Source organism: Argentina anserina, chromosome 2 (genome assembly GCF_933775445.1).
Source record: "Argentina anserina chromosome 2, drPotAnse1.1, whole genome shotgun sequence".
In the NCBI taxonomy this organism is placed as follows: Eukaryota; Viridiplantae; Streptophyta; class Magnoliopsida; order Rosales; family Rosaceae; genus Argentina; species Argentina anserina.
Genome location: NC_065873.1, coordinates 11487362 through 11559450, shown reverse-complemented (window position 1 = coordinate 11559450; position 72089 = coordinate 11487362). Strand labels below are relative to the sequence as shown.

The 72089-nt window shown below is 36.8% G+C and overlaps 4 protein-coding genes and 2 pseudogenes across 5 annotated transcripts; 4 read left to right on the top strand and 2 right to left on the bottom strand.

Moving 5' to 3' along the window:
- The first annotated feature begins 1691 nt into the window (after window positions 1-1691).
- LOC126785067 (benzyl alcohol O-benzoyltransferase) lies at window positions 1692-5445 on the top strand. Its single transcript, XM_050510655.1, has 2 exons — window positions 1692-2187; window positions 4237-5445. Exons 1-2 carry the CDS (start codon window positions 1741-1743, stop codon window positions 5179-5181), a joined length of 1392 nt encoding a protein of 463 aa, XP_050366612.1. The 5' UTR covers window positions 1692-1740; the 3' UTR covers window positions 5182-5445.
- Window positions 5446-7062: 1617 nt separating this feature from the next.
- Window positions 7063-13429, bottom strand: LOC126785057 (somatic embryogenesis receptor kinase 1). Its single transcript, XM_050510637.1, has 11 exons — window positions 13134-13429; window positions 12379-12511; window positions 12186-12257; window positions 10956-11099; window positions 10273-10344; window positions 10098-10169; window positions 9899-10011; window positions 9358-9489; window positions 8934-9275; window positions 8325-8719; window positions 7063-7646 (listed from the first exon to the last, which is right to left on the bottom strand). Exons 1-11 carry the CDS (start codon window positions 13228-13230, stop codon window positions 7332-7334), a joined length of 1887 nt encoding a protein of 628 aa, XP_050366594.1. The 5' UTR covers window positions 13231-13429; the 3' UTR covers window positions 7063-7331.
- A 20915-nt stretch (window positions 13430-34344) lies between these two features.
- On the bottom strand, window positions 34345-39316 carry LOC126785063 (uncharacterized). Its single transcript, XM_050510649.1, is given in 6 exon segments — window positions 34345-35662; window positions 35755-35895; window positions 36001-36172; window positions 38488-38591; window positions 38691-38823; window positions 39091-39316. Coding segments are annotated over 6 exon segments (1581 nt in total). The 5' UTR covers window positions 39141-39316; the 3' UTR covers window positions 34345-34681.
- Window positions 39317-41745: 2429 nt separating this feature from the next.
- On the top strand, window positions 41746-47403 carry LOC126785068 (uncharacterized; annotated as a pseudogene).
- A 1815-nt stretch (window positions 47404-49218) lies between these two features.
- Window positions 49219-50021, top strand: LOC126785071 (protein EPIDERMAL PATTERNING FACTOR 2). Of its 2 annotated transcripts, none has more exons than XM_050510659.1 (3): window positions 49219-49410; window positions 49515-49573; window positions 49717-50021. In XM_050510659.1, exons 1-3 carry the CDS (start codon window positions 49305-49307, stop codon window positions 49933-49935), a joined length of 384 nt encoding a protein of 127 aa, XP_050366616.1. In that variant the 5' UTR covers window positions 49219-49304; the 3' UTR covers window positions 49936-50021. The 2 variants fall into 2 exon arrangements, with proteins under 2 accessions (XP_050366616.1, XP_050366615.1); XM_050510658.1 differs by having other exon boundaries at window positions 49512-49573.
- A 1049-nt stretch (window positions 50022-51070) lies between these two features.
- On the top strand, window positions 51071-55109 carry LOC126783945 (disease resistance protein RPV1-like; annotated as a pseudogene).
- Window positions 55110-72089: the final 16980 nt, after the last annotated feature.

Below are 72089 nucleotides of genomic sequence, written 5' to 3'. Positions count from 1 at the left end.
AAAATCTAGCTTCCACAATTTCTGTCTTGGACCTCAACAGGTAGTCGATCTTTTGTTTTCCCAGCTTATTTGATGTTTTCTCTTTATGTTGTATTTCCCCAGTTTTTCTTATTGTTTGCTCACAAGGTTGCCGTTTGGCTTTCATGAAATGTTTTTTTTTAGAGGAGATGAAACGTTCTTTCAGACTAAGAAAATTGGTCTCCCGACAAATGTGAGAGAAACAAATAGTATTAGAAGAAAATAAGATCTAATGATGATAATATCTTGAATGTAAACTTAACAGTACGCCAAGGCACAGAATAGTGACAACTAGTAGTGATTGATATGTTCATTTTGAGGGAGCTATTCGGGGCACTAAGGTGTTGTAGCACCATCCATGTGCTGCTCACGTGCACCGTCAGTTTAAACCCTAAACTTAACGGACTTGTGATCTACCCTTCGCATCAGATCTAAGTCAAGACCCAATCTTGAATCTTTGATTTTGAATTCAACTAAACCAGCAGCAAAACCGTTCCATCCATTCACCCAAAGGTATAATTATCAGCTTCAATGCCTAGTTGCCCTTTCAAGAGTAACCCAGATTCCATGTATGGCATAAGTCCATAACAATCAACCTCATCTGCATAAATCAAACTGTAATGGCCACCACCCTCAACCGCCAATCTCTTGGGAAGAAAAGAAAACCAGTTGGTGGTCATGGCCATGATGGCCTCGCTATTCAAAGGTCACAAGATCAGAAGCCACGACCTTCGTGATGTCGGCACCGGCCACCGGGCAACAAAGAAGATGAAGAATACCTTGTCCTCGATCTGCAAAACCTCTTTTCTATTCTCCAATTCAATTTTCTCATAAAAGCTTAAAATGAACTCATCGAATTGGGTTTTTTTTTACCTTATTTGACTTAGTCCTCTATTGTGTGGTGTGAACTGCAGAGACCTCCAAAACATGATCCTAGAAACCCAAAACAATAACGAAAGGAGAAAAAGCGATTATATGGACTCCATTACCAGAACACCTGATGAATAATCAACCTTGTTTTCTAATTTCTACTATGGTGACAAAGGTTTTTTTTTTGTTTGATTTCATTGTAATAGAGTTAGTCGGTCCAGTTGCACTATGGTGTCTGGAATAGCGTCATTTTTATTAGAATTTGAGAATTGTCGTCTCCAATATGTAAATCACAAATGCACTTAGGCACATCCTTCCATGTCCATCGCTGGTCGAGTTACACCAAACTTGTTCGAAGTTAAAACTTAAAACACTATATATAGTAAGTTAGTAACCAATAACAACAGTTTGACCTGTCATCTGGCCCATGCCTCACTGCCCAGGTCCCATGATGAAGTAGTCAATCGAGAAGTACAGCTCTATCAAAAATATTAAGCATCGATCGGCATCACCATGCAGATTTTTACAATATTTTAGCCTATATAATTAAGTTACTTGGTCGCATTGTTCAACGAAGGCCTCCTTATGACTGATTCCCTTCAACAAGTCATAACAATCAAACCCAACAACCCACCCACGTGCCTCAGGAGAAATTGAACATGACAATGCAAGACGACGAACAAAATTAGAAGAGGAAATAAAAGCCAAGTCCATCCATTCTCTTCCCTGGCTGATTATAAATAATGGTTTCCCAAAGCTGCTACAACACCAAGTACACTAATGATATTTGCCAAAAGGTGACTGTTTGTGGGAGCAAGGATATCTAGCTAGCTAATAACAGAAAGAGAGAATATGGCATCCCCTCCTCCCTCCTTAGTGTTCAGAGTGCAAAGACAACAGCCGGAGCTGGTTTCACCGGCAAAGCCTACACCGCGGGAGCTCAAACATCTTTCTGATATCGATGACCAAGAAAGTCTTCGGTTTCAGATTCCTGTCATACAATTCTACCGATATGATCCCTCTATGAAAGGAAGGGACTGCGTGAAAGTGATCCGAGAGGCGATATCACAAACACTAGTGTTTTACTACCCTTTTGCCGGAAGGCTTCGAGAGGGGCCCAACCGGAAACTTATGGTGGACTGTACCGGTGAGGGTATTGTCTTCATTGAGGCCGATGCCGATGTTACGCTCCGCCAGTTTGGTGATGCTCTTCAACCTCCCTTCCCTTGCTTGGAGGAACTTCTCTATAATGTTCCTGGATCTGATGGGGTTCTTAATTCCCCACTGTTGCTGATTCAGGTAAGCCCTTAACCAGCGTCATACTCGTACTGAAACTATTTACGTAAGGGGGCAATTCATTTTACACCCAATTTGAATAAGAGATTTTTCGATTAAATCCATTATTTTTTCCATTTCAATTTACACCCAAAAGTTTATCATAAGTGATTAATGTTAAAACTAATATTTTAAAAAGCAAAGACGTATCTTAAGGCGTTTTTTTGAGATCCTTGAGTCTTAGAACTTGAGACGCATGAGACGTAAGCTTTATATTATAAAAACATTAGTAGTTAAATGTATAAATATATAATTATACACATACAAAAAAACAAATATACATAAGAACTTATCAATTTATTGCATTTAGATATAATGAAATTCATAATTCAAACGTTTTAGATAGTTTTCATCAAATTAAACACATTATATAAATAAATATAAAAAGATACTTAAAAATATTATTTTCTAAGGCGTAGTAAAATGTGTAAAATGCGTAACAAACATAACATAAGGCGTAAAAGGCGAGACTCGGTATCCAGACCGAAAAACAGAGGCGTTATGTAAGTAGCTTTAAGCTTTTTAAGCCTCAGACGAGCCTTGAGCCGAGTTTTTTAAAACATTGATTAAAACATATATTCTCTCAAATTATAAAAATTGTCACTCAAGTCAAATTTGTAACCTACCTAATTTTACTAATAATTAACTTAAACTATTCCATAATCTAAGTTTATTACATTAATATTTATTTTACTAACAAATTTGTAATTTGTAGCTTTAATGTAATGATTAATTGTGCTAAAATCATGTAATCTAAATTTAAAAACCAAAGTTAAATGATATGTTTCTTTTAAGCATTTTTTTTATGTTTAAAATATTTCTATCATATAGGTATATTATTTAATTAAACTTACTATATAGATATATTACTTAAACCTACTATATATAAGTAAGTTATTTAATTCTGCCATATATGTATATTATTTAATTAAATCTACTATATAGGTAAGTTATTTAATTATGTCATATATGTATATTATTTAATTAGTCATACTATATAGGTAAGTTATTTTTGAAAATAAGTTGTTTAGACTTTGTTTATGAAGTTGGTCATCCATGTAAGTATGTTATATTTTACTATATTATATAGGTAAGTTATCTATTCAAAAAGTAACTCTAACCCTTTGGTTTTTCTCAATATCTTATCAAAATGTAAATAAGTTTAGATACCTCACATAGTTGTGTGATTCATTAGTAAATTATACTAGAGATTTTTTTAAAAGATGGCAATATATACATAAATATTAGATAAAGTAATCTAATAACAAGATATGTACTTTATGATAAGAAACACAAAATGTAAACACTTTTTTACGAATCCATGACCTGTCTTGTATTATTTAAAACTTTTCCTCAAATCTTCAAATATTACTCAATCGGATAAATGACGGAAAGTACCATATACATAGTCATCCTCATTATTTCTTCAAAACGTATCTCTCCGCCTTCATATCAAATCTCTTAATATTGGAAGGAATATACCTACTAAATAGATTAAGAACTACAAAATTTTCTTACAAATGAAATAGTGTAATGAGTATATATATACGCTCTCAAGCCACCAAATTATGATAAATTAATGAATGAAATTGATTGAAATAGAATTATTAAGATTGAAGTTTAGTTAAAAATTTCAGATTCAAATCAAAAGAAGCTAAAAAATGCTAAAGGGTAAATTAAACTTGGTAAAAATATTAATTACAAACATACATGTTATATGGAATGTTTAAAATATGAATTAGGTGTAAATTAAATGTGTGAGTTTATCTTAAAATGGGTCTCCTACTTTGAAGGTTTCTCTAATTATCTCTTTACTTACTTAATTCACCTAATACTATTTTAATTACTCCATGTTTAATTCAAGGTCACCAATTCTAAGTATGAGACGTTAACAATGTATCATGCTTCACAGGCAATTAATTTACTTCTAATTTTCTGGTTTTGAACACATGCAGTTAAGTTTCAAGTATGTTGTTCTGCTAAACTCACATTGTTATTCAACTTAATTGCCAGGTGACTCGCCTCAAGTGCGGTGGCTTTATCTTTGGCCTGCGTGTTAACCACACCATGAGCGACGCAGCCGGGCTTGTGCAATTCATGACTGCCGTGGGAGAGGTAGCGCGTGGCATGCGTGCCCCTTCCATCCTACCAGTGTGGGCAAGGGAGGCATTCAAAGCCCGTAATCCACCACGAGTGACATGCACCCATCACGAGTATGATGATGTGCCGCATGGCTCTCTTATCCCATTCCCACCCGATGACATGGCTCATCGTTCGTTTTTCTTCAGACCAACCGAGATATCCGCCATTCGTAGATTCCTCCCCGCCCACCTCCGCAAGTGCTCTACATTTGAGATCCTCACGGCTACGCTCTGGCGGTGCCGTACTATAGCCCTGCAGCCAAAAGACCCGGAACAGGAGGTCCGTGTGCTCTGTATTGTAAATGCACGTTCCAAAATAGTAAACCCTCCATTACCAACTGGTTTTTACGGCAATGCTTTTGCATTTCCTGTGGCACTCACAACAGCTGCCAAGCTTTGCCAGAATCCGCTTGAATATGCACTAGATTTGGTCAAGTCAGCCAAGGCCGACGTCACCGAAGAGTACATGCGCTCAATGGCAGATCTCATGGTCATCAGAGGCCGACCACACTTCACTGCGTTTGGTACATACCTTGTGTCAGATGTGACCCGTGCTGGGTTCGGAGATGTAGACTTTGGCTGGGGCAAGGCAGCTTATGGCGGTCCGGCCAACGCTGCGGTTGGACCCATACCTGGGGTGGCCAGCTTTTACATTCCCGGAAGGGACTGTAACGGTGATGACGGTATTGTGGTGCCGGTTTCTTTACCAGCTCCGGCAATGGAGAGGTTTGTGAAAGAAATTGATGGTATGCTGAAAGCAAATGCGATTGACCTGCCTGCCAAGACTTCCACTACTTTCATAAAATGTGCTTTGTGATGGTCTTCATTTTGGTTTTCGTTTTGGAAAACATGTTTTGCTTAGTGATATGAAAGTTAAAAAATAATCTTGTGCTTTGTTTGTGTGCACAGATTTGGCAATAAGCCAAAACGATTACTCTATTCGTAATACTAGTGGAAGGCTGTTGTGAGTTGTGACATTTTAATATTTTGTATTGGAGCTCATTTTTGGTAGTATATATGTTCCACTGATAAATCCAATGGATCAATCTTTATGCACAGTTTTAAACTTATTGGGATCTGAGATGAGTAGCAATGTCATATATTTATTTTAATTTATTAATTTATCTTCAAGTTTATAAATTACATCAACATGATGCAAAGTTGCATGAAAGATGGCACCCTATATCATTGCGTCTTCTTACGGCCTTGACGCCAAATGGTGCTACAATTTTCAGGAGTTAGTACCCTGTCAACCACGCCTTTACACAACATTCTTGGAGATGTCGGCCATAATTGATTTCGTGGTAATCCCTGCACCAAGGACAGCTGCGCCAATACAAGACCAACTAAAAGAGAACTCATCCAATGACTTAGGACTGGCATTTTTGAACCAAAAAAATACCAAGCTGAAGCTGAAAAACACCCAGCCGACAAAAAACTCAAACTAGTTTGGTTAAATTTTTGGTATTGGGAATGACCAAACTAACGAGAAACAACTCAATAGTTGTAATTTAATACATGAAGTTTAAAATTTTTATATATAAATAGTAAGCATTTGATATTTTATTTCTTATAGCGTTTTATGTTTTTCATAACATAAAAAGGCATGGGACTAGTTCCAAAATAATGATTTTTTCTCCGAACCAAAATTGGAATCGAAAAAGCAAAAATAGTCTAGATTTAGCACCATTTGCTTCGGAACCGGAACCACAAATATTGATACGGTTTCCGATTTTTACAGTTCTAAAAGTTCACTGTAATATACATTTACCTCTAGGCCTTAAACAATAACTATATAAAATACCAATTTAAAATGCAAATATATAACTTCAACAACCTCTCTAATACAATTACCCAATGATCAACAATTAACATACTCAATTAATTACTTATAAAAGAATTGAGAGAGAGAGAGAGATAATGCAAACCAAAGACAATTTGGATTTTAGAGTGTAACAGAATAATAGAGGAAATGAGACAAAGAATCAGATGAAGTGATGGCGTAAGGCAAAAATAATAGGGTGTTTTTTAGTTTATATAGTGATTAGTAAGAGTCTAAGAAGTAAAGAAAAGATAGTAATGAGGGAATTAAAATAAAAAAATTTATTTTAAGGGTTTTTCTTATATAGTTGTGAATACTTAGTTTTAACTGTTCCAAAATCATTTTCAAAAGTAAAAACCGGAGTCGAATCGAGTCGGTTTTATTTCAGTGCGGTTTCTCTACAGTTAGTAATTTATTTATTTTAATTGAATTGAACATACCATTTCAGTGCGGCTCCGACGGTTCTAAACGATTATCGGGTCTAAAGTCCCGGACCTAGTACACATGAGTCATGTTCAAATGTGGCAAACTCCACTCCAATGAGGGCTTGGGGTTTATGCAAGGTTCTAAAAAACGCTAGGCGTTAATCGGGCGGACAGCTAAAAACCAGCGCCCAGAGGATTAATCGGGAATTAATCGGCCCAAAATTGAAGCGGCCAAAAATCTCCGGGCGCCTAGGCACCGCCTAAGCGGTCCTAGACGGGGATTTTTAGAACATTGGGTTTATGTCTTTATGAAAAACTTTTATGTTTATTTTGCGCGAAGTTATTTAATTTGGTGACGTTTAATTTGGAAATTGAGTTTTGTTTCCTTTATGAATTACATAATAATCTTTTTAGAAGTTAATTTGGACTACTTACATAATAATCTCCATGAGACATGAATGTTCAATCACTTGCATAAATATGCACAGGAACAAAAGATTATACTGCCCCAGCTTCTCAAGTATTAAAACGTAGCGTCAAACTGCGGCAGTACAAGTTACAACTTAGTAAAGCAACTCATATGCACAAGTATAATGAATTAATGCAGAAGTGGACTTAGAAGATACATTAACAGGATGACCGGTATCATTTTTCAAAAACAAAATTACAGTCGAAAAAATTGTAACGGAAATACTCGTTTCCACTTCTGCCATGCCAGGGTCACCTTGGACCGGATAATTCAACCGCATGCAAATTTTCTGTTGAGTCAACAATCCAATCGGAATTCGGATGAGGAGCTAATTCCACTTCCTGGCGGAGTACTTCAACCTTTTGCCACTCATCCCATCTTTCTGCCAAGCCATCGCCTTCAAGCATTCTCACCACTTCTGACATCTTTGGCCTTTCCATTGGAGAGCCTTGCGTGCAAAGCAGTGCAACTTGAATAAGTTGCTCTACTTCAGCATCTACATAATTTCTCTGGAGATCAGGATCAACAAGCATTTCTAGCTTTTTCTCTTTCAGCAGTCCTTTTACCTGAAAAGTGAGTGAGCTGTATCAGAAATTGAAGAACATCATACTTCAGTGTTATAAAGATCAGGCAAACAAACTTTGGACAACAGATTATTGATCACTATTCCCTTAATATATCAGAGGAATGAGCACTAACATTCATGACCAGTTAATGAGAAAACAACTTATTTCAAAGTAACACGCATATAAAAGCTTATTACAAGATAGTTCTTGATTTCAAAGTCCAACTAGAAACTTGCTAGCAATGAAAAACATTGTAACCTTCCAGCAGTTTTTCTTGAACTTTTGAACTGTTAGATAAATGCAACTCAAACAGCATAGTAACACTTGTCATATCAACAGGTACCAGAAAGTTGTCCATACAGTACAGCACATCCATAGTGCAAAATTAGTAGTATATGAAAAACACAAATCAATATCTATCCCTACCCAGTTTTAAGTGCAAGTACAAATTTTCAACATAAATGTAAGCAGGCAAACAGAAGAGATGTAAGATTTGGGTGGGGTTCAGAAAATTTCACCACAGTGCCTAGAAGTTTATGCCTATAAATCTACATCATTGATATTCGTTGTAAGGTTGAACAGCAGGAAAAAGCTATGTCAAAATAAAATTTATTTGATGGTATATAACCCTAAATTGCCACCTTGACGAACATTGGCAACAATAGAATAAATACTTACCCAATCAAGTAACATGACATCATCATCATTTGCAAGCCGAGCAAGATCAAAAGCTCTCTGACCAGTGATAAGCTCCAAAAGCATGATACCATAACCAAACACATCAGTTTTCTCAGAAGATTTCCCAGTCGAGAGGTACTCAGGAGCTATATGTCCAATTGTTCCACGTACTGCAGTAGTTACATGGGTATCTTTATAGTCCATAAGTTTAGCTAACCCAAAGTCTCCAACAACAGCCTCAAATTCCTCATCCAGTAAAATGTTTGCAGCTTTCACATCACGGTGAATAATCTTTGGGTCACAGTGGTCATGCAAATAAGAAAGGCCCCTCGCAGATCCCAATGCAATTCGCTTTCGCGTTGGCCAGTCAAGAGGTGGCTGGGATGGTGGGCGTTCTAAAAGAAAGCATTAACAGGTGTAAATAATTGTCCAAACCCTGAAAAGCAAAAGCTTCGGAAATTTGCACAGATGGGATAATTTCATTGTGGAAAACAATTTAGGCATAGAAAGTTGTTAAAAAAAGCAGGAAACCAATGCGATGAAGAAAAACTGCCCTCACAGCAGAAGTTTTATATGAGTAAAGTGTGACTTAATGAAATGAAGTTCTACCTCTTAAACATGAAGCAACACTACCATTAGCCATGTAAGGATAGACAAGTAATCGTTCAGTCGGTGTCATACAAAACCCACGTAACCGAAGAAGATTTCGATGCACAGCCATGCTGATCATCTCTACTTCGGTTTGAAACTGCAACTCGCCACCAGGGGTGCGTTCTTCTTTCAATCTTTTTACAGCAACTAAAGAACCATCTGCCAGCCGCCCTTTATAGACTTTCCCAAATCCACCTCTCCCCAGAATGTTTTTGTTGCTAAAACTATCTGTTGCAACCTGTAATTCTCGCAAAGAAAACCTCTTGAGCTGTCCCAGATGTACTTCAGGATCCTCCTCCGCTGCAAACAGATGTTGATAATATGAAACCAATTATTATAAAACGATACTACCGAGAATCTGAGTAACCTACTAAGTACTAACCGGGTACATCGAAGAAAAATTCTTGAGGTTTTCTGCGGCGCCACCATGCAAATGCAATTGCTGGGGCAGCAAATAATAAAGCAGCACCAGCAGCAACTCCGCCGGCAATAGCCCCAGTCGCACTATTACCCCCTATAATGCAACCAAACAAACATTGGTACCCAAAGCTTCAAATAGGATTATAGAATAGATACTTGCATAAAAGTTAAGATCCAGAACAATATGCAGTTCATTCCAACTAGGGTTTTACAGAATAGATGCACACTAAAAGATGAACTGATGTGCTCATTACAGATGAAATACAAATGCAAAAACGCTCGGCTATTGTGTACTTAAAATCAAGACTTGCCCACCTTGGCTGAGTAATAGATAAATAAACTACTGCCACCATGCATACGCAATTGAAATACCCAAGCTAAAATATAGATGTAATTTAGCAGGATGAGGCCGGACACCTTAATTAAACAACCTCTTGATAGCCTCAGTTATTAAACATCATCTAACACCCTCAACTTCTAAAAGTCAACAATGGGAAGATCACCTGGTGTTGAAATGGGTGGTGGTGGAACAAAAGGTGGGGGAGGTGAAAATGGAGGAGATCCTGGGCAGGGATGTCCTGTTACTGGGCCACATAGATTCAGGTTGTTGGCAAAACTGAAAATGATTAAGAACCAATTATTCAGAATATTATCAAAACCAGAATAAGTGTAGGCATGAGAATTCAGACATTAACAAGAAACCTTATGGGAGTAAACAGAGAGAAGGATCCATTGTCCGGAACTTCTCCCGAGAGGCGGTTATTTGATAGATCCCTGCATTTTAAAATGCAAGGGTTAGAACATATGATACTTGCAATGAATCATAATTAAACACAATAGATGAAAACAGAGATACAGGTATCAAATTAGCACTTACAATACTTGAAGCGAGGAGATATTAGTCAAGGACATGGGAATGGCACCCACTAGGCTATTGTTGTTGAGCCGGCTATCCTTACACGGGAAACATAAAATAAATAAATAAATATTTATCCACAAAATAGTCATCTAAATCATAATTGGAAAGAATGAAAACAAAAGTCATATATAAACTGTATTATTTGTGCCTGTGTGTTGATGATAAACCCCCACCTTAATGTATGTTTGACAGCACAAAACACAAAATTTAGTTACCGTATAAATAAGACAGGCACTCACAACCAACACTTTAGTTTTAAGTTTATTCTTATATCAGAAAATAAAAGCTCCTACATTTTTTCGCAACAAAATTGCACTATGACCAATGAAGGGCAGTGAATTGTATAATCAGCTTAATTTTACAATCATAGTAACAGTAAACAGTGAATTTCATACATCTTTCATTATGCAGTGAATTTCTAAAGAAATAAGGCGTAGTCTTTTTGTCTTCCATTATGACTGATAAGATGGTACATCAATATCTAGTGCAACACAGATTTTTAGTGCAAATAAATCATAAATCAATCTAGTATTCATTTATTAGAACACAAGGCTATATACAAGCCAAAAATTATACTTATTAGACAACATCTATGCCTAAAACATGGCATTAAGGAAAAATGTAAAGATAAGAATACCCACAGGAACCGTAATTTTGAGAGCTTGCCCAAGCTATCTGGGATTTGACCAGTAAAACTGTTCAAATAAAGATCCAAGCTCACCAAGCTGGTTAGATTCCCCAGTTCACTAGGAATTGGTCCGGTTATGTTATTACTGTAGAGCTCCCTGCCATTAGAAATACCAAAAAAAGTTTACTAAAATGCCCAGGATAAATTTGCAATGGCATAAGATGTCTCATGGTAACATATCACAAATTGCTAGATCTCTTTTTCTTTTTCTGTTTGGGATTGGATTTTACCATGAACACATTTAACATCCAAATTACAAGTCTAAATCTAAATTATCAGCTCAAAGCATGTATACAATGTGCATTGCCATTTAGCAGTCCAATATGATATTCACGCATGCTTCCAAGAGTGATACTTTGACCACTTTCTTTGGCACTGGGTAAAATGATTATGTCACTTTCTCAGTTCTCACCCAAAAAGTCCAGTAGTGAAAATCTCAATGAATGAGGAAAAGGCTGAAATCCCGAAACAAAGCACACAGAGCTCACAAATATGTCTAAGAAGATGGTGAACTAAAAAAAATGACTATCCTGACTTTGATTTTCTAAGGATAAAGGAACTAACAAAAAATAAAACAAAGTAAACAGTGGACAAGAAGACAGAGGAAAACTGTGTATATATAGAACATCCAAGCATATTTGGTAACTCTTGCTGATCAAAATGACACACTTCAAAATTGTAAATCGAGCACATAATATTAACATCAAATAAAACATTGACCTTTCAAAAACAAGAAAAAAAAACACACCAAAATATCGGAAAAAATTATCTTGCTCATTCACTCATTTAAATGTAGTACCTTTATCAAGTACTAACTGCCTATCTTTCAGGAATTAACATATATAGACGTCAACTTCCCAATAGCATTCTCCCTGTAACATTGTTTGATAACAAAACAAACAGCCCCAACCTATGCTCCACACTTAATCCGCATTTGGTAAATTATACATGGGTTCATATGGTGATGCTAGTACCTCAGTGCTAGGGTTTAGTGGCAATGATAACAACCCAGACCAACCTGCTTGAACTAATAATAAACGATGACTTCATGTTTCCTAGTGATAACATGCTAGGACGAAATTAAACAGCAGGTTGTGCAGAAACATCCCAACAGGACTAACAACATCTCTGGAAAATAATGCAGTGTAAAGCAACATGAAAACATCCAGCAGGAGTAACTTACAAATATTGTAAATTCTTAAGAAGTCCAAGTGAGGGAACAAGCTGACCAGACAAGGCTGCATTTCCAAGATCTCTGCAATTACACATAACACAGCAACATGAAATGATATCTTCCCAAAAGAAGTGACAAAAACATATATGTCAGCTATAACATAAGCATATATACATAAGAAGTCATAAGTGAGACAACATACACTCTTATCACACTATTCTCATTGTTGCATGTTACATGAAACCATGTACAAGGGTTGACAAGAGTTGGATCCCAACTCTGCAAGACATTGTTCGGGTCCTCTAAGTTGGCCCTTAGACTATGCAACGCGTCACCTGTTTGTAAAAGAAAAAATGACAGATAAATTAGTTTCTTTAGAAAAAGGGGTAGCTTATCAGAGCAGTACCTTTGCACACTAAAGAGTACACTAATCTAGATAGGATAGAACAGATGCAAAACCATGATGCAGAAACACGAATGCAAAAGAAACCAATACTGCATATAATACATTTGCCAAGTTTGACATGCTGATGTGATTTTCTGTTGAACTAGAGCACAACATCACCATGGTTACAGACAGAACAACTAGGTATAAAGTTCTTCTGATTCAAGACTTTACTTGAAGATCAAAGTCTGAATTTGACATTAAAATAGAAAACAAACTTCAGATGTGGACAGCGCCATCGCCATCAAGTCTTATTGACTCACTAAATTCACAACGGAAAAGGCTGAAACTATACAGTTTAATGCAACCAACAAACAGGAAAAGTCGTATTCACATATTCAAATACAATGTCACCTCAGCACAGCTACCCAATTAAGCCATTGCAACCAAAACAAAAGATTAAAGGGCTTTGCTTATAATCATTTCAATACCCAGCAAACTAAAGGAAATTCCAAGCATGCAACAAACCCATTTCCCAGAAAACAAAGTAATAAGCAGAGTGGTGGTATAACCTTCCATATTGGAAAAGACCATAATGATCCATAAGGGATGAGCGAGGAGGATGAAGCAGAGACAAAGTGAAGAATTGGGAAGCCAGGTTTTATTCATCTTCAGTTTCCTTTGTACGTGTCTCTCGGATCCAAATGGCACATCACCCCCAAACACACCATTCTCACCCAAACAAACCCACCATTAGCTTCTCCCCAACAAAAATATCTAAAACCCAGCAAAAATCGAAACCCCCTGATCTCAAACAACAAAGCCCTTATAAAACCCACAACATTTTCTTCTCCTTTCTGCTTCTTCTTCTGCTACCCTTTTGGCCAAACCTGCCCTTCTCTTCTCTCTCAACTTTCTCTCTGGGCGTTTTTGCGTGGGGGATTGCTATCTTTTGTTTTATTGGTTTTTTTTTTTTTAAATAACAAGAGAGAGCTTCGCTTTATGTTGAGTGAGGCGTGCGCACACAGAGAGTAGAGTGGGGGGGGGGGTGAGAGTGGGAAAAGAGAAAGGGCGCTGACCGAACGGTGCTGACCGCTGCCCGGGAAGGGTGAGTCAAAAACGCCTTGGCGCTACAACGTGGAAAGGGCCGTGACCGTGCGCGAACCCCGTTTTCACAGTCAAATCTTGGCCTTGAGTACGTGGGGGCCCGCCAACACTCATTGCCACCTCAGATTCGGTCCAACTCCTCTTTACTTGCTTTCGCTTTTTTAATTTCTGTTGATTAGTTTAAACCCGTTCTCATAGGCTATGTTTTAGAGAAATTATTAGAACATCTCCGATAAATTATACATTTTAGAGAAAAATGAGATTTTAAAGGAATTTTTACTCTAGCCGTTTAGCCGTCATATTATTTGAAAATAGATGAGAAAGAAGAAAAGATGATTTGGCAAAAATTTTGTATAATTAAATATTAAATACTATATTTTATTTAACAATTCAAAATTAGATTACAACCACTCAAAAATATGATTAATTAATTGCAAGTCACTAATATAAAATTATAAAATACTTTATGGTTATAATGAATAATAAAATAGAATTATAATTAATGAAGAAATATGCTAAATAGAGAAATTGTTGGAGTTTAAACATAAAATTTTTAAATTAAGCTGCAACCATTTGTTTGGTAACTCAACTTATCATCTCCAGCTTGAAGAAGCTGAGGCTTTCTCCATAAAAAAGGAGAAGTAAGTTCTCCCTTCCTTCTAAAAGTCAAAAGCCCAATCAGTACTATAATGGATAATACTATAGTTTAATAAAACTTTTGTGATCCTGATAGGTATCTTCATTTCCTTCAACTAATTACGACGAATTGCCACAGAAACCCTTCAGGCTTCTTGATAGTCACATATTTATGTGACTTTTATTGTGTTAATTATTCCTTTAACTTAGCTATTTTTTTATGTTTTTATTTTTTAATTAACTTTATTTGTTTTTAGGTATTTGAAGTGGAATAAAGAAGAAGAGAGAAGAATGAAAGAGAAATACAATTCATAACTCGAATATCTTGACAAGAAGAGAAAAATGTGAAATTCCGGCAATTTTCCGAGCACCACCACTTTTAGTGGTGTCATGCATTTTCGGGCTAATTTTATGGAGTAAGGAATGAGCAACACAATGTTCTATCACAACTAGATCTCATCTTTTTAGTTGATATTTAACTATACAAGTTTTCTATCTTTCTCACAAAATCATAGCTCCCAATTGTCTAAAAATCCACACATATATTATGCAAAAATCTGATTTGATTTTTTGGGTGTAATCATCACCTCTAGGTCCATCATTATCTCACCCACTTCCTTCCATGATCACATGCTTCCTTCTTTATCACCCACTTCTTCCGTGATCATTCACTTCCTCCATGATCACCAACTTCCTTCCATGATCACCTACTTCATCATTTATCACACACTTATTCCATAACCAACCACCACACTCACTACACCATTATCTCTCAATTTTCTCTACTTTTTCCACCATCATTCTCCTCTATAAAAATCTTCATCTCCATACACACCATTTCCACCACCAACCAAGAGAAAGAGAGAGAAAGGGAAAGAAAAAATAGAGAGAAGAAGAGAAGAGAAATGGGAGAAGACAGACAGAGAGAACCGAAGCGAAGTCACCTTCAATCTCCTTAAGCTACAACCCACATCTCCTCAAGGTGCTAAAATCTCATCAAGCCTCCACAAGAAAAAGGAAGTTCGGTCTCTTATCCTTTAATTCATCTCTCATGTATTCTTTGATGCTTTTATTCAAGATTATGTGTAACTAAATTCCTTAATAGTTAGGGGCTAATCAAAGCTTTAGATATGTCTTCGATTTCAAACTCCAATTGATTTATATAATTTTAGATGAGAATTTATTCACTGATTGTTCATTGATAATTCTATTGCATGTCTCATTGGGTCGATACTTTGATGCATGTTTTAGGGTTTTATTATCTTGAATATGTATATGACCGACATATCGTTGCATATTCTGTGAGAGATTTTGCAGGTACTTGTGTGAAGTGATTCCTTAGTAATATAAGGCTACCGACATTGACCTTAGATTCTTTGTTGTTACTCAAACTTTCTTAGATTTTCATGATTTTAATTATTTTCTTCTAGCTACCGACATTTCATAGATCAATTAATTGAGAATATAGTTAATTCGATACTGACATTTTGCTTAACATGGCAAGTAAGAGAACGTAATACAGTTAATGACCTAACAACATTGGCTTAACTGTGAGTGCATTCATCTATAATTATTGACATTGTTTTGGGGTGATTGAAGCATATCTAGTGGTGGAGCGAAGTTCCTAGCTTATTTTTTTTAATATTTACATCCATATTTACTTTTTAATATTATGTTTTTAGCAGTACTTCTGTTTTATTTATTTTTGTTCACTAATCAAATTAATTCCTAATACCCTAAACTTTGTGTGGTAGTCCACTACTGTGTCTAGTTAGTGTCTATTTAATTGCGTAAGTTTTGGTTGAGTCTAGATTAGCTAATTAATTAGGTTTCCACTCCTAGGTCGAGTCTACCAGAGTTCTTGTTTACGCGTTTGTTTGTGTTTTTAAGTCTTAGCTTCACCAATCCTTTGCAGGTAATGACTCATATTTTCCATTTACTACATTGATATAATTGATTTGATAATAGAATATCATTGTAGGTACTTTTGCGCCTATTAAATTTTAGTGCTGTGTCGCTAATGGATTGTTTAATTCTAAGTCTTAAAAGTTTTTTTTTTGCTTTATTTACTTTATTTTTCTTTTGAGTCTTACATTATTTATTGTGTGCATGAGCTTTTTGTATGCATACTCGATATTCTACAAGCTCTGAACCTCTATTATTTGATCTAGAAATTAAGAAAATAGCAAAGCTAAACAGGAAACAACAGAGACTACAAGTGAACACGAGTAACATTGTTGGTGAGGATTCTGAGCCTAAATACCATTCTAATTCAAAGACTGAGTTTGAGGAAGAGCAACGTGTTCCAATGCCTCGACCATCACCACGACCAATGGCTGCGAAACTTAAGAAGTCATTTATTTCGGGCACAGGTGCAGCAGATTCACCAGTTGTGCTACCAGAAATTTTGGGGGCTTACTCAATTCCCCCATCTCTGATTTCCAATCTACCACACTTTAGAGGCACTCATTCTGAAGATCCACAAGACCATCTTATTGAGTTTACAGCACTGTGCAGAATACAGAAGTCAACAACGGTGTATGAGAATGTTGTGAATCTTATTCTTTGTTTTTTCCTTGAAAGAGCAAGCAAAGGCATGATATAATTCACTAGCTTCCCAATCTATTGACTCATGGGACAATATGTGTGCTGCATTCATGAAAGAATTCTATTCATTCTCTCGCACCAAGAATTTAAAGAAGCAAATCAGTACATTCAGGCAGAGAGATGGAGATGAAATACATGAAGCGTGGAGTCAATTCAAGGGTATACTACGTCAATGCCCCCATCACAAGTTTGATCTCAACACTCAAATGGAGTACTTCTATGAAGGACTTGATTCACTCAACATGCAAAAACTTGACTCGGCTTGTGGAGGAAATTAGTGAATCAGACTGGAGCTGAAGCAAAGGATTGTAGAGAATCAAGCAGAGAATTCAGGACAGATTCAGTCCAGAAACCGATCTATGGGTGCCAGCAGAAGATCCTTCAATGCTATTACCATGGATGGAGCCATAGAGAAGAGATTGAGTTATATGGAGAATGACATTGCCTTAATTGCTAGTGGCAAGAAGGTGAATAAGAAATCAACCGTTGTCGCATCTCAAGTGGTGTGTACTATTTGTTCAGCTAAGAACCACTTTGTAGAAGATTGTCCTAAGTGCAAAGCAGTTGAGGAAGACACCCAAGAAGAGGATGTGAATTTTATTTACAGGCAACCCAATACATATAATGGGAATATAGATCATCCCTTCCTTAGCTACCAAAGCAATAATGTGCTCAATCCTCCAACTACTCCACCTGGATTCCAACAAAGACAACATGTAGGGGATGTGCAGCAATTTGGCCAAAGACATGTGCCTCAACAACAACAGGCTCCAGGTCAAACATCAACATGAACTTTAACTTTAAAAGCTATGATGCAACAAATGATGTTTGATAGTAAAAAGGAAAGAGAGGAAAGTAATGCATTTCGCTAAGAGATCAAGTCCACCACTCAGCAACAAGAAAAGGCAATTGACTTGTTAGAGCACTAAGTGAGCCAAATCCAACAAACTCTTGCACAAGTCAACCCAAGAAGATTTCCTAACAACACTATTCCTAATCTTAAGGGTCATCATGAAGTCAATGCAATGGTTTTGAAAAGTGGGAAAGTGGTGGATGCAACTCTAATGGTCAAGAAGCCAAAAAGAAGTGGGAAGAACCTGTATTAGAGTAGATTGTGTTTGAGAAACCATCAAAAGTCAGTCTGGGCACCCCAACTAAATTTGTTGAGGAATTCTCTCAACCTGTTGAGAATGCACCTGGAACAAACATTGAGTCAAGACCGAAACCATCCCTAGTATGTCCCTTAACCTCACATTTGATTATCACTAATGTGCATTTTTCTAGCAGGTTACAGAAACAAGTGAAGTAGAAAAGAGACAAGGAGATCCTAGACGTCTTTAAGAAGGTTGGGGTGAATATTCCATTGTTGATATGATCAAGCAAATTCCTCAGTATGCAAAATTCCTCAAGGACTTGTGCACTTCAAAGATAAAATTCAAAGGAACCAAAACAGTTGCCTTGAGTGAGAGGGTGTCCGCTGTGCTGCAAAGAAAGTTACCACCAAAGTTAGGTGATCTGGGACGCTTCACTATTCCATGCACTATTGGTGATCACAGGTTTGCTGGTGCTCTTCTTGATTTAGATGCTTCCATAAATTTAATGTCATATGTTGTGTATGATATAATGAATATGGGAGAACTTTTGCCTATTGGGATAACCATTAAACTTGCGGATCGATCTAACTGTTACCCTAGAGGTATTATAGAAGATGTGCTAGTGCAGGTTGGTAATTTGATTTTCCAGCGGATTTCTTTGTATTAGAGATGGAAGGTCAACAAGTGTCCTCTGAGATACCATTGATTCTTGGTAGACCATTCTTGAGAACAGCTCGCACTAAAATTGATTGTTATGAAGGTTCACTTAGCATGAAAGTAGTTGGAGAAAATATCAAATTCAACATCTTTGAATCCCTCAAACACCCAAATATTGATGATATGTACTCTTGTTGTTATATTGATGTTTTTGAGAGTTTTGTTCAGGAGTTCATTCAATACTTATTGGAGGAGGATCTCATGCGAAAAGTCATCAAAATGGCTGGTAAAAAGAAAATTTCAGCACAACCGGTTCAATCTATTGAGAAAATTCCTCAACCTATGGAATTTGAGCCTGTATTTGAGATTACATCAGCTGAAGACCTGGAGATGTAAGAAGAGTATTATACAATGGAGGTGGCATTTGAATCTTTGCCATACATGACAAGTATGTCTCGTAAACTCATTCCTCTTCCGGTTTCAACTAACGTGCTTGCTCCATCTATTCGGAAAGCACCGAGTTAGAGCTCAAACCTCTACCTGAGCATTTGAAAGGTATGTTTTTCTCAGAGATGGTGAAACTTTAGCAGTCATTTTATTTTTAATTACTCCTTTTAGCTATTATGTGGCTCAAACCCAAAAGGGAGTGTTATGATTTGGGTAAATGTTATTTTGTGTTCATAGTATCAGTTTGATTATTTTGCAAATGTTTAACAAATTTTAGTATTGAAAAACGAGATACTTAGAATTTGAAGTGTTGTATTTTGGTAATTATGTATAATTAGTTATTAAATATGTCATATAATTGTTTGAGCTGCTCTGTAAAGTGATTAGTTCTTTGTTTGATCAAAAGGATGGTAAAGTTTTGTAGGCCAGTTAGGAAAGGTAACAAAAATATAGAACATGAAGTTCATAACTAGCTACATGGAATTCAAGATTATGTATATCATAAACTATAAGAAAGTTTTGTTGTTATCATGTCTCTGAAGTAAAAGGAGTAGATCGAGAGAATCAAATTGACTCAACTAAGAGTTTGTGAGAAATTTTCTGGATAGAAATCCTTTATCATTATGCCTAATACTAGTTGGCCGAAATACTATAATAGTAGCATATATTGTGATTAATTTTTTTTATATTTTGGAATTTTTCTATTTAACACAAAGCATAGAGGAGGTTTTGAGTGACTACATCCATCAACATCAGAATAAGATGTTGCAATTTTATCAAAGTTCAATTCTTCTTGTTTTGGACGGTGAAAAGACCCTATATGCATGCTTGGATCTCTTATTCGATGAGATCTGTATATATATATATATATATATATATATATATGTGTGTGTGTGTGTGTGTTGATGACAAATGACCTTGCTTGTTGGATCCATCATCCTCTATTATTATTATTCATCAGTATTTTTATTTCCTGGACTAAAAGGCTCTAGCCTTCTAGGGTTCATGTTCATTTTTCCAACTCCATCGCACATGTGCCATGACAAAGACTCTATCAGCTCTATAATACATGACAATGATAGGGGTTCTAGTCGAGTAATTGTCTGTGATTTTATAATGCATGACAATGATATGGGTTTTAGTCAAGGCCGGCCTTGGGCTAAAGCCACTAAAGCAACAGCTTTAGGCCCCCAATTTTAAGGGCCCCCTTAATCATATACACATAATTAAAAAAAACTGGGTCAGAAAAAAAAACTGTGACAGCGTTTTTTACGGTAAACGCTATGAAAAAAAAAGAAGGGCCGGACTTCAAAATACCAAAATAAAAAACGAGATTCCAAAATTTAGAGCGCCACTTCTCTCACCTTTGTAAAATTAAAACTATTTTTTAGGATCCCTTCAGTCTCCTAGATCTTTTCTCATCAATCTTCGTTCTTCATCCAAGCATTCCTCTAGGTGAGTTCTATTGCTTTTTCAAACTTTCTCTTATCTATAATCTAGCTTTCACAGTTTATACTCTCAATCTTAGTGTTAGAAACCTATGTCCTCTTCTGAGTCTTCTCTACCTCAGCGACGGTCTCTTTATCTATCCTCTCAATTTTAGTCTAATTTCAATTTCGTTAGATAATAAGAACTTTAAGAGTTGGGATATTTAATTTGGGTCTGGGTTATTAGAATGTGAAATTGGGGGTTAGGGTTTCTATTTATTAATTTTAATTTAGATCACTAGTAATTGTTGACAGTTTTTATCTATGTGAGATTGGAGAGAAATTGTCATGGTACCCAGTCTCATTGCTGGATAGCCATGCAAAGTCCCCAAAACAAAAGGTTAGTGCGTGCTTGTCATAGTTTAGGATCTAATTTTCTTTGTGGTATCAATTTAGATCTTGATGTAAGAAAGTAGATCTGAATTGGCTCATTTCATCAAGTATATAGCTTAGCTTGATAATGAATATGCTTTGCTGATTTATATATGTATACGAAGAAAATGGTGATTCTATTTCAGTTATTGGAGTTTTGGAGCAACTACAAGAGGACCATTGGCTTGGGTGAAGATCAGACTGTGTCTTGGGTAATGTAATGTGTGTCGTAACTGTCATTTCTATCTTTCTTGTATGTATCTAGTGCTGATTTTCTTTAGCACCAATAGGAAAATTTAACAGTCTTCTATGTGTGAGACCCCTCTAAGAATGTATTGATCTTTCAAGGATATCAGTAAGTCAATATCTTTTGACTTTGTGGACAAAAGATATTGACAATGTAAGTCAATACAAAACCTTGTTGGTTGAGACAATGTATTACCTGAGCAATTTTGCAATATAATACAACAATTACTTGTATTTATATTTTTTGTTATATTACTTTTACTAATAGTTATGATGGAACTACATCTTACATTATGTAGAACAACAATTTGTAAGCACTTTGAAATGAGTAAAGATAGCAGTTATTACATGCTTGGATTGCTTACAAACTTTTGTTAATCATACTTGTTACTGGTGCATGTGCTAAGAGAAACTTTTCAAAGTTAAAGTTGATCAAATCTTATCTTCGATCAACTATGTCTCAAGAAAGACTGAATGATTTGGCTATGTTATCGATTGAAAAGGAGTTGGCGGAAAAGCTTGAGTGTTCGTGCTTAATTGACACTTTTGCTTTCAAAAATGCAAGAAGGGCAATTTTTGAGTAAAAAGGTACTGATATTTGTAACTTTTATATTTTTGTTTCAAACATTATAGTATTTTTTTATTATTGAAAGTTTTATTGCTATGTTTTGTTGTTTCAAAAAATGTATTGTTTCAATTTTTTTTGACAAGAGGCCCCAATTTTTCTCGTCGCTTCGAACCCTGGAAATCTCAGGACCGGCCCTGGTTTTAGTTTACCTGTGATTTGAGTTCGCTATTTTTGACACCTAAATTTGGTTATTCTTAATGTTATGTTTCTCTATAGATTTTCATTGACGTATTTGTAATGATGTATAATTTCTTGATTGAGTGGTTGCACATCTTATTTTCTTATGCTACGCTTCTTGCAAGCTTAGTTGTGTTGTTGCTTACTAATCAATATACATGAGAATAGATAATGAGTTGGGACAACTAATGATTGCAACATTCTTCTTTGATTAATTAAGCCTAGAGTGTACATTATTGAAACTAATATTTAATATAAAATTATCGGTTTGTTTAATAATTAATATAAGAGATCTTGAACTAGGAGATTATTGATGGAAACAAAGGCACGGGAAAGGGTTATGTAATATTTTGGTCTATGAGAGTTCATTTATCTAGTGCATGGTCCTAGTAAAGTTGAGTATTTGATTGTGTGTTTTTATTACTTATATGTGCTAAATGGCAAATTCCAAAAAACAAGCATGTTGAAATGAGTCCTTAGTAGAAGTTTTTCTTGACATATGTATCAATGAAATGCATAGAAATTCAAAACCACAATCTCATTTTACTTCAGAAGGATGGAATACTATAATCACTTCCTTTGTTAAACAAGCATGAAAAGATTATACTAAAAATAGCTGAAAAAAAGTGGGATGCCCTAAAAGGTGAGTGGAGACTATGGAAAGATTTGAAGAATAAATATGCCGGTCTTGGGTAGGATCCCAAGCTCAACACTATTGCTATGACTAAGGAGTGTTATAGTCAAATAATTTAGGTATGTGAATCTGTATCTTTATATTGATAATTTATGTCTAATAGACTATTTTGTCAAATGTCTTATGATAAATATAATTCTTTTATGCAGAAAATGATAGGAAAACAAAGTGTGACGTTCGTAATGTGTTTATGTCATATTCTTACTCTTTGTTATTTCTTATTTAGTGTGTTTTAGTTTTTTTGTTAGAATAAGAATTTAGGAAGAGCTTAACTCGAATATGTGTGATTTAATTATGAAAACGTGCTAAGTGTTAGAAATCCATATTAAGATATGATTCCTTATTCGACTAGAACTCTATTTTTTTTTTTTATTCTAGTCTATTTATAACTTTCTTATTCTTTTCAGGAAAGACAAATCTTAGATGGACAAAGAGAGAGGGGATGGCCAGATCAACTCCTAGATGCATTATGATAAACTAGTTGTGTACATTCAAGAGATGGATTTCTATTCGGAGTTGGATTAGATTGGATTAGATTTCAAGTAAGACTCGAAGTCATGCTTGAATGTGCACAATGTGTCTATGTGTTTAGGATAACCCCGAAGGCTCCTACTTGCATGATCAAACCTTAGTCACGTAATGATGTTCTCGACATGGTCTTAGATGTCACAGCCCCGAAATTCGAATGATAAAAATTCGAATTCGAAACCATGAAAACTCTAAAACAAGCTCAAATATATTGAAATCATCTTATTATAACAGTGTATCAAAACTGAGTCCACAACATGACTCAGTCGACTTGAACATAACCAGTTTATACCTCAGTATTATAACCAATGCAAATGTAAATTCACTCAATCCTCACCACAGACAGAAGAAATAAATATTCAGAGTAAACCTTCCGAATTTGCTAATCCCCACCTGCAGAACTATCCCCTACATCATCGAATTGGTGCATCGGGATTGTAAACACAAACCCGGTAAGATTTTCAGCCCGTATGAGTAAACCAATAGTAAACATACATCGCATACAAAGGAAATATGTCAAATAACATTTAAAGACAAACGTACTCATGTGACACTGGGCAACCCATCTGTTACCCAAAATCATTTAAAAACATGGGTACTCATGAGACTCAGGCAACCCATCTGTTACCCCTCATGCAGTGCATCGACAGGCACTGGGCAACCAATCTGGTTACTTAAAATCATATAAAACATGGGTACTCATGAGACTCAGGTACTCATCTGTTACCCCTCATGCAGTACACCGACAGACACTGTGTAGCCCATCTGTACCCAATGTCACAAAAAAAATATGGGTACTCAAGAGACCCAGGCAACCCATCTGTTACCCCTCATGCAGTACACCGACAGACAGACTAGAACTCTAACTGAATCGTAAACGACACGCGGCCAAGGCTCGGTTCCAATTACTGCCAACACGTCCGAAGACAGAAAACGTTTTAACAAGTCTCAATGTTAAAACCACGTACAATAACAATCCACCCATGTTATTGTACTACAAAAAAACGACTCTTGCTCAAATAAAATAAATAAGTTGCCACAGTATAATTCATTTGGAAATAAGAACGTGACAGTATATAATATAATAGCCCATATATATTTATCGTATTTACCATTTTATACACAACCCACTATATCATATACATGTTGCAGAAGAAAATTTACACTTAAGAAAGAACTAATGGACCAATGACAATTAAATTATAGCTACCAGTTCATTTTCAAATTGCCTACAAATCATAATAGACCCTTGTGCTAGAAAGGCTGATTAATGCCAACAAATCATTGTCACCTGAGTACTAAAATCTTGTCACCTAGGTACTAATTGAAATCAAAGAATCAATGACAAAGAAGATATATGAAAACATATTCAGTGATTGGTAAACTAATTGAATCTAAGGGTATCAAACTTAGCATATGCATGACTCATTTATATATCCCGTCTATAAATATAAACAGAACTCATCTTTGACGATTGCCAAAACTTGCACAATTTCTCAGCAAATTTCCTGCCTTATAATTCAATACCAGCATTAGCCATTGAACACAAACCAACTAAATAAGATTCAAAACCATTAAACTCATTAATACATTACAGAGAGAGTCGTACGACTTCATCAGCTAATATCATAACAACCCCTCCACATTGGCAATAACCTTCAACTAGTTTCCGACAAAACAACAATCATACTTCTATATCCAGTAACCAAAACAAACTAATCAAAATTCTACCATTTTACGCTAAATCCACATTAGAAAATAACAAACCCAACAAAGCATTTAATATACGGAACACAAAACCAAAATAAAACTCTAAAGCTTTATCTTTTTATACCTCTCAGCAACTATAACATCTCCTGGAGTTTTCCTCATCTGGCTCAACCCTTGAATACTACTTCAAATTCATATCGTTCCTAATTAGGTACAAGAATAACATTGACATCTTAGGAATGCAAAAAACCCTATAATTCATGATAGCAATGAAATTGAACAGATTTTGAAACAAATCAGAGCCAACCCAGAAGTGCCCGTGGGTAGAAGAAGAGAGAAGGAACAAAGCTAGTTGAAGACGGAGGAGGAGGACCGTCGTCAGGGGTCGAAGGTGGGAGGGAGAGGACGAAGTCTTTAGGAGAGTACTGGCTGGAGAGATGGAGGTGGTGCGGTTGTGGACGGAAATGGGGAACCCTTTCTTGGTGATGTTGATGGCAAGGTTCAAGCCCATAATAGTGAGGCCGATGGGGGATAGGGTGGTAGAGGCCTCCTTTTCAATTTGGCGAGGTTCTAGTAGTGCCTTTTCCAAACCCAATTACTCTTTACTCAAATTGACCAAGCATAAGAAGTACGAAATATCATCAATTGAGTGTTTTGTCAAGTATTCAAAATATTTATTGAGAAAGGGAACTAACTAAACAGATAGATTTGGGGCTTGAGGACGATCACTGTACCACCCAGATCGTCATTGAGGATGCAATCTATTGCACAGAATCCGAATTCCAGTGGGTTTGGGGATGAAAGCATTGATGATTGTTTCTCTTTGATATGTGATGGCTCGTAATTAGCTGAAACCACCGAGGATACCCACTGGTATTTTGAAATGTTCATTAATTCACCGCTATAGTACACGCGTTAGAGAAGCATAAATGGCTTCTATAAGGAGGGTAGGAGCTACTTCTCCTTTAGCTTGACAAAGCCCCAGCTTTTGCAAGTGGGAAAGCAGAAGCCAGTTTACCAAACATGTTGATGGGCTTCACTTATAATCACCAGAGCTTATAAGCTCTACCAAACACAACCTTAATCCCAATGCGGGGAAAGAACCAATGACTTGGCTAGCGAAACTAAAGATGGAAATAGGGTTGTCGATGTAATTCACTTAGGATCCGTCTAAGAAGAACCCAATTGGGTTTACTAGTGTCACCAACTACAACAGTAGATTAGGTCAAATCACAAAGAAACTAAATTAATAACAAATATAGGGTGTGTAAACAACAACCTTTTAGTCATGTCGACCATCATGTCGAAGAGGTTTCAAAGATTTTTTTTGCATCAGGTCCTAAATTTTGGTGGTAAAGTCAATGTAGTACACAGACTTAGAAAACTATAAATGTGGTGCCCAAACTCAGATTTTGCTATCAACATGCCGCTTGAGACCATTTTCCGTCACGGCACCTGTCATATTAGTCACATGTCGCCCACGTTCCATAAAAAAAGTAAATACTGAAATTATTTTAACAAAAAGAATAAGCATATGTCCCCAAACTCTTGTGGCACGGTAAACGTAGTACCCAGACTTAAAAAATTACTAGTGTAGTACCTAAACTCAGAATTCTTTATCAATGTGTCATCGGAGACCATTTTCCTCAAGGAGCTGTCTCATCCTCGAATCTTCCATTTTTCATCAAGACTAGTCTATGTCAATCTTAAGTTCAAACTCTTCTAAGAGAGACGGATTGACACCGACCTCTCTCGCTCTTCAAGTAGTAAGTGATCATCACCAACGACAAGATCGAACAACAATAGAGTTTGGTGGTGAAGGCGGTGTTGTTGGCGATAAGTGAGGCATAAAAAAAGAAGAGAATGGAGAAGATCGAGGTAAGCGACGAAGATGAAAATGTAAAGCGTTAGGGTCGATTCGCAAATGAAGGTATTACTCACCACTGCCATTGATTCCAATTTTGATTTCTAATCAAAAATAAAGCTGCTAAAATCTTTCTTTCCAAGATTGGGAACCACGATTTGGCTTCAAATCTCAAAATTAGAAAGAAAAAAGATTTTTGAGAAGTGAAAATGCCTTATTTCAGTCGCAACAAAACTTCTGTTCATTAACATTAAAGCACGAGAACAACACGTGACAATAAAAAAAGGCTTTGTAATAGAAAATGGTCTTTGACGTCACATTGATAGGGAATTCTGAGTTTGGGTACTACTTTAACATTACCACAAACGTTTGGGAACTAATGCTGAAACTTTTTGTTAAAGTAATTTTAATATTTATCTTATTTTAAAGGCACAATTGTGACACATAACCAACATGACGGCGCCATGACGAAAAATGGTCTCAGGTGTAACGTTGATAGCGATAGGGCTGGGCAAAAAGCCCGAAAAAAAACCCGGACCGGACCGACGGGCCCGTCCGGACGGGCCTGGCTTTTTTCCTGGCTCGGGTGTTGTCATGTTTTAAACGGGCCGGGCTTTGTTATGTCTGGGCCGGTCCCAGGCCTTCATATCCTTAAACAAAAAAAAAACCCAGAAACCCGGGACATTAGGTGTCATTATGTAATTGGCTTTCGTAAGTGATCATAAACTTATAGAATAGATACAATGACACTGGAACATAACCAAAAACACAGTTAGGCCCGGAAAATCGGGCGGGCTCGGCCCAATGATACCGGTCTAAGTTTTACCCGAACCCTGCAATTAACTGACCCGGGCCGGGTTTTACCCGGGTTTTGATTTTTTAAGAACAAAGCCCGGCCCGTCATACTACAACTGGCCCGGGCCCGGGCCTTGAAAAAAATAGCCCAAGACGAACCCGCGCCCAGCCCTAGATAGCGAAATCTGAGTTTGGGTATCACATTAGTAGTTTTCTAAGTTTTGGTACTACATTGACCTTGCGACCATAGTTTAGGACTTGATGTAGAAATTTTTTCAGTTTCAAACTAGAAGCAATTCAATAATTATCATTGAATTGCTCCACAAATAGAAACTTTTTTCAGATTCAAAATGGAAGCAATTTAGTAATTATGAAAAAGAAAGCGACAACATAAATATATAATGACCCAGCCCCGCTATCACATTCTCAAAATGTTCAAAACAAATTTAAATAAAGTAATATTACATGTATTTTCTGTTGCAAGATAATGAAACGAGAATAATAACAACGTAAAAGAACATAATTGAACTTTTTATTGATTGATAATGAGGCCTATATATACGCATTACATACAGAGTATCCCGAAAATTTAGGAATTCATATGTATAACATTAAGGCATAATCTACTCTAATAAGGAAACATAAATAGGCTAAGTCACACACAAGGGTAGAATAATAATTCTCCCGGATCATTCCCCTTGTGTTGCCTACCTAAGTTGCATGGTGCACATAACGTTGCCTCTGTAAAAACCTTGTCAAGCAAAATAAAAACTTCTAAGGTGAAAACAAAAGCTTGATAGAAGGAGAAAAAGAACACACCATCTACATTTGATAGCATCATGTGAGATAGACTCCCCCTGAAGTCTACGAAATAACTCTCCCCAATTAGTGTCATAATCATGGAGTACAAAGAACAATATATACAACGTTCATTACATGCTTCTCAAAAGTATTGTTGGGCTAATAATTAATCATTAATCTAGCCTCACATCCTTAGATCATACATGTTATACATAGCAAAACTTAGATCTTAGGAAACAAGATTGCATAACAACTCAAAATAAGAGTTTGCAAGGAATATCAAATTCCCGCGTGGAATGACATTCAAGTACTTAGACAGCCATAACTTTTTCTTTGTAATAGGTATGAGTCAACTGTAAAATGTTCTGGAAAATAAAGACCCATGGATTTCCAGTAACATAAAGTTCACAACCTAATTCGACCGAAGAAGTTCACAGTGCTCTGTCGAAATTGACTGACTTGCAAATTTCCAGACATAACTGTCCTACTTTGCTAAAACGGCCATAACTCACTCAATACGACAGATATAACCGAATGGTTGGTGTCCCTGATAAGCAGACACATACCTTTCTAGGTACCAAATTCATCATATTTCATTGATTGAGCTTTCGTGTAAGTCTAATTGATTTTGACCTACGAAACTAGACAGATTCTGATTTGTCACATTCAACGTGTCTTTCATAATGATATGGGGGAATGGACCAATGAATGACTTATTTTTTGATCCAAGACAAAATCATATCTATCCTCTACGTTACCAGTATTAACATCAATACTAATGCGTACGCTAGCATGTATGAGCTATTGGTCGTGTTGGTGTGGAGAGGAATATATTGAATTACTAAATGTTGAACTAGACCTATGTCAATGAAACAATTCAAGTCCAATGATGATGCATAGGCGCATAGTTAATCACATCATAATGAAAGCAATAGTGTCCCAACAACACTTACATATATGAATCTATAGCTTATTGAATCTCTTCATCATCTATACTTAGACGGAATAGAGAATCAAGAATTAGCTTTTATATGAACACATATGGGTATGAGATCTTGCAACCGATTGTACTACGTTCTCTCGAACGTCGCAATCTGATTGCATATGCTCTCCATGGTCTGGAGGTATTTAATTGAGTAATTAAGGTCCTTCTGGAACTTTCATATCTGTGTCAAGATCCCTTTATATATATGTTATAACCATTATCATATGCTACAAATCAGTTTTCATTGACACTACTATTGATCAAGTAGGGAAAAGCAATTATGTCTATAACAAGAGAATATAACTCTTCGTAGTCAATACTAGGATAATGAGACAATCTTTGCGCCATAAGTCTTGCAAATATCGCATGACTTCATCATTTTCATTATATTTATGAACAAAGACTACTATAACAAGTCTAGTTCAACCTGTATTGATTCTTTCCGCTTTTGGCTAGTTGCTCATCGTTGATTCTTTACAACGAAATAAGAGTATAAGCGAATACATCATCAATCATGGGCGAAATAAGAGTAGATACGATCAATTGAGAGATTTCTTTATTTCTTTAACATTAGCAAAAGAAGTCTGTAGCGTACCATAGAAACTTAGTTGATAGACATGTTCAGAGAATATCTCTTGATGATAGGCGGAATATTTGTGCCTGTGCACATCACTTTTTTTTTATTCCAGAGAATTTAATGGTCTCCCCCTCTTCCATGTAAGAGCCAAGACCGAAGTTATGACCCTCACTAGTCCATGCTTTTTCTGCCCTTGTTTTGTGGTGCAATACCACGGGAGCCGACAACACCACAACGTAAAATGGTGCGTCGGCTTCCTTCCCACTGTCAGGGTCAGTGCCAACGTTGCTAGGACCATATCATATGAAATTCTGGGAGTCCCAATTTTACCGGCACATCATAGTATTTATTTGCGATCTCGTCACTTTCGCAATATCGGTAAAGTCTTTGACCATCGAATTTTTGACTTTCTAGAGGTCGATAATGTGTTACACTTTTGCTCACTTTGAGTAGTCCGGGATAATGAGACATAGTGTTACACCACGTCAATTTCTGGCATTACAACTGGAATGAGAGCATTCCATATCTCCCTCTAATGACGGGAAGTATGTCTCTCAAAAGTGACCGGAAAGAGATCAACAGTTATAGATTGGAAATAGTTTACAAGTGTTGGTGATTCATAACCAACTAAAATACTTAATTGTTTCATGTAGATCCCATTGAGATACTAAAATTGAGGCACATAAGCAACGTGACGAAATAGGCGTTAGTGAAAAGAATGTTAGGATCGTATCTAATAATCATCTGGTACACACTAAACGTTTGGTTAGTTGTGGGTCTGAAACGAATAAGTGTTGATGCATGCAACATCACTACATATCCCCATGCAAAGACTGGTAGGTTAGTACCCATAACTAACTATGAGCCTCTACCAGACCATCTGTGAATGAACATGAGGAATAAGATGTTCAACGACGATCCCAGGAGACATGAAGTAATTATCAAAAGTCTTAGACGTGAACTCTCCAACGTTTATCCAATTGAATATATTTGATAAGATGGAAGGGTGGTGAGCTTTTAGCAAATGTAGCATTCCTTGTGGATAGCAAGGCGATGTGTGACCAACGCTTCATTGCATCAACCAATACTATAAAATACTTAGAATGTCTGCATTCTTGGTTGAACATGTCCACAAATGTTATCTTGAAACGTTGTAAGAATGAAATATGCTCCAGCCTTCACATGAGAAAGTGGATAATAAGAGTCATCAATTAAGTAGGTTTTGTCACGAGGCCAGGCAAGGGGGATGCAGGGGATGCGGGGCAGCTGCAGGGGCTGCTTCAGGGCAATTGCAAGGGGGCTGCTGCAGTGTACGTGCAAAGCAGCTGCAAGGGCAGCTGTGAAGTTGGCAGGAGGACTGCGTACAACCAATTTTTAAATTTCTGACAAAGATATTCATTTCCATTCTCAACATAAGTATTCAGATGAAAATTTATTGGCATGTATGGCCTTGTAAAACTTAGCAAGGTGCGAATATATATAAAACACAATATCCGCAAAAGATATGTTGAACAAGACCTAACTCGTAGAACAGTGTGGGTGGTTGCGCAATCAGCAAGACGCTCGACTTTCTTGCGGGACATCCTCAAAATAAAATTAAGAGAGTCAACGACACAATGAACTTCTCTAGACAATACACCATAGAATATGGTAGGAGGGGGAATCAGAAGAAAGTGTAATCTCATCGAGTGTATCACATGACAATAGTACTATATATTCTTCAACTTATATGTTGGAAACAGATGTTAGAGAAAAACAAACCATCCAAATGGTGAAGATAGTCACCAATAATAAAGTCAGTTGAGCTATGAAAAACGACTTGGAGAAAACATGAAAAATATAATTAGAAAACCATGTCAAAATATGCTCAAAACCGAATGAAACTTTAGTAGGAAAATGCTTTAACAAAAAATGTTGAAAAGATGCAGGAAAACAACAAGAAAACAGCGAAAATCACCGGAAAACTTGACTGAAAACTGGCCGGCAAGGAGGTTGGACTGCAGCTTTGGCAGGGCCGGACAAAGACACTAGAAACAGCCATAAATGGCCTGAAATGTGCGTGAAATGTCCTGAAGGTTTCCAGAAACGTCCAAAAAGTCCAGAAACGTGCCGGAAATGCCAGAGACGCCAAAAGGCGTAACGACATCAAAATTTTGACGTCCCGAGGTTCGTTTTCCAAATTTTATTGCAAAAAAAAACGCAATTTAGTGCTATTGGGGTCCCATGTAACCCAAAAGCGTCCAATTTAAAAACCACAACAAGTTGAAAACGTTGACCATTCATGATAGGTTTTTGGTAAATAAAATTCTCAATAGGTCAACTTGTAAACAAGAAATACGAGAAATTTTATTGAATGCCAATATTTAATACAACACAAACAAGCTTCAAATTCCACTAAATGCCTACAGTCAAAGTTGATTGAGAACATGGCAATGCCAACATCATACTTGAAAAATTAAGCAGAGAACACAGTCAAAACTGATTGACTAATCAAGAATCCGTAGTAACAAAATGTTGCATATCGGATGGGGCGGAGCCTTAGCTTGAGACTCAAAATCTATTATCTTGATAATGGAAGAATGTTATGTTTTCTATTTCAAATGTTCCCTCAATAGAAAATAGATACAAAAGCCAAAACTGGATGTGGAACATGCAACAAGGTTAACTCTGGTAAAACAACGTCATAGACGTGTATTGAATCAATGTTAAGTGTGTCCCATAAAACGTTTGAGATTTTTTGTCAGTAAATAGTGCTTCTTCAGAGTAGTACGAATTTCAACTCAAAGAAATGAGTAAAAAAAAAAAACCTTGGGATTATAGCTCACAGACATGAGTTAAAAAAAACTCAAAAATTCAAATTAAAGTCGCGATGACAACGCATCTACAAGAAACGAGGGTTGTATCGGTTTCGGAAAACGAAACTATTCAAGTATGTATCCAGAATTAGAATGGTTGTGATGTATATGGTCACAAAATAATCGATGTATAACGGAGATTCTCATGATCGCACCCAAAACAGTGGTGTACAAAAACAACCATACGAATCGATTTCTTCCCGTTAAATAATAATGTGACTCCTCCATGACCGCACAAGAAAAACGTCGACCAAGAGGGAAATTATATCTCTCTTTGGTCTCATCGGCGTTGTAAGAAGGGCTAGAAAAGAAACATGAAGAAGACTAATAGCGCCCGATAATTTATATCTATATATATATATATATGTTCAAAAGCAGCAATTTTAAGAAAAGTCTACTTGGTGGTCTGCTAAATAAACCGCATTAATTTGAGTTAGTCTCCAAATTAGTCTGCGTCTTGGTGAATTCCTTTTCAATCTTCGTACAGATGGCATAAAAATCTTTTGAGTAATATCCATCTCAGGTATGCATGTCATCACAATGGCACAATGGTTGATCGTTTTTCCTATATGAGCATGTAAATTATAGTTAGAAACTAAAACATGCAAATAAATGATTAAATAAATAAATAGGAAAAACAAAAGGAGAAAAGAGCCAAAAAAGGCCTTTGGGCTCGACAGGGCCATAGGCCCAAATTCATGGTTGGGCTGATATTTTCTAGCCTGGTCGGGCTTGAGAAAACCGGGTCGGGTAATGAATATGCAGAACCGAGTCGACATCGACAAGTCTGGCGTCTTCTAGGCTTCATTGCCGAGTAGCCGGGTCGGAGGATTCGATGACGTCAAAGCCAAGCGTAGAAGGAGATGGGTGCCCAAAGAAGAAATCTGGGTGCCCTGAGCAATTACAATTTCTGATTTTTCTTTGCCAACAACAAATTGTGGGTTCCAAGACAAATTTTCCAGCGATGCCAAGAAGGCTGCCGGAGAATGAGATTTCAGGGATATGGTTATATTTTGCTCGTGGTGGTCTCGTCGCTCATTCACTTTAGAACCAAGTGCATGATAACGTGTTGGAGGATAATGAAACGAGAATAATAACAATGTAGAAGAACATAACCGAACTTTTTATTGATTGATAATGAGGCCTGCATATAGGCATTACATACATGGTTTCCCGAGAATCAGAGATTCATATCTATAACATTAAGGCATAATCTACTTTAATAAAGAAACATAAATATACTAAGACACACACAACAGTAGAATAATAATTCTCCCAGAATATTTTCTTTTTTAAGCATTTTATTAATAACTCATGTCAGTTATTTAATGTTTGAAATCAAATTTAATGTTATCAGTTAAGTTACTTAACTAAGCAGACTACGAAACACCGACTAGTAACAAACAAGTTTCCGATAGACCGATTCCATGTCAAGGAAACTAGCAAAAATATTGGCACCAGTGACACAGATCACTCGGCCTGCTCACATAACTCATTCAAGTGTGTTGGAACGCTATGAAGCAAGGTACGATACTTATTTTCCAACAGAAATGTGATTGTACATGCTGTCCCAGATCCTCTCCAACTGGCCAGCACAAGAAAAAAAATTTAAACTCAGCCATATATGGAACAAACAGTTCTCTGATACTACACAACACTGCTGTACAAACAATTGAAAACACCATATATATGTAACAAATGTTTTCTGATGGTATTATAAACAAATCCAGTCACAAGCAAGGCACATAGGAAATACTCAACTCACTGTTCCTGTGAGTGGGAATTATCTGTGGGAGAGTGAGCATCCGAGCCGACAATCCAGTCACAAGCAAGGCACATAGGAAATACTCAACTCACTGTTCCTGTGAGTGGGAATTATCTGTGGGAGAGTGAGCTCCCGAGCCGACATTGTTCCCTGATGTGAATAAGTTTGGGTACGAGAAGTATGAGTCATCATCCATTGAAGTCAATCTCTGAGGCTGGGGATGACCAGGCTGTTCCAAAACATGATCATTGGGAAGTGGCGAGTCAAAATCCTCTTTATCCGAGTCCATAAACGAAAGATTTGATGTCTCTAATCCTTGGCCATATTCATGGACTTGAGGGGGTTCCGGAGAAGTTATAGCACCGCCAGAGTTACCATGGGAAATAATATGATCAAAATCTGGCTGTTCTTTAGTAGCTGACTGACTAGGAATGTCTTCATGAAATGGGTTTTCACAGCTACTCTCAGATACTTCTTCATTGTTTTTCTTGGTCAGCTCATTTATTCTTACCTGTGCAAGACTAGCTGCTGAGCGAGCTGCTGCTGCCGCACATTCTGCTGAATCTGCAGCAGCCTGAGCAGCAGCTAACACATCTTGCATATCTACATTGACCTCACTCTTTCTTCTTGAAAGAGAGGGTGGAGGAGGATTTGTCTGTCTCGCAGGAAATGATGCAGACGAAAGAGATGGCGGAGAGATAAATGGCAAAAACTGTACATAATCCCCATGACCAAGTGAAGCATCAGATTCCAGTTTGTTTTCCATTGCTCTTTCTTCTTCAGGCTTCACGGACGGCTCTTCGGATCGATGTCCAACGACTTCAGAGTTCTCATCAATTTCAGGGTGTGGTGGGGTTGGAAATTGTGGAGCCATCACAGGTGCTGAGGCTGTACTGTCATTGGGTCTAACTGATACTTTAGGAACTTCAGGAAATTCTAAACTGTCCAAACCATCATCAGAATCAGGCTGTTCTTTCTGAGCTTGATCAGGAGCACAGTACAATGACTCGTCATGTTTTTCTTTGGGAAGTGGCAACGTAGACCCACTGACAAACTGTGTTGGACCGTTCTAACAAAGAGATCAGATTTAAATCAGATACAGGTAAAAAGAGAAAGGGAAAATAACAAGACAAAAGTGTGGCCAGTCAGCGTTTAACTTACCAGCAGATCTTAATGTGGTTTGAAAATTTCAACTTCAGATGCGGTAGGATCCCAATCCAGTTCATGCTCTTCAGCAATTTCTTTCAAAAGTTTCAGTTTTTTCTCAGCTGAAGGAGCCCGAACAGATAGCAACTCTATCAACTGCAGTAAAAGTACAGTGTCACAACCAGAAAGTTGAAACACCTATGCAGAACGACTACAAGACAACATCAAGGAAAACCAGTATGCTAATAGAAGATCATAAACCTGACGACTGACACCACAATCTGGCATTAACTCTGTTGCAGCTGATACAAATTCTTTCCCATATTTAGATACAAATAGCATTTGAACTTGAAGCAACTCTGGCAGATCAGCACATCTTGGTGCAGCAAAACATAGACTGGATATTGCTTCTTTCAAGTCAAGAGGACACTCCCTATATCAGATCAAAACTTAGACCTTAAATTTCAGAAAAGTAGGCGAGTAACAAAATAAATGTAACTGCAAAGCCTTAAGTGATGAAAAAAGAAACTCAAGTAGCATAGCCGCCAAAAAGCAACAAAATGAGATTGGACCGAAAAGTTGATCACATGAATCCTGCATACCTCTAACAGAGATGAAAACAGATAATGAGCCAAGTGATATTAGAGATACATAGTGTTTGAGATGCTATGTTATAAAGTAATATAACAGTCCCATGCTGATTTATGACATTTCACTAGCATCTGTGATGATATGAAATCTACCTCTCTGTTGCCACAGAAGGCTGCAGAAAGTCTGTACAAGACAAAGAGCACTTGCCTAATAGGTTCCACAGATGCGTTACATGTTGATTGCTGTGGGTGTGTGAATCAATTACAATCTTCTGATTATAAGATCCAATTTATTTCCAGATATGGTGATTAAATAGGTATTACTCTTAAATTTTAACAATTTGGGAAACAAAAGAACTAGTGGAATACAGCGGTCTATCTTAAAAAAAAAAAAGGTCATTTACACAGAAAATGCTCTGTGTTGGGCAACCCTCTCAAAAACTAAGAGATGCAAACATAAATCTTAAAACTATATATATTGTTTTGTTTCTCTACCTGATCTCTTAGCAACATACAAAATATCAATGACAGAATGGAGATAGAAAACATGGAGAGAGAGCTAGTTTGCCAGCATTTCTTCTAATAAAAATCAACGACATCAACTTTTAGGTCCTTTCTCATTTTATAATGTACATTACTTTTCGGAGCTCTGGCTCTTAATTTTTAATCAGTACTTCAACATCTTAATAGCTGAAGCACCTATTATTTGACATCCTTAGTTATTTAAAATGCTTTTGGACGTTTCTGTATATTGACTACCAATTTCTCTGAGATAGAGACTGGGACTTGATAATTCATACTTTCTCCAGCCATAGTGAAAGGTTTCGTTCAAGAACACACAGAACAAGATGTGGAAAGTAACTCGGAGTGGCAAATATGAACTATATTCAAGTAAAATATATATTTCAAGGTGAACAACCAGCTTTTAAACTCTCAAACACCGAAGCGTCTCCTGACTATCATCACAGTTCACAAAATTCTAGTCACCATGGGCTTTGGCACCTCGAACAGAAATTGAAATACCCGATAATTTTCTAAGAAAACAAATTTGAATTGTTGTAAGCTTTTTTCGTCTTATTTTTGTTCTACAGGTCAAGCTCGGTAATGTCAGAGAGGAGGACAAGGGGGAGGGGTATGGTGCAGTTTTGTTTTATATATTTATTGATCTATAAGGATAAATTTCGGAACTGGGTGTTTATGATGCTTATTTATTTGCTATATGCTTCTTTGTTATTGGTACCAACAAATTGGATGGCTTCACAGAACCATCTGCATCAGAAAGTTTGAATGGCCTAAGACTGACCCCTTCAGATAATAGTTTCAAAAGTTCATTTTAAATGTTCATTTCAATCACATTTTCAACCTTTAACTACCAATTTTTCTATTTTAGATTATGTTATCATTACGGTTTCAGTAATGTGTTCCTATGACTTAATACACTGGATACAACTTAGAAGCCAAGATTATTTGCTGTTACATAACTGAACTTCTTAAAACTTCAGATGGAATTACAATCCATCAAATGCTTCATAAGAACTAGATTCTACACCATAAATGATGACTTACTGCCAAAACCAAAAAGGCCAGCACAAATAACAGACATAACAGACTAAGCCAAAGAAAACATGACTGAAACTGAACTAAACCCACAGTCCTCCTCTTGAAAGGGGATTTTGTTAATACGGCATCTTTGACATCTTAAAAGCTATTCTTCTTAGTACAATAATCAAGTAGATTTCTTCGTCACATCTAGTGAAATTCCGATTTAAGATCCAGTATTTACTCATCTCCTTTTCATATTATTATGGTGATATGCACTGAGCTTTTAAAAATTGGAAAACTAACGATGCATCCAAAGTTGCAAACCAATCTACATTTCCTCTATGGTGCTATGCAGAAGGACAACAGCAACGACTAAGCTTTTGCAGCCCAAATCATTTCAGTTTTATTGTTTATATCTGTAGAGTAATTGTCCCCTCTGCAGAGAGAACTTACATTATTGCATAATTTTCAGCTCAAAAGTTCTCTTACAGAAAGACTAAAATAGTGGTCGATCAGGTAAAGAAATCACCAGAAATACAAATCATTTAACAATTAATGAAGCAAATAGAAGAAGAAAAATAGCAGACAGAATCACAACTTTTAGAGGCTGGCTAACCTTTGTGATTCAATTATAGGAAGGCGGACAGCTATGAGCTCAGAATACAGCTCAATGATCTCCTGAGCTGCCATCATATTCTCTTCTCTAATAATATGCTCTACCTGAAACGAGCATACGAAGAAAGAAAAAGATCAATACAAAACAATTATTACTAACCCAAAACATAGAACTACATACTAGAAAAAAAAAAGAGAGCTTACCCGAATCCGAGCTGTAGCTTCCTGACCAGTCTCAAGGAGCTTGGCAATGTCTCGGCGCATCTGCTTGATCTGAATATCTCTCCTGTTCCTCAGCAGCTTTATCCGCGGAATAGTCAATTTCAGCAGAGTTTTGCTGCACACATAAAGAATCAAACTTGCATTAAATCACTGTAAAACCAAACCTGTACACAAACCAGACAAAAATTGCAAGTAATTTGGTGTCTAAGTTCTTGTACTGCTCAATAAAACACAACTAACTTAGGTACTTCAGTTGGAATTGAACTTTTCCAATCAACCCAAGTCTTAGATCTCCTATAACTCACAAACCCAGAAGTCGAAACATAAGACGAATCAAAAAAGAAAGAAAGAAGAGAGATAATGATGATGATGATGAGGATACCATTTGGCGGCTTTGAAGCCCTTGTTGAAGAAGGAATCGAGCATCGACATGGATAAGGGGGATTGGAATCGCTAAGAATTAGCTATCTCAGAATGGGGTTTGTATGTTTGTGATGAGAGAGGGTATTGAATTACAGTATGATGATTGATGAGGACTGAGGAGGGTAAGCTGCTACGTAAACACAGACGGAGAGATGCGACGCGTCGTTAAAGACTTGTAGGTGTATTTAGTTTTCTTAACAGAGAAGGAGAGTATTCCTTGTTGTGTGTTTGCGCGGGCGGTCACTGCTCTCTTGTAATGCCCGGTTACTTATTTTACAACTCCTCGTTGCACCAAAAATGCTAGAAAATCAAAGACATCTCCTACTGAATGCACAACTTGATACAAAACCTTAATTCAATACGAAAAAACCCTGACAGAGAATAAGAGCTTGATGTGTGTATTCCATATAAAACTATATGTCATCTGTCTATAAAAACATACAACTACAATACACAAACCTACCTTCGGTGAGATTTGAACAAATTTCTTATAAACCCAACAAATTTTTTACACCCACATAATTACTCACTACATCTAGCCATTTTTCAATTATACCCTTCTACAAGAAAACCCAGCAAATCACCCCTTGATTCTTTTTTTTTATCAAACCCAGCAGATATCATACTACTGACAAAGCCACGACGGAGAATTGTGAAAGAGGTAACAGGGCATATATAGGTGAAAAGAGGTGGAGAATTGGGCATGCTTAGTTGTAATGACGGGGGTTGCGGTTGCAGTTGCGGTTGTAATTGCTGGCGTTGTATTAAAGTTTTAATGTGGCTAGCTAACTGGTGAATTGGTGACTAGAGGCTGCAGTGAGATTTGATTTATGTAGGGAATTTCGGTAGTGGGAATTCAAGGGTTGGCATTCTCTTAATATCAATTCCACCTCTCTTAATTCATGAAAGAAGTTGTTTTAATCGATAGTCAGTCAAACAAAAAACCTACGTGTGTTGGAAACTGAAGCAAAGCACCGTAGAGCTTCATTAATTACTCATTCTTAGCCGAAGAAAGGGAAGAGGATGTAGATGGGTTTCAGAGGAGGGTAATTTGGACAGTTTAGCTGAGTTTATTCATATATTTTAAATATATAAAAAAAAATTTAGGTTTACCTAGAAGTTTGTTAGGCACATTTAACAGTACCCTTTGAACAAATAAGGACGCAAGGCCATACGTAGTGTATTACGGGCTGATCCTTCCTCCTGCTCGTTCGGACCTAATGGTTTGTATTGGGGCCTAGGTAAATTTACTATTAAACTGCATCACAATTTCTTTTACAAAATGTTATAGCTCATTCTTGCACTGAGCTATTACGGAAATATTGGCAGCAAAATCTTTCCTCCTGAAATTAAGGTATTTTCTTGACAGTTAATTCGTGCCAAATTTTCTACTTGAGATAATATCTTTACCAGACAGTTCATTAATCGCAATTCTCCTACGTGTAATTCATGTTTAGAGACTTTATACCACTTATTCTTACATTGTGATTATACAAAACAGGTTTGGTCTAATTTATGACCTCAGTTGCCGATTTCTTTTGACAACTCGTTTCTGATTGGCTGGAGTGGCTAGCTTTTTCTACTAATTTTTTGTGGTCACTGCTTACTTCTTATGGAAAGATTGGAATGATCTCGTATTTATTTAAACCTTTTAAGCTTAATATATTATCATTTATTTAGCTAAATCTATTCTCAAATCTTATATTTCACTTAATGGGACTATCTCTGTTAATTGAAAGAATCCTGATCTGATTAGATGGATGCCTAATCTTCAAAATTTTCTTAAACTTAATTTTAATGGTTCAGTTTTAGTTGATACTCGTATTGCATATGCTTTTGTATTTAGACAACATGATGGACTTCCGGTGTTTCCTCATAGTGATACTCTCATTGCTGAGTTTTAAACGACAACAAACGTGACCCGTAAACTAACTATATCGATATTGTCATAACTTAGTCATCTCACATGTGTTGGGTTTTAATCACAAAATGTTTTAGTACAATTACGTATTATTCACCCACTTATTGACTTATACGTTATATTTTATTTATCACTTTTCAGACGTGGAATCTCTTATCTCTAACACTGTGGTTCTATCTTTAAGAGCACGCTGCTTTGCTCTATGGTTTCCATAAGTTACATGTTGAAGGAGATTCTAAGACTCTAATTGATAGTATCAATCAACATATTCAAATCTCCTGGAAAATCAAGACTATTGTCACAGATATTCAGTGTATGGCTGCTTCTTTTTCGTCTATCACATTCCACCATGTCAAGAAGGAAGCTAATTTTATAGCAGATATCTAAAGTTGCTCATTCCGGTCTCGAACTTGGAATCAGTCTCTTCGTTTTTTGCTGTGTTGCATTCTTTTTATTGTGATTTACTTCCAGTAAGATGTATTAGAGAGTTTTGTTTGTAATTTTTTCTGTTTTCGAAAAAAAAAATTCTGTTCCACAAATAAATAAATTTTTGAGTTGGAATTTAAACATTGGACATGAGTCACATGACACACTAAACAAGAATTATGTAAGAGGTGACATGTCGCTTGGTATTTTACTAAAAAAGAAGAAGAAATTGAAAACTGTTAAACCCCGTCTCTCTCACGCTCTCATATTCGAGAACAAACGCCGAAGGACAAAGCCCAGTTTCTGCAAACTGCGGAGAACTAACAGTTACCAAGAGCGGAAGCTGGGTGAGATTTTGCGATCGTTTGCAGGGAACATGTAAGATTCTGACTTCCAATTTGCATTCACTATGAAATGGTTTAGCAGACTTCACAACAGTTGGAATAGGGGCACTACGAAACCCCTTTTTCCTTGTTCCTTTTTTTTTCTCTCCCAGAAGACGAAGTAGACACCGCGCGCTTTACTGTCTCTACCGCCGAACTGGTGATACTTTCAGAACTTTTTCCTCTACTTGGTTTGTGTTCTCCGATTGACTTATGCAACTGGGTAATTTTAGAGTGATACAAAATCTGTTTAATTTTCCCGTCAATTATGTTCCTATTCTGGAATTATTATACACATGTATTGAAGGGTCTTTGAATTAGCGTCAGATTGTATAGTTTGAACTCTTTCATCAATTTACTTAACCTCTAACCTGTGCTTGTGTCAGTGAACCACTGAACCACAAGAAGTTATAAGATGAGTAATCCAGCTCATGATGTTCATGAAGAAGAAGAAGATGATGACCAAGGGGAGGTTTACATTGATGAGGCTGACATCATTAATGAAGTCGACGTCGACGAGGAAGGTTCTCAGCTGTTGTATCTCTCTGTTTAGATTATGTATACTGATTTTATGGGTAGGACTTACAACATTTGAGTTCTCAATCATGTGTTGTTGTGCTGCAGATCTTCCTGATGCAGGCGACGAAGTTGTTGGTACATTATCTTTGGCATACAGTTTGTTATGTAGGATCCTTTTCTTCTCCTTTAGCTCGTATCAATTTGATAATTTGGCTTTGCTCTTATTCGTTGTAATTAGATGAGGCTGATGATTCCATGCATATATTCACTGGTCATACAGGTAAGAGTTTGTCTTGCTGTGTTTACACCATTTAATGCTCCGTACTTGTTTGTTGTTATACGCAAATGCATTTTTGATTATTACAGTATTATCGGTTGTAATTTTATAATAGCTAGACTAAACTGCTAATTTCAATTGGAAAGTTTTTATAGATAGAGTTTAGATTTTTAATTAGTTACTACAAAGGATAGCCAAGGTTTGGTCTGCCCATGTTAAGGTCGCATTTCCTTGGATTTGTGAAGTGAGGAACAATTGCTCACAAGAAAAGGTGGGAAGAAACAAAATGTTTTTATGAATTATACAAGTACATATACCTCACAGCTAACAAGCAGTCTACTGGGAAAAGTGGAGAAAGAATAAAGATATCTAAATGACCAGATACCATATCCCTATAGTTTTTTGTATCTCAATTATCATTTGATTACATCCGATTTATATGATAAAAGATCAACCTTAAGTGACAACTGCCTTTCAATCTTCATAAATAAGTGAAAAAATATTCAAAAGAAGTCGAATTGCATAATGATGCCCAGCATCCTACTCATACATATCTTTATTTCATCTATACAGCCATTCATACAAGAACTCTATGAAGGGAAGTGGGAATATTATTTGTTACTCTATTGATATTGAAATGTCGTGCAAAATTACATTAGAATGGAGTGTCTCGTTCTATTCTCCCCAGTTGATTTTTTTTTGTATTTAGGTTCTGGACGTTTGGTGTTGTTCCATTTCTCAATCATATTTGTTGTGGTATATAATTGGAAAGCAATATATCATTTAATTAACGTTTAATGCTTTCCAGCTTAATTTTAGCTATGTCATGTCTTGCCTATTTAAGAATATCAAGTGTAGTATCTTTCTTCCTTCTCTTTGGACAGGTGAACTTTATACTGTTGGTTGCAGTCCAACAGATCCAGTGTTAGTTGCTACAGGGGGCGGAGATGACAGAGGGTTTATTTGGAAGATTGGACAAGGAGATTAGGCTTCTGAGCTCCAAGGTATGCGCATGTCAGGAAAGCTATATATGCTATCTACTTTGGTGTCTGTACATTACTACTTATGTCTGATGTAGTGCTTTCTGAACCCAATTTCACCTTAAAAATCTAGCTCCAACAGTTGTGGAATATTTATTTGTTAAAATTTCTGTTCACTTTTCTTCATTCTAACTTGTTGTGAGTGACTCTACAGGCCATAAGGATTCTGTTTCCAGTTTAGCATTTAGTACTGATGGACAGTTGCTTGCATGTGGAAGCTTGGATGGATATATCCAAATCTGGGATACAACATCAGCTAATCTGAAAAGCACACTTGAAGGTCTGGAGGGCATTGAGGTAGTTTCTTGGGCAGTATTTCGTACTACTGCTATGCTGTAGGTTACCTGAAATTTATCATGGACCATGTGACTTCTCAGTGGGTCAGGTGGCATCCTAGAGGGGCATCTTGTCTTGGCTGGTTCGGAGGACTCAGTTTGGATGTGGAATGGCGACAAAGGTTCCTATCTTCAATTGTTTTCAGGGCATGGTGGTACCGTGACTTGTGGTGATTTTACCCCTGATGGTATGAAACTATTCTTCATCTGGCACTGTGGACTTTCCGCTCATTGTCTCGGACTTCATTTTCTGAAAGTAGTATTATTTTGTTTCACAATTGGTTTCAATTCTTACTTTCATTCGGTGGTTGCTTCAGGTAAAACTATCTGCACTGGTTCTAATGATGCTTTGAGAATATGGAACCCAAAAAGTGGCGAGAACATTCATGTGGTACAAGGTACAAATTCAAATTATTTGATGAATTCTCTGTATTCCTTGAACTTAAAGTAGTTGTTATTTTGGAGCGTAAATAGGTAATTTGAATTCAAATTCTGTCTATTTTTCTTTCTTATTGAGATCTGGAATTGCTGTTAAACTATTTATATACAGTCTAGGATGATGTGAAGATGATTGATCTTTCAGTCGACCAATGGCAATTTCTTCACACAATCACTTCATTGAGAAGCTTATAGTTCCATTCCTGATAATTTGGAACAGAATAACCTCTTCAAAATCAAATAGGAGAATGATACATGTGGTTGGCTGGTAATAGATGCAAAAAGAAACACATTTGTTTCTCAGCTATGATGTGCTCAGGCTTTCAACTCCAACTTAAAACTTTTATTGGATATGAAAACTGGTTTTTATGAGTGTCAATACTTAATTTAGGGTGGAGGGTCATACATCCTTCCTCTCATCAATTTAAAGATCGATATTCATCTGATTTCTGCGTTTACTTCTCCTGTAGTTCAAATCTTCCCAGTGTATCTTTCCGAGTTGATTCCTGGTTCTGAGCATAATTGTTTATTTTGAGGAATTTAACACATTTTGTTTTCTAGGTCATCCTTACCATACTGCAGGGTTGACATGCTTGGCATTAAGCCCTGATTCTACTCTAGCTATAACTGGTTCGGAAGATGGCTCTGTCCATATTGTAAATTTAACAACTGGAAAGGTGTACTCTTTTTGTTCCAGTATTATTGGAAGGTACCTAGCTCCCTGGTTTCTCATTTTTTAACATTGGGCCTTTACTTTTTCCCATCAACAGGTTGTTAGTTCCCTGCTTTCACATTCAGATTCGGTCGAATGTATCGGACTTGCACCGAGGTACAATAACCTTTCAGCCTCACACACTAATGCTGCTGCAAACTTTTTGTTTAGTAGTGAAAAGTCTTGTCTACTGTTTCTCTGATTATTCTGAGTTGTATTGATCATCACTTGTTATTCTAGTCATGTATGAGAGACTTGCCTTTCTGATGAAACTACGAGTAGTTTTTGGATATCTGCGAGCTGTATCTCTTAACTATTAACTGATTTTGTGTTCATGCCTTAATAATTGTGTATGTAGTCTCCCTTGGGCTGCAACAGGAGGTATGGATAACAAGCTTATCATCTGGGATTTGCAACATTCATTGCCCCGTTCTACATGTGACCATGAGGTTTGTGAGGGTTTCATCTCTAAATTATTTGATTTGATTAAATATGATTTTTTTTTATTATCTAAATTAATATCACTAGCGTGTTTACTTCCTTCAAATGTTATTTATTCGGGGTCGTACTTCAGATTTAATGGAAGAATTCATCCTTGTATGCCAGGATGGGGTAACATGCTTGACCTGGCTTGGGGTATCTAGGTACCTGGCAACCGGTTGCGCAGATGGGAAGGTCCGAATATGGGACAGCCTCTCTGGTGATTGTGTAAGAACCTTCAATGGGCATAGCGAACCCATTCAGTCTCTCTCTGTATCTGCCAACAAGGACTTCCTTGTTTCAGTATCTACTGATGGAACTGCCCGAGCTTTTGAGATACCAGAATATAAGTAAGCAATATACCCTTTATAGTCTGCAACACAGATGGTCTTGGAGTTATATAGTACTTCTTTGTATTATGGTTTTTGCAAGATGGTAGTTTCATCTTTTTTTTCCTATGTGCAATCTAGGATCTGTATCATAACACCCTACAATATTGTTATAAAATTGGATTTTCTATATACCATCCAATCCAAGTGATTCCTCTCTCAGCCTGATTCTGCGCAACTTAAGAGATTCATGTGGGGTGTCTGTCGCCTGCAGTCACATTCAAATTTTGCTCTACTATCTTGCTTTCCTTCCATGTATCCTAGACTGAAACTCTGCCTCCTCTCTCCATGGACAACAGACCCAGCAGCAGCAATTCCTTAGCTGCTTTTGCTCCTGATAATAGAAGTGGTGGAGGTTGAGAGGTGAAAGATGATGGAGAGAGATCAAAGGGCCGCCGCAAAGGAGGAGGGTGATGTGGAGGTGGTGGGGGCAACTCTGGCAAAGATAGTTGATGCACTCGGCAGATTTTGGACACGTATATTGAGCCATATGGCATCTGACTTGAATCTGGATATGCGGAGTGATAAATTTGTGAAGGTTCATGATCTTTTGAATCTGAACTTGAAGACATTTGCTAATACTCCAATGAGAATACGGGGGCTGACAGAAGGGGAAAATAAGCAGCGTTTCAGCCTCGTGAAGAAAGGAACTTCTGATAGTTGAAACTGTGAGATTATTAAAACCAATATTTTCATTTGAAGAAGTTCCGGTGTGCGTGCATGAGACTTGCAGGAGAACTTTGGATTCGATATTATAGTCTGGTCTCAAGTGCATGACAAGTTTGCATTGCCAACAGATGGAAATGATCAGTGGTATGAGACGAGATGTTAAGAGTTTGATCTTTCTTGATATCAGAAAAAATTTAGCTGAGAAGAATTTAGTTCTACATAGGTAACAAGGTGATCCCCGAGTCCTGACTGAAGGCTTGGATGGTGTTGAACTGTTGGTCCAGTCAAGTGCTTAGGGAAAATAGAATAGTTGGCTGGTAGAAAGCCTATAGCTTTTTGATCGAACTTGAACAATCAATTGTTTTTAGGGGAATGAATTTACTTAATCAGATTCGACAACCAGGGGGGTGAGAGCATACTGTCGAGCTATCTTTAACCCTTCCAACCCAGAAGTGCCATCAGCAAGTTGAAACGAAGCATCAACGTTCAACTTAAACATACCCACCAATGGTTTCTGCCAAGGAATTCGAACACGTAACTGTGTTCTAGGAACCAAAGAGGAGGAATTTGCTTGCTATTATCTTGAACAGTCGATTATATTCTATCAACCCTTTAATTGGCTTTTCTTCTTTCAGGCTTGTTTTCCTTGGTTACAGGCTAGCTAATAAGAGCTGCAGATTTCCAATAAAGCAAACAAACAGTGGCTATTTTTTTATCTTGTATGTTTTTCAATGAGACTGAACTCGTGCAGCTATGGTTATGAGATTCGTGTACCGCCGTACCGGTACTCCAATGTACCCATTCATCAAAATACTCCTTAGTTGGTTATATATTTTGTTAAATTAAGCTAGAACTACTTAATCGAACTCAGTTTTTTTTTTAGTGTATCGATATATCAATGTACCGCAGATATTTTTTATGGAGTCTACACATTCAATTAATCGTCTCTATTACAATCTATAAGTTGGGTACGAAACTATGATACTGACAGATCAGATGTGCATGACAATTTTCATCGTAATCAAGACTCTTTTTAATATCAAACTTGAATCCCATGAAGAAGAACTAGGAAAGCCGCACACTTTGTGATAGTTATCGATCGATCATCTTCCATTGTCACAGACCCACAGATGTAGTGACCACAATGGGCTACAGGAGATGGATAGAAGAAGTTCATTGAAGTCCCAGGTCTGTCGACCTTCACGTTTACGGCAGACCTTATTTATTTTCCACCTATGATTATGAGTCGATCTTATTGTATGTATGTGCATGAACACGTGAACTCCCTCTTCCCCTCAAATTTTAGAGTTAATTGGCTCATTCAAACTTTCAAAGTTAAAAGCCTCGTTCAATGCAACCTCTTTTATCACTTAATGTTCATGCCCCTACATTGAATTCATTATATAGCTAGCAAATCTCTGCATGCTAGTACGTTCCTCGTTCTTTGAATGATAGCTTTTTTTTTTGCTTTGCGAATAGGGACATGGCTACCAATAAGTTACTTACTGGAGCATATAATATGGATGAAAAGAGGGGATTGTCCATAGTGTTCAATACAGAGATCGAAATATTTGCAAAATGTGGAAGTATACTTATTTGAGATCAAGTCAAGTTAACTTTAGCATGTAGTTAGTCTTCTAATCTAATATATTCATGTATCAATACATTACTGTACCGCAATCTTCGTTTCGTTAATTAGTCTTCACCGAAAAGACATTTAGCCGGAAATATCGACAATAAGAGGAACTTCTTTTTTCACTGATATGCATAGATAAGTTAGACTCGATATCTCATCATATCATAATTTATCTCATGTAACTACAACACATTAAGGTACTCCAATGTAGCACTTATAATAGTCTAGAAGGGAGTTAATTATCTAGTTTAAAACTCCAAGTGAACACCCACGAATCATGATGAAATATATGTAGTACGTAACGACTCCTCCAGATGAAACGAGTAAGACTAGTTTAACTTCGAAATACAAATCTAATGATCACTCATTTGAGCCCACCACTCCACTAGACAATGTATTCGATTCATACAATTTGAATTATTCATTTTTCAAAGATCATCTATTCAAAAGTTCAAACGTACAATCCAAAGTTGTTCAAAACCGAAAATTTATAATGAAGGATGGGGTGAAATTAATTTGTTGTTGTTGAAGTCACTTTGTCCATCAGAAATATATTGAATTTGACATGGACTTTATGATCCTAAAATTAATTGCATACATGACATGCCATAACATGTGATACTTGAAATTTGAAAATGGCCGTGGATCATGTGAAGTGCGCCAGTCTGATGTGTAGTCTGTAGCTTTCTCATTAATGTTGATCAAAAACCCCACTCCATTTACATCTGGGTCTTCTATTTATACTGCAGCCCAACTATTCCTTTTCACTTCTTCTTCTACTTCTTCTTACTGCCACATACACATATAGCTGCTGACCAGCTCCTTCTCTAACTTTTATTTCTTCACTATCCTTTCTTATTTCCAACCGCTGAGTTTCTCAAACTCTTACTTTGAGTGACTCTCTGCCAGCTAATATTCTAGCTAGCTAACCAAAGAAGCAGGAAGAATATGAAGAACTTGTTACCTCTTGGAGTAGCCAACACAAGTCTCCTACTTGTGATTTTCTCCATTCTAATTTTGACAGGCACAAGCCTACGAGTAACGCCTCATCCTTGTATGTCCACTATATGATAATTGCTCATGAGTATATAGTTATCGTGGTCGTGTCTGTGCATGCTCATATTATTAATTGTCTTTCTCGTTTTCGTATCTCAGCAGATCTTCAAAGAAAAGTCACTTCTACGTATAATAGAGATGATGTTCGAACGTATCTTGAGGTTTGTTTCTCTTGAAAATTTGAGTTATATAACCATAAAAATTTGTAGACATAATTTGTTCCCTAGCAACGATAAATTAGATAGATTTTAGTAAGACTAGCTTAGTATTGCATGCATGAGTTTTGATTATTGTATTTGCACAGAAAGGAGGAAAGAAAGAAGTAGGAACAAAGATGGAAATGGAACTATACCCGACCAGAACCGGGTCGAGCTTGCCGGACTGCTCGCACGCCTGCGGGCCTTGCTTCCCATGCAAAAGGGTGATGGTGAGTTTCAGCAAGTGCTCCAGTACTTCGGAGTCGTGCCCGATTGTCTACAGATGCATTTGCAAAGGCAAATACTACCACGTCCCTGGCCTCTAAACTGAACCGGTCACTCTAACTGTTTCTGGGTTTTCTTGTCGTTGGTTGTTAATTGGGATCAATTTGTAGTTTAGGGGGGAAAAGATTAATTGAAGAGTTTGTAGGAGAGATCGGTCGAGTTTGTATATGGCAGAATGATCCTTTTTTTTTTTGCTATTCCAATTTAGTTAAAATTGATTGATTAGTGTATTTGAGTTCTTGTGGCTTTGATACTATCATGTTCGTCGGACACTGGTGCCGTTACTTCTATGAAATGAGAGACGGGGGAATCTGTGTTAATTGAATGCTTGTATAAAGAAGCCATGCATATCATCACGATCGAGTTGTATATGGCATGCATGTCATGCATTTATACTTGAGAACTCTAGAAGCGAAGTGATGATGAGACGATGAGAGTTATTTTTTTTTAATAACTGAATGAGACGAATTCATTGATCAAAGATCATTACAAGTCATAATCTCCTCTACATGCGGAGGAAAGACAGTAATAGCATCCAAAGACATTCTATGATTTCTATTTGACTAGCTAACTTAACTAAACTATTAGCGATCGAATTAGCCGTACGCTTTACAAAACTCAATCTAGCACTAGCTAAATTCGAACTCCATTTCAGATCAGAAATAAGAATACTTCCAGTATGAATCGCGCTTCTGATAGCTTGATTTCTAGGCCTTAAAAGTTTTATTAAGTAAAAAAAAGGTCTAAAGAGGCAAAGTATAATTGGTTAACAATATCAAACACAACATCCTTTACATGCATGATCCTAGAAAATACGATAGAACACAGCAGGATGGTCATCAGGGCATGGTGCCTTAATTAATTGGTGTACATAGGTTGGATAGTGGAAGAGAAACATGTACCAAATCTTCCTCTAAGGAAGATGATTTTGAAGGAAAACCTAGTATGAAATGAACGTGTGAAAAATTGCTGCCGATTTGGGTTTGGTGGTTAGACAAACATTGTGCAATTGTGCTACCTCGTTACAATATCATCAATAAACATGCTTTGGGCCTCGGCTAACATATTAAAATTTTCTTTATTTCTAAAAGAGCCAATGCTGAGTGCCATCTTCCCTCGGATGAAGGGAAAACCATGGAGCCTCCGGTGGGCTGCATTGCCAAGTCCTTGGTTTTGTCCTCCATACATTACCCTTTCATAAATTCTCAATTTGCTTCATGTTTAATGGTTCACGAGGTCAGTACGCTGATGCCCTCCACTTGTTCGATAAAATGTCTCAACCAAGACCCAGACCCAGACCCAGGTAGAGAATGAGCCTCTTCCACCAACGGGGTGAAGCTCCTCAACATGACTTGGTTGATGTTCAATAGGTACTTCGAACTTATTGCTTGGTGTAAACATATCTCCTTTTCGTTTGATTTTGTTTAACATACAAGGATGAAGATGCTCCTTTAAATTGCAACTGACCCAATTCTCTTTTTTAATGGGAGTGAGAGACCTGGTCTAAGATGGCGGATCATTTTTTGTTTCATTTGATTGAGGGCGGTGGATATCTCTGTCAAACACATACATAGCAGAATTTCGTAGAAGAAAAATAATGTTAGCGTGTTAGACTTTCTGTGAGAAATTTTTCCCCAGCAAAAGAATAATAGCATATGAACTGAACTCGGACATTGTATAGTTTGGAAGTCGGTGAGAATAATGTGTCGTTTCATGCTTTTATACTACCATTCATTTTTGTATTTTTGTTTTGTTTTATGGTCTGTCCCATTACAATTTTCACTTGTGAAATAGGTACAAGTCTTCAAGGAGCTTCACAGGGGTCTAAATAGAGAAGATTTCCAATGGCTTTGGTGACCACTAGGAAGACATCTTCATCGTCATCTTTTTCTTCTTGTTCCTTAAACCCACAACGGAGTGAATGGACATATGATGTATTTCTAAGTTTCAGAGGTGAGGATACCCACAGAGGTTTTACTGATCATTTATTCGTTGCTTTGGAACGAGAAGGAGTATACACATTCAGGGATGATGAAGAACTTGAGAGAGGGAAACCCATTTCAACAATGCTCTTGCAAGGAATACAAGAATCAAGGATAGCTGTTGTGGTTTTCTCTCGAAACTATGCTTCTTCCCGGTGGGCTTGGATGAGCTTGGTAAGATTGTTGAGTGCATGAAAGAGATGGGACAGACAGTGCTTCCAATTTTCTATGATGTACATCCGTCAGAGGTACGGAATCAGACAGGAGCATTTGAGAAAGCATTTGATGACCATGAAAATGGGTTCAAGAATAAATTGGAGAAGGTGGAAAGGTGGAGAGCTACATCAACCGAAGTGGCCAATCTCTCTGGATTCCATTTACAAAATAGGTACATAACATCTATCATGAGTTAATTGATCAATAATATAATAACAATTCCATTGTAGTCTCCTTTAATTGGTACTCATTTTATTTGAACAATTGCGGATTTCTCCAATTTTATTAATTCAAACTTGAAAGTAGGTTTCTTACAATCATGTTATTCATATATCTTCAAGTTTCAACTACTGTATGTGTTACATCATGACAATTTTTTTTCACTTTATAATTTAACTGTAATGTTCGCTCAAAATAGATATTTTTAAGTGCAAAAGTGTTGCCACTTGATTCCTTATTTTTATTATTCACTTGATTCTCTGGGCATCAGTAAACTGATTGAGAAACTTAAAAGCTGCCAATTTGTATACTGAGCAATCAATCTAACCATAAAGAAAGGGAATTATTAGGTTCTTTCATTTTCCATCTCTCCCGTTCATAAAACTTGAAAGATTTGGCTATGACGTCCTCATAAGCACCTCCATAAACCTTAGTTTAAGTCTGTATTCTGATTATCAATGGTATGGATTTTAGCTTCATTTTTTGTTAACTTATCTCATTCCAAATTAATCAATCAATATTGAACATGTTTGCAGCTATGAGTCGGAATTCATCCAGCATATTGTTAAGAAGATACAAAGTGATTTGGACAAAAACCTTTCAATTTTTTCAAAAGACCTTGTAGGAATTGGCCCTCGTGTTGAAGAAATTATGGAATTATCTTTAAATATTGAAGAAGAGAATGATGTTGCCTTTATAGAGATATGGGGGATGGGTGGGATTGGTAAGACCACTCTTGCAAGAGCTTTTATGAAAAGGTCGGCAATCAATTTCAAGCTTCAAGCTATCTTAACAATGTTAGGGAGGTGTCATCCACAAGTGATGGTCTAGTTTCTTTACAAGAAAATCTCCTTTGTGATGTCCAGATGAAAAGTTTTACAAGTAAAAGGGATGTTTAAATGGGAATTAGTATGATTCAACGTAGATTATGCCACAAAAAGGTTCTCATCATTCTTGATGATGTTGATAAATTAGGACGACTGTGGACATTAGCAGGAAGCAATAATTGGTTTCGTCGAGGAAGCAGGATCATTATAACAACAAGAGACGAATAGTTGTTGATTGCTCATGGAGTGGAGAAAAGATATACAGCCAGAGAATTAAGACACGATGAAGCCCTTAAGCTTGTAGTTGGAAAGTCTTCAAGGATAACCACCCACCAACAGATTATATGGAAGTATCCCAAGACTTTGTAACTTATGCTAAATGCCTTCCTCTAGCCATTGAAGTTGTTGGACCATTTCTGATTGGTAAAAGCATCATTGAATGGAAAAGTTCTTTGAGCAGGCTAAGACGCAATCTCGAGAAAGAAATTATGCATGTACTTCTGATGGGCTTTGATGAATTGCATGAAAAAGAGCAACATATTTTTTTTGGATCTTGCATGTTTCTTCAAAGGGGAGGATAGAGATCATGTGACAGAGATATTAGAGAGTTTTGGTTTTGACCTGGTAATTAGTATAGGTAATCTCATTCATAAATCTCTAATCACAGTAATAGGGAAAACATTGTCGATGCATGATTTGCTTCAGGAAATGGGTTGGGAAATCGTTCGTCCGGAATGTGCCAAACAGCCTGGGAAGCGCAGTAGATTGTGGCATCACGATGATGTGCTTGATGTCATGAAGTATGATGAGGTACAACTAGATGATTTGAGTGAAATGTTTTAACTCGAGAGATTCTATCATTACATTGAAAAATTTCTAGATAATCAATTTTTATGTAACATGTTAGTAATTCTAAATCTGTCATTATATCTATAATCCTTTAATGCATAGTATTCTGGGTAAGCAGGGAACAGATGCAGTTGAAGGGATGGTCCTAAAATTTTCTGAGGAAGAAAATGTAGAATTGAAGAACGAAGCATTGTTGATGATGATGAAAAGGCTTAGATTTCTTAGAATTTCAAATGTGCTTCTTCCTCAAGGGCTCAAATATCTATCTACTGAGCTACAGTATATTGAATGGCATGGATATCCCTCAACGCTTTTGCCACAAGGTTTCCCCTCTAGTAAGCTTGCTGAACTCAACATGCATTGCATCCTCATTACACATCTCTGGAAAGGAGTCAAGGTAATTATTTTCTCTATAGTGAGAGGGTTATCCAATATAAATATTAGAGCTTACTATTTTTTAATCTTAATCTTGTAACAAGCTTTAGACATGTTAAAGTCTATTGATCTCAGTGACTCCTGAAAGCTTGATTGAGACTCCAAATTTTACCGGAGTCCCAAATTTTGAGATCTTGATTTTTAAAGGTTGCAAAAGGTTATCAAAGGTTCACCCATCCTTTGCTACTCTCAGAAGACTTTAAATTGAAGAATTGTAAGAGTTTAAAGAGCATTTCACAGAACATTAGCTTGGAATCTCTTGAAACTTTTATTCTTTCTGGCTGTGCACAACTCAAGACTTTCCCAGAGATTGTAGGGGACATGGAATGCTTGTCAAAGCTTTATTTAGATGTGACTGCTATAAAAGAGCTGCCATTGTCAAAATTGTCTTGGTGGACTGACTTTGTTGGAACTAAGCAATTGCAAAAGTCTCTTGAGACTTCCAGATGCCATTTTCAGTTTGACTTGGCTTAAGACTCATTTTATCAGGCTGCTCGCAGCTTCATCATATCCCCGATAGTCTTGTGGGTCTAGAATGTCTTGAAGAACTTGATGTAAGTAGAACTGCTATAAAACAGATGCCATTGTTCATCATGTATCTGAAGAACCTCAAAGTGTTATCCTACTCTGGGTGTACAAATCTGCTATCAAAATCTGTTACCCGTCCAGCAGTATATCCAAGACTGAGCTTGTTGTTACCATCAGCATTTTCAGGTTTATGTTATTGAACTGATTTAGACTTAAGTTACTGCAACTTAGTTGATGGAGCAATCCCTGATAATGTGGATCACCTTTCTTTGAAAAATATGTTTATGAGGGGAAACAATTTTACGAGTGTGCCTAAAAGCATCTGTAGGCTTGATAAGCTTATACAATTGTCTGTGAAAGACTCTAGAAGATTGCAGGCTCTGCCAGAACTAGCAACAAGTATGATGTTTGTTTGGGCAGAAGGTTGTACCTCACTGAGAAGTGATTGATGATTTCTCGATTACTCGACATCAATATTTAACCATGTAAGCATCGTAAGTAGTATAAAGCAAGAGGGTATCGTTCACAAACCGGGGATCCAGCCAGGGCTTAGGATCACATCAATTAACACGAATTCATAAAGATATAAAAGAGTTTGATATATAGGATCGGATTGAAAGATAAAAACAGAAAATAAAACCTAAACTAATATATACATGTGATCAACCAACCAACACATAAACAATCACTAAAACAAATCATACAAACCTAACGAAAATCAGATTCTAGTCCTCCTTTAAGAGTCATGCCGAGACTCTATCATGAATGACTAAGGTTGGATCATGCAATTAGGGTCCTAAGCAGTAACCTAAACACATAGACACTTAACACATTCGATTCATTCCAAGCGGTCTTAATCGAAATCTAACATGCTTATCCTACCATGTAATTCCAAAGCCACGCATATTGAATTCATTAAGCATGTCACCTACTTAACCCCCAATCATGCAATTTCGAAAATCACATAGAAAAGATAAACATGTTCATAGCATAAGTCTTTAATCCAACAACTTAAATATCATGCTACAAGCGTATACATAACACTTAGAAATCGAAATCATTCAAGAACTAGGCATGGCAGAAACTAAAATCATAGAACTAAAAACCTAAAATCGCAACATTATATAAATTGAATCAAGTAACTATCTCATAGAAAAAATCGAAACAAGATTACTCTACACAAATCGCATGCTCATCCAAGAACAAGAACAAAACCAAAACCGAATTGAAATAAAGAGTGAATCATGGTTACACTTTATAAATCAAGCAATCCACAAGTGTATAGCCGTGACTTCTATGGATGAAACCTTCTTCACAAGCGTGCTTGAAGGCTATTGATTGGTGGGGAATGATGGAATCGGTTTTAGGATTTCTTGGGTGAGGGATTAATTCGGCAGAACTAGGCTTGTGCTTGTGTGCAAGGTTGATAATCCATATATGGGGAGGCCGAGCCTCTATATATAGGAGAAAATAAACCCTCTATGCCGTCCCTTGTAGGAGATAGAATCCAATTGGGAAACTGAAATCTTCTTTGTTATGGATTTTGATTCATGTACTCCAAATCCAACTTGATGTAGGAAACCAAATCCAATAGGGAAACATATATGGGCTGCACGGCATCTCTCCTTGTCCAACTAGGAGTAGCTAGGCCGGCCTCTTCTTCTCTTTCTTCAACTCGAATATGATTTCCTTGTCTCACTAGGAATGCATCTCGGCAACTCTACTTCCTTTCCAAATATGATTTGTCTTTCCTGAAAATAAATCGTCGATTAAGGAATAAGAAAGAATGAAAATAGGAAAGTAGAATCATAGTCGAGTAAGGAATTCTAGCTCAATAAGGAGTTCTAACACTTAGCACAATTTCATCATCAATTCATTCAATATTCGGCATAGCTCTCCTTAGAACATACAAATGACAATTATGAACCTAAAACAACTAAATAAGAAGTAACAAAACATAAGAATAGGGTATATAAACATTAAGAACGTCACACTTTGTGCTCCTATCAGTGATTCTGATCAGTATGAAGTGTGGCCTTGAACTGAAGAAGGACAACTTCGTATAATTAAGCGTTCAGTATCGCCTGCAACTTTTATTCAAATGCTTGATGTACAATTTGTATCATGGCTTCAAAGATATCATGAGGTTAACTCTCCTCTCTCTCTCTCTCTCTCTCTCTCTCTCTCTCTCTCTCTCTCTCTCTCTCTCTCTCTCTCTCTCTCTCTCTCTCTCTCTCTCTCTCTCTCCACACACACATATTCATACACTGGCAAAAGAGTGATTCCATATTGTGTTTTATTTTTATAGTTTTGGTGGTGGGTGGGTTTGTGTTCGTAGGGGAGATCTAGTTTGTATAAGCCAAAATTAGAGGTGGCAAATGGGCCCAAAAGCCCGAGCCCGGTCCGGACCGGACTCGGCACGTTAAAAATCGGCCTGGCACGGTCCGAGCCTGTTAGCAGCTCGGCCCAGTCCGAACCCGTTATTGCAATGGGCCAGGCCGATATATTTTAGCCCATGGACCCGGCCCGGTCCGAGCCCGTTTTTAGCGCAGCACGACCCGAGCACGATAAATTCATGGGCCGACCCGTTAAACACATAATTTTATAATATTTATATCAATATTTAAACAATTATCATTATTAAACTTGAATATTATACTTTTTACATTAAAATCTATTGATTATTTCATTATTTTAACTACAATATTTCACAAATATTATCAAAATAGTGAATAAAATGTCATTGTTTTTAGATACGTAACGTTTTAAAAATAAGACTATGAAATGTGTTGTAGTATTTTATTTATTTTACTATTCTAAATAATTATATAAAACAAATATTCAAAATACATAATATTTTTTAATTTAATTGTGTCATATAATGCTAATGGGACGGGCCAGCCCGCTTCTTGGCCCACCTCTAACCAGAATTGTCTGATTTCTTGTTTCTTTGTAACATTTTTCTAGTCACAGTTGATTAGTTATTTTATAATCATAGTTGTATGATACATCCAGGGTCTGTTTTATATGAGATTAATTGTAATAACTTCGTTTCCTCTTCTTTTTTTTAAGAGAAACAAAATTACAATGACCACCTCTAGTCAGAATGGTCTAATTTCTTGTTTTCTTGTAACATTTTTCTAGTCACAGTTGATTAGTTATTTTATAATCATAGTTGTATGATACATCCAGGCTTTGTTTTCTATGAGATTAATTGTATCAACTTCGTTTCCTCTTTTTTTTTTAAGAGAAACAAAATTACAATGAGGCACTCTCTCGTGTGCCCATAAGACATAATATCAGAAAAAAGAGTTGGATTGATTTAAGGAAAAACTTTAATTCCTATTCTTCCCAACTAGGATTGCAAACTCTTGTGGATAGTCTGATTTTGCTCCGCCTTCTTAATTAAGTGACGGCTATGTCAAGTTGCGAGTATGTCATCCTGTTACGAAGACTAGGAAGGTCTATTTGTTAGGTTTTTAGAATAGTGTTGCTTTTTACAACATTTTGGGCATTGAGTTGAGTTGTGTATTATGGGGAGTTTATCATCTAACTTGATGTAGTGATGTGGGTGACCAATCAATCTCTCTAACAAAACAAACAATTAGAAACTGCTGATACTGATGCCATTATTTGTAAGCTAAGTAGAACAGACACGGACGCGGGTGTCCGTATTAGACACAATTCGATACGTAGACACGGTATATATAAATTTTTTTGGACACGGACACGTGGTGGACACATTAATTAAATATTATTTTTAATATATATATATGTATATTTATTTAAAAAATTATTTTATAAATTTGAAAGTATTTAGAATTTTAGAAGTATATATATGTCAAAGTGTGCATTAAAATGATGAAAACATAACTTGTTATAATGGCTAAGGACTTGATAACTACCTTGGATAACCAAGGTTCGAATCTCACCACAAGCATTCTTATTTTTATCACGAGTTTCTCTCCTTATATATATATATATATATATATTAAAGTGTGATAAATATAACAAAAACTGAATATGCTGGAATTGTTGAATAGTTATTGAGTGTCTTAGATGACCAAGGTTCGATTCTCATCATAAGCATTTTCACTTTTATTATGAGTTGGTCCGTATCCAATTTGAATACTTACATGTTCGACCCGTATCCAAAATCAGTTCGCGTGTCTGAACATGTTAATGTCCGTGTCGGACACGCAATACGGTGTTGTGCAGGTGCTACTTAGTCTGTAAGACATGTTATTTTCTCACATAGCCCAAGTGAGATCTACTAACTACTTTGCATGTCCATACGACCACGTGGCAAACCACCTTTACAAGTTTTGCCAATGATTGAAGCAAGAAAAATTAGGGGCACCAAGAACGTAATTGTTTGTAGCAATCAGATTTTGACATGTGGAGCTTCGTTACCAAAGGTCGGTTCGCACTTTTGACCTTTGTGTGGGGGCATATGAGGGTTTGAAATTTCAACATCCCACTAGAAGAAGCCGTCGTTGCATTAACTTGTATTCTAATAAGGACAAAGCCGTCTTTTAGGAGATTGGACAAAAGTCATGGATGGTGCCCTTATTTATATTCTTCCTATAGTTTATTATGTGATGCATTTGCATTATTTTTATTTTTTAATCTTTTCATTAGCTCTTAATTTGTGCTTTTGAATATCTTATGATTACGTATTCATATAATCATTACCAGATCAAACAAAAAATGTAAACTACTTGGGAACGTTTTAACATGTGTCTAGTAGAGTGAGTTAGACATGGTATTGATTTGACATATGTACTAGCATGTTTAAGTTATCAGTATTATTGTCAAAAAAAAAAAGTTATCAGTATCAAGAAGCTCCCAGTATCAATATATCTATCAGATCTTTTAAAAACATGAAATATTGAGGATATATACTCTGTAAGAATTTAAATACATATAGGCACTAACTTCTTTTAGAACTAGAAATAGACTGTAACTCGAAAAGCCCCACGTTGATCCACAAAAGTACAATAATCTTACTAAAATATATGATGCATGTAGTAGTAGTACACATTTTAGTGATCAATACGACGGTCATATACGTATTCATACTTTCACCAGCATTCCTCAACTGAGAACATCCGTCAACAATATTTTTCGACATTTTCACTCCTTGATCATTCGGATATCCTTTGAGGGAAATTAAATAACTACTTGTTCCAGGAGTTACTATTCTACCTTTTTGTGTGTCTTAGCCTAATAGGTTTCCTGTTAGGAGATAGATTAACATCTCCGTAATAGATTAGGACTCCGAATTCTACGGGATTGTGGTTTTGTAATGCATATATATAGGCATTCAATAATACACAATTATTTCATCCTGAAACATGTTATCATGCACTTTGCCCTAAAACCTTAAACTTTTAGAGCTCTAGAATTTTTATTTTATTTTCCACCGCCAGCCACCTTAGCCTCCGGCATCCGGCATCTCCCTGTAGCCGCTCCTCTTCGGCGCAGCCCCCCACTCCTGCTCGCAGCCCCCGTACGCAGGCCCTGCACGCAGCCCCACAAGGTCTCCTCCGCATTCGCTCCACAAAAACATATTTTTGCCCCGCAAGACCCCGCATCAAAGGATTCAAAATTGTTTCCCCGACATATTCACGCAAGAAACGCGAACTTCATAAGCAAAGTCTTCGCTCAAGAGAAGCTACTCCCGTGTTCTACAAACCTTCAAAGGGTAAATTTTTCATTAACGTTCCCGCTTTTGAACGTATAGATATATTATATCGAGCGTTATTAGCCTTCTTCTTGTCTTTATTTCGGCCTTGCTTATAATGTCGATGAGACTATAGAGGGATGAGTTTCCCCTTTTGGTCGATGTTTTTTGTGTGACGGTCCTGGGGGAGTCACGATTGTTGTGAAAGGGAAGTTAATCAATTTTCGTGTGGTCGCCTGAGTGCACCCCTGTTTTGGGTGTGATCATGAGAATCGCCGATATGCATCGATTATGACCATATACATCACAACCCTTCTAATTTCGGTTACATACTTGAATATTTCGATTATCCGAAACCAATACAACCCTCGTTTCTCATGGATGCGTTGTCATCGCGACTGTTATTTGAATGTTTGAGTTTTCTTAAACTCATGTCTATAAACGATAATCTCAAGGTCTACGTACTCATTTATTTGAGTTGATTCATTATTCTGATGCAACATTATTTGCTGACAAAAGATCCCAAAAATAACACATTCTATGGGACACACTTAAAGTGATTCAATAAACGTCTATGGCGTTATATTACCAGAGTTGACATTGAACCATACTCCACATCCGAGAAACACATGCCATTTTTGGCACCTTTATCTATTTCTTGAGGAAATTTTAGAGATGGAAACGTAACATTCTTCCATTCTCAAGTAAACACATTTTTTTAGCCTCAGGCTACGGCTCCGCCCGATCCGATATGCAAGATTTTGTTGCTACGAACCTTTGATTAGTCAATCTATTTTGACTATGTTTTCTGCTTACTATTTTTCAAGTATGACGTTGGCATTGTCATGATTCTTGCTCGACTTTAGTTTAAGTCGTCTATTGGAATTGGAATCGTGTTTGTGTTGTATTAAATATTGGCATATTCAATAAAATTTCTCGTATTCCTTGTTTATAAGATGATCTCATGAGAATTTTATTTGCCTTGACTTAGCATGAATGGTCAACGTTTGCAACTCACGTGGTTTTTAAATTGGCCGTTTTTTAGTTACATGAGACCCCAATAGCACTACATTGTGATTTTATAGCTTGAAATTTGAAAAACGGACCTCGGAACGTCAAAATTGACATCGTTTTTCCCGGTTACTGTTCTGGCGTTTCCTGAACATTTTCCGGCGTTTGACCGATGTTTTGGCCGCCTTCCGGCCACTTGTTGGCGTTTTTGGCACCACCATCCGCTTCCTGCCGGCATCCCCTATCGGACAACAGCCCCGGCCTCCTTGTCGGCTAGCTCCGACTGTCACCGCCGGTTTTCGGCGAGTTTTCTGACGATTTTTTAGTCGTTTCTCGTCATTTTTCCGGCATATTTCCTGCAGTTTTTACTGCCACGTTGTCCAGTCCAAATTTCACCCGGTTTTGAGTTATTTTGACATGGTTTTCCGGTTAATTTTCCGGTTTTCTCCAAGTCGTTTCATAGCTCAAATAATTTTATTATTATTGGTGACTACCCACACCAAATGGATGGTTTTCCACCTTAATTGTTTGGTATTCAACTGCTCCAATACCATGTTTTTCCAACTCTTAAGTTGAACAATGTAGTTCTATTGTCATGTGATACACTCGATGGGATTGCACATTTGTTTCAATCTCCCCTCTTACAATATCATACGGCGTATTGTCTAGACAAGTTCACCGCGTCGTTGACTCTCTTAATTTTATTTTGAGCACGTCCCGCCGTGAAAATCGAGTGTCTTGCTAATTGCGTAACCACCTACACTGTCCTACGGCGCATGTAGTTGTTTTACAGATCTTGTGCGGAGATTGTATTTTATATCTTCGTGCCTTGCTAAGTTTTCAAAGGCTCTACATGCCAATGGTGAATTTTCATCTTTGATATTTGTGTTAAGAATGGAGAGGAATAAATCTGTCAGATTTCATTGATAGTATCTTTTTCAAGCTTAGATAGTAGCTTTGTTAGCATGTGGACATAGTTTTGCTTGCCTGCAGCAGTAGCTTTATGTAACTCAAGATTCTTTGAATTATGGGTTCGGTTTTGCTGTCTCCTCGGTTTTGACATGATCATTTTTTGGTCATTTTGAACGAGATATGATGATTCGAGTTCTTTGAAATTCACATGATCATCTATTTTTCATGTTCACGAAGCGATTGGAGGATCACCTCACTCGCGCTCCACACGGTGAGGCCGAGCCAGCCCCTCTCGGCGGCTCCATGGCATTCAGGCCGTCGGTGGCGGCATCCCCTCCTTCACAGGAGCTTGTGATGCATCCCGTGTTTTGTAATGCCTCCATAAGAATCTCTGATGCCCATCGCTCATTTTGCAAAGCTTGTTATCTTGCTAGATTTCAAGGAAGTCCTTATTTGCTAAGGCTCTAACCGAGGACATTTCATTCTTACAAAGTATTTAAGGTGACATTAGTGGACCCTATCCAACCAAATGCAGACATTTTTCGGTATTTTTATGGTATATGTTAAGAGCATCGACGTGTTGGTCACACGTCGCTTTACTTTCCACAAGGAACGCTGCATTTGCTAAGTTTTTAGCTATGATCATCATACTAAGGGCTCACTACCCTTCCCATCCTCTCAAATCTATTTGATTTGATACAGTTGGAGAGTTCACCTCCACGACTTTGATGATTTCATTTTGCATATTTATGATAGATCATTGGTTAAAACGTCTATAATAAACTCTGTAAAACATCATCGTTAGTATAGAATAAGCAGGGATCGTTCTTTCCGGGGAATTGAAGGGAACTCTAAACTTTTAGTGTTAACAAATAATGGGGGGTTTGAGATTGATTATTAACTACTAAAATAAAACCTAAATTACTATTTACATGATCGACTTCTCTTTAACAAACTTAAACCAATTTTACCATTACACCACATAATTACAAGTTCGAACCTATCATGCATTCTAGTTCAACCAATTACATACTTTTTAGACACCAATACAATTAGAGCCTTAGGGGATCATCTAATCATGCAAGATTTCAATTAACATTTAGATTGACTTAGGGCCTAATCTAAATTTGCATGCAATCGAATTCAATAACACTTAGAGTAGAAATCAAACAAGATTACATTTAAGCACCAAATCTTTGTTGGAGACATGTTTCATGTATGGCGTCACCCACCATGATTTCACATGCACATTTCCAGAATTTTTACCACTTTTAATCAACACAAATCGAACTTACTTAGGGCATGATTCGATTTATGTCAATATGGTTGATGAATCTAGCACTCAAACACAATCTTAGGGAATGTATCCAAGCACTAAATTCATATGCACATATCTGAAAATTATCTAAAAGTATGAGAAAGATGATTAGAACACAACAATATAAATACAAACTCATTAATTACAGAAAACCATCAATTCGGCAAAGATCCAAAAATCCAATAAAACAATCTGAAAATTTCGATTCTTAATAGAAAACAGTAATCTCACACAAACATCATACTACAATCTTTATAGACAAAGTATTGTAAAAAAAATCAAAAACGAACAAACCCGTGGAGATGAGTTGCGAGAATCACACGTTGTAGGAACCTTGGAGGTGTGTCTTCAATGGTGATTTCGGTGGAGATGGAATTTGTATAGGGGAGAATGGCTTGTTGTTTTGGTGAAAGATGTTTGAGGTAGTATTTTGGTAGAGTTTTGGCTCTTGAATGCAAAGGAGAAGTGATGATATTTGAGAAGTGAAGCCATGTATATATAGAGGAAAGATGAAGGGTTTGAAATTGCTTCTTTCTTCCTATAATAATGTCATGCTTTAATCCCTTAAATCATGCAAAGTTTTATTCCCTAAAACATGCCATGCTTTAATCCCTAAAACATGCCATGTTTTATTCCCTAAAACATGTCATGTTTTATGCCTTTAATGATCATCTTCTATTTAATTGTTGCATGACTTGGCTCCATCTTTTTTTCTTTAATTATCTCTTCAATCCAATCTGAAAATAAGAAAATAAAATCATAAGTAAGAGATAATTAGTTTCAAAACCTAACAAGGATTCCTAGTCAAACTAGGACTCTAAACCAATTATGCGTTTTAACTCATGTAAGCACAAAAATGCATCAAATACCGCTCAAGACTCTTACTACGACTCAATGACTCAATAGTACAACAATAAAGGCTAAGTAAAGTACAAATTGAGGTAAAAACATGTTAAGAACGTCGCACAAAGTGCTCCTATCAATTTACTGGGATCGTCGTTGAACATATTATTCCTCATGTTCATTCATTGCATGATTCAGCAGAGCTCAGACTTGGTTATGGGTACTAACCTGCCGATTTTTGCATGGGGATATGTAAGATGTTGCATGCAGCGACACTTATTCATTTTAGACCCACAATTTGCCAAGCGTTTAGTGCGTACCAAATGGTTACTGGATACGATCCCAACGTTCTTTTCATTAAACGCCTATTTAGTTAAAGTTATTTATGTGTCTCTATTGTAGTTATCTCAATATGTCTACTTGAAATGATTAAGTATTCTGGTTGGTTATGATTTATGAATCACCAACACTTGTCCGTTATTTCCAATCTACAACCGTTGATCTCTATCCTGTGATATTAGCAGACGATCACTTTGATGAGACATACTTTTCATCGTTAGGGGGAGATATGGAATACTCCCATTCCGGTTTTAACGCCAGGAATTGACGTGGTGTGGCACTATGTCTCATTAAGATCCCGCACTACTCAAAGTGAGCAAATGTGCAACGCATTATCTACCTCCAGAAAGTCAAAGATTCGATGCTCAATGACTTTACTGATATGCGAAAGTGATGAGATCGCACATAAATGCAGTGATGTGCCGGTAAAGTTGGAACTCTCAGAATATGGGAGAATTTTATATGACCTGGTCCTAGCACCGTTGGCACCATCCCTGACAGTGGGAAGAAAACAGGCGATGTCACCATCATACGATGTGGTGTTGTCGGCGCCCGTGGTATTACACCACAAAACAAGGGCGAATGCAAAGATGGACTAGTAAGGGTCATAGCTTCGGTCTTGGCTCCTACCTAGATGAGGGGGAGACTATTATTCTCTGGAATCAAAACCAGAAACAAGCGATGTGCGTAGGCACAAGTATTTCGCCCATCATCAAGAGATATTCTCTAAACATGTGTATCAACTAAGTTTCTGTGGGACGCTACAGACACATTTTGCTGATGTTAGAGAAGAATAGAAATCTCACGAATTGATCGTACACATCGCACGCGTGTGTTTAATGGATTGATCTCCCATGATTGATGATGTATTCACTTATGCTCTTATTCCGTTGTAAAGCATCAACGATGAGCAACTTGACCGAAGTGGAAAGAATCAATACAGGCTGAACTAGACTTGTTATGTTGGTCATTGTTCGTAAGTGTAATGAGAAAGATGAAGTCATGTGATATATGCAGGACTTATGGCGCAAAGATTGTCTCATTATCCTAGTATTGACTACGATGAGTTATATTCTCTCGTTGTGGACATAATTGCTTTCCGCTGCTTGATCAGTAGTAGTGTCCATGAAAACTGATTTGCAGCATATGATAGTGGTCATAAAATATCTGTAAAGGGATCTTAACGCATATATGAGAGTGCCTGAGAGACTTTAAATGCATCCAGACCACGAAGAGCTTATGTAATCAGATTGCGACGTTCGAGAGAACGTAGTACAATCGATTGCAAGAACTCATACCCATATGTGTTCATATGAAGCTAATTTATGATTCTCTATTCCATCTAAGTAAAGATGATGAAGAGATTCAATGAGCTATAGATTTATATATGTAAGTTGTTGGGACACTATTGCTTTCATTATGACGTGATTAACTATGCGCCTATGCATCGTCATTGGACTTGCATTGCTCCTTTGACATGGGTTTAGTTCTACACTTAGTGAACCAACACAAATCTTATCCACACCAACGCCGCCAGCAACTCCAGCAACATCAACGTACGCCTTGGTGTAGCAGTCGACACTGGTAGCGTAAAGAATACGTACGGTTCCGCTTAAGACCAAAATCAGTCATTCATTGGTCAATTCCCCCATTCTTTTTGCGAAAGATACATTGAATGTGACAAATCAGAATCTGTCCAGTTTCGTAGGTCAACTTCAACAAGACCTACATGACATCTCGCTTGATGAAATATGGTGAAATTAGTACTGTTGGAAAGGTCTATGTGTCTAGTTTCTAGGGACACCAACCATTTGTTCATAGCTATCATATTGAGTGACTTATGGCCATTTTAGCAAAATAGGACAGTTCTGTCCAGAAATTTATAAGTCAGTCAACTTCGACAGAGCACTGTGAACTGCTCAGATCGGATTAGGTTGTAAACATTATGTCATTGGAAAGCCACGGGTGTCTACTTTCTAGAACATTTTACGGTTCACTGATATCTAATTTGACAAAGAAATTATGACCGTTTAAGTGAGTGAAGGTCATTCGAGAATCTGATTTTCATTGCAAACTCTTGTTGGAGTTGTTATACAGTCTTGTTTCCTAAGATCTAAGTTTGGCTAAGTATACCATGTATGATCTAAGGATGTGTGGCTAGATTAATAATTAATCATTAGCCCAAGACTACGTTTAAGAAGCATGTAATGAACGTTGTATACGTTGTTCTTTGTACTCCATGATTATGGCACTAATCAGGGGGAGTTGTTTCGTAGACTTTAGGGGAAGTCTACCTCACATGATGTTATCAAATGTAGACGGTGCGTTGTACTCTTTTTCCCTTCGATCAAGCTTTTGTTTTTACCCAAGAGGTTTTTAGTTTGCTTGACAAGGTTTTTACCGAGGCAACGATGTGTGCACCATGCAACCTAGGCATGCGACACAAGGGGGAGTGTTCCAAGAGAATTACTATTATACCCTTATGTGTGTCTTAGCCTAATAGGTTTCCTGTTAGGAGATAGATTAGCATCTCCGTAATAGATTAGGACTCTGAATCCTACGGGATTGTGGTTTTGTAATGCCTATATATAGGCTTCCATATCATTCAATAATACACAATTATTTCATCCTGAAACACTACTTTAATTTTTGATATTATTAGAGATAATTAATAAATTAATCATCCAAGATGATCTTTGAGGGGAAAGGGGACTACTCCTGTTTCTGATATTCCTGGAGGTGATTACTATTTCTCTCAGATTTTCAATAATTCTTTTAGGGGAATCAAAGGATTACTCATCTTTCTAATATCCCTTGAGGTGATTACATATTTTATTACTTCTCTTCTAGACATCCTTGAGACATTGTTTTTAAGGGAAAATATTTTTTGAATGTTTTTTTTAACTAACAGAGTTATCAGAGTTATATCTCAAAATATTCTAAGAATGAGAAACATTTTAAGTCATGGGAGAATTAACGTAGATATGGTAAAGGGTAATATATTATAAAAATATATATATCGATCCTTAAAACACTTAGGCACTCAACTCCTAAGATTTTATAGGAATCTTTTATGACCCCTTCTCTGAAAAACTAACAACATAATCATTACATATCTCTTCACTCTCATTTTTCAAGTTTCAAATTTAAGAAACGCAAGAGGGAGTGTTACAATTCCTAATGTAAATCTTTTTACATGGCTATCGTAAGTAAATAATTAGAATCTTGATCGAGGGACTAGGTCTACTTCGAGTACTTTTCCCCATGGTGAATAGGCGAACCTACACATCGAAGCACTAAGTTAGCATTTGCTCACCTAAAACCTTACTAGGCAAAATGACTGCAGTTTACTTATACCAAATACTCATCACACGCATAACACATGAAAGCATACATGACAACAATCCAAAACCATGGTCTGAAAAATCGAAAATATTCCCGATATTTCGGCGATATTTTCGTTTTTCTCACTAGGCGATATATCTTTAACCACTCAATAACTTTTCATTCGATATATTCGATATTTCGCGAAATCACCGATATTTCACGTGACACGTCACCATTTCCCTTCAGATTTGAAAATTCAACTCAAAAAACCACTTACCCTTATTCGAACTTTGGTCATCTCATTTCAAACCCAATATGTTTGACACCAGACTAACCACATATCTTGTCATATATGACAACTTTAATTACTATAACATCTTCCACAAATCTAAAACCTAATTACTTCTATTTTTTACTTGCCTTTCTATTTACGAATAAATTCAAATTTTGTAAACCTTTAAATAATTTTTTATATAATTAGACAAAATTTAATATTTACATCTCCCATTAATTACATTTATATTAACTTTACATCATATTAGATCATGTATTAGATGTCTAAACTAATATTTTGAGAATACTTAATGATTTAGATTTGTTTTTTCACCTTGAGTGATACATTCAATATAGATTAATGGTTATACCAGGCTATCTTATTGAATATGATAGATAATTGAGCTAACAAACATCTTTTCAAACTTCATTCAAAATTTTCATGTTTATCTTCTAATTTCCATCAACTTTTTACATTGATCGATATTTCTATTGAAATTTCTATTTTTTGGACCGTCGATATTTCTATGATCGTCAATATTTTAGTCATTATGGAGAACACAACAATATATGAAAATGGATTGCTATACATTAGTAGTGATCGTAATTCGGGAGTCCGCCTACAAATCTACAATTAGATGGGCTTGGCGTCCATCTGAGGCAACTAATTATTTCCCACTTAAACTCCCCTTTAACTCTGTCGTTTGTTACTGACTTGAGAGGCAGACGATCGACACTTGGAAACCTCTGGCGTCCCCCTAACACTTTCGCTTCCTTTTGGACTCAGATCCTCTCATAAGGAGCCTCCCCTAATACTTCCTAATAAGTTAATCTCAGCCGTCTATTTTCAATCAACGATTAAGATCTAGTTTCTCAAAACCCATCTATACCAACCCATGTAGCACGTGCAAGTTTAACTTATTTCATTCTCCTTCTTTTACTTGGCTCTTTCTTCCCCTTCTGGTTTTTTGAGGAATCTGTCCGAGACTAACCAAGAAGAGAACCAGCAATTTGAAGTATTGAGTGTTGGCCTAAAATACCAAGAAGAGAACCGGCTGTTTCAAATCAAACACTCAATTTTATTAAAATGCTAAGTGTAGAACGATAATCTGAAAACAAACAAGAATGCAGACACGTATACAAAAAAAATGTGATTTATTTATAATCAAGCGCGGGGTTACAATCTTTGTGAACTTCTCTGATTTTATCTCTGTATATGACTTGGTTCAAGAGTGACGTGCACTTGATCTTGAGAATTTGAATTTGATTTGGATTTGGATTTGATGAAGAACGAGCGATTTGGCCGCTTGATGATTCTTCGTGGACTTGAGTTTGGATTTGAATTTGATGAAGAACGAGCGATTTGGTGACTTGACGATTATTCGTGGATTTGATGATCTTTGTGGACTTGAGAGACTTCGGAATTTGTCAAGAGTGATCATGCTCAAGTGATTTTCTCTCTTCTTCTCATTTGACACTTGCTTCTTCCCACTTTGCGAGGCATGCTTTATTGCTCCCAAGCAGGTGATGACTGGTTGACGAGGCTTATTAGCAAGTGCCATAAATGTCGTGGGTTGAGCTCTAGCCACGCTCCGGGTGACAAGGGCAATCGGTTCACTCTTTGATTTGGAGGATGTTTGTTTAGACTTCTTGACCGGCTCGGCCTCTCCGCTTGACCTCACGGTTGTGGACTTGGATTTATTCGGTGGAACGGCTTGGTTGTTCTTGGAAGCCATCGCACAAACGAAAGATTTCTTCGGAGAAGGAGATGAGAGGCCAAAAATGTCTCACTAGGCGTGTCAATTTGTAGAACGATAATCTGAAAACAAACAAGAATGCAGACACGTATACAAATAAAATGTGATTTATTTATAATCAAGCACGGGGTTACAATCTTTTTGAACTCCTCTGATTCTATCTCCGTATATGACTTGGCTCAAGGGTGACGTGCACTTGATATTGAGAATTTGAGTTTGATTTGGATTTGGATTTGATGAGGAACGAGCGATTTGGCCGTTTGATGATTCTTCGTGGACTTGAGTTTGGATTTGGATTTGATGAAGAACGAGCAATTTGGTGTCTTGACGATTCTTCGTGGATTTGATTGATGATCTTCGTGGACTTGAGAGACTTCGGGATTTGTCGAGAGTGATCTTGCTCAAGTGATTTTCTCTCTTCTTCTCAAGTCCCCTCTCTTCATGTTGAAGGGGGTATTTATAGTGTAAAAGTTTCTATTTTGTAGAATAATTTAATGACACTAAAATACTAAATTCTTTAATTGTATAATTAAATCAATATGTATTTTCAGATTAATTTAAAATTAGTTATTCTCATAACTAAATCAAACAGAAAATAATTGACTTAATTATAATCGTTAAAAAATTTATTAATTTAATCAAATGTCCGATTTACCATTTTGAATCGTCAATGACATTCAATTTTTCGATTTACGTCTAAATTACGTAGCTTCAATTACAATCATCCATTTATGTGCTGACACGAGTTTTATTCGGGTCCGCACCAATTTTTTCGACTTTTAGGCCACATGTGTAGTTTTGTCGGGTCTTTAATTGATTTAATTATTTAATAAAGATAATTTACTTTATTAAATTTCATTTGTCTACACTGTTACAAGATGAGGATAGCAACATTCATGAAAACTCTCTCCCTCGATCTCCTCTGTTCACCAATCAAGTGGGTCTCAATTGAAATTTGAAATGGAACTAATTTAATTCTTAAATATAATGGGTTGGCATGTTGATTCCCGTAGATCTTGAGGAGAGAAATGAAAGATGTTGAATTGTTGATCAATGGTGAACTCCTAATCCAGGTTTTAATGAAATTTTATGGGGACAAACCCCATCGGTGCAGCAGCCTTCTATTTGGTTCAAATCAAACACTCAACCGAAAAGATTGCCGTTCGTCCCTTCCCCTTGCACTTCACCAAAGTCGACTAATTATTCCCCAAAGCCCACATGCCAATTTAGACATCCGCGCGTCATGCCACAATCCGGATATCTCTCACCTAATCCCTAATGACACTCGTAAACACCATAAAACCAACATAACCCCAACGATGATGACTCTGCCGCCCCTCACTTTGCTCCCCAATCCTCCAAATCCTAGGTCAAGAGAAACATAGTCGGACACGCTCCAATACGCGCCGGATACGCGTGTCTGTATTCGGACACGCGTCTCCGATTTGGACACGGTCCGGACACGCGGACACGCACCAACTCATAATAAAAGTGAAAGTGCTTATGGTGAGAATCGAACCTTGATCATCCAAGGCACTCAACAACTCCTCAATCATTCCACCAGATTCAGTTTTTGTTATATTTATGTACACTTTAATATATATAAGGAGGGAAACTCGTGATAAAAATAAGAATGCTTGTGGTGAGATTCGAACCTTGGTTATCAAAGGTAC

Excerpts from the sequence above, each read along its gene's own strand:
- LOC126785067 (XM_050510655.1), top strand. The coding sequence starts at position 1,741 with ATGGCATCCCCTCCTCCCTCCTTAGTGTTCAGAGTGCAAAGACAACAG. Across the intron at positions 2,188-4,236 it reads CCCCACTGTTGCTGATTCAG|GTGACTCGCCTCAAGTGCGG; the intron begins GTAAGCCCTTAA and ends CTTAATTGCCAG.
- LOC126785057 (XM_050510637.1), bottom strand. The coding sequence starts at position 13,230 with ATGAATAAAACCTGGCTTCCCAATTCTTCACTTTGTCTCTGCTTCATC. Across the intron at positions 10,170-10,272 it reads ATCTCCTCGCTTCAAGTATT|GGATCTATCAAATAACCGCC; the intron begins GTAAGTGCTAAT and ends TTTAAAATGCAG. Across the intron at positions 9,490-9,898 it reads ACCACCCATTTCAACACCAG|GGGGTAATAGTGCGACTGGG; the intron begins GTGATCTTCCCA and ends GTTGCATTATAG.
- LOC126785071 (XM_050510658.1), top strand. The coding sequence starts at position 49,305 with ATGAAGAACTTGTTACCTCTTGGAGTAGCCAACACAAGTCTCCTACTT. Across the intron at positions 49,411-49,511 it reads ACGAGTAACGCCTCATCCTT|CAGATCTTCAAAGAAAAGTC; the intron begins GTATGTCCACTA and ends TTCGTATCTCAG. Across the intron at positions 49,574-49,716 it reads ATGTTCGAACGTATCTTGAG|AAAGGAGGAAAGAAAGAAGT; the intron begins GTTTGTTTCTCT and ends GTATTTGCACAG.